The 72,089-nt window shown below is 37.1% G+C and overlaps 1 protein-coding gene and 1 non-coding gene across 2 annotated transcripts; both read right to left on the bottom strand.

Annotated features, from left to right (window-relative positions):
- Positions 1-11,857: 11,857 nt before the first annotated feature.
- Positions 11,858-36,208, bottom strand: LOC140184158 (serine/threonine-protein phosphatase 7 long form homolog). The gene is made up of 4 exons (XM_072234454.1): positions 35,664-36,208; positions 12,494-12,581; positions 12,265-12,396; positions 11,858-12,091 (listed from the first exon to the last, which is right to left on the bottom strand). The coding sequence occupies exons 1-4, from the start codon at positions 36,206-36,208 to the stop codon at positions 11,858-11,860; spliced, it is 999 nt and encodes a 332-aa protein (XP_072090555.1).
- Positions 36,209-50,567: 14,359 nt separating this feature from the next.
- Positions 50,568-50,675, bottom strand: LOC112799349 (small nucleolar RNA R71). Its single transcript, XR_003200923.1, has one exon. It is a non-coding gene; the product is annotated as a small nucleolar RNA R71 (small nucleolar RNA).
- Positions 50,676-72,089: the final 21,414 nt, after the last annotated feature.

Below are 72,089 nucleotides of genomic sequence, written 5' to 3' on the forward strand. Positions count from 1 at the left end.
TTGTGCTATGAGCAGTGACCTCTGAGAGTGAGATTGTGATTATGATATGCATTGTTATCCGTTGTAGGGGCTGTGGCAGTCTCTCGCCTACGTTCGAATGTGAGGGTTGAAGCTGCGCTTCTCACTCTTAATTATCGCTCCAAAGGAAGGTGGTAGGGCACTATTGAAGAACTGAAGATTGATGGTTTAGAAGTTATAGTAAACTCTCGTTGTAGGTATAGTTACTAAACCAAGCAATCAACCTTTCTTACAAACGTTTTGGTTATCACAAGTAACAAACCCCTAAATAAATTGATAACCGAAGTATTTAAACCTCGGGTCGTCTTCTCAAGGAATTGCAGGGAGGTATGACTTATTATTGGCTATGAAAAAGGAAAAATTTTGGGGGTTTTGAGAATGAGGAACAAGTAATTTAAATGGCAGATAAAATAATTAAATAACTGTAAAATAAACTCTTGGCAAGATATGAAAATTCGGAAGTCCTATCTTAGTTACTCCTATAAGAATGGAAGTTAATCCCACTTAGTTAACCTTTGCGTAAGCAAGGGAAAGTCCAGTGAATCAATTGGTTAGAATTTCCAAGTCCTAGCCAACTCCTGAGGAAAGGCTAGAGTTAGTGGAATTCAAATTAATTAGCCGACATAACAATCAATCATGAATAGTTGATAACTCAAGAGCTTCCAGTTAATCAATTAAAGCCAAGAATATAAAAAGCTAAATGAAAATCATAGATCTGAAAATACCTCAATTGTATTTAAATATAAATTTAAATCTAACATGGAAAGATTTATGAATCAAATGGGCAACATAAATAATAAACAGATAAAAGTATTAAGAGTATCCAAAGTAGAAGAGAAACATAAATTAAAGAACATTGAACCTGTGATGAAAAAGTAATATTCCTAATTTCTAAAAATCCTAATCCTAAATTCCTAAGAGAGAGGAGAGAACCTCTCTCTCTAAAAACTACATCTAAAACTATGAAAAGTGAATTATGAAAGCATGATTATGAATGGATGCATTCCCCCACTTTATAGCCTCTAATCTGTGTTCTCTGGACCGAAAACTGGGTCAGAAACAGTCAAGAAATCACTGATGTGAAATCTGATCCGTACAGGTCGCGGCAAAGTGACGCGGAGGCGTCATCCACGCGTCCGCGCGGAATGAGATTTGCAGATGCGAGGCGTCCGCGTGGAGCGTGCATTCGCGTCGCCTATCTGTGCGGCCACTATAACAAATGATATATTAAATCGAAGCTCCAGACGTTAGCTTTCTAACGCAAGTAAAGCCGTATCATTTGGACCTTTGTAGCTCAAGTTATGATCGTTTTAGTGCGAGAGGGTCAGGTTGACAGCTTTTCAGTTCCTTCAACTTCTTGTATTCCTTCCACTTTTGCATGCTTCCTTTCCATCCTCTAAGCCATTCCTACCCTGTAATTCCTGAAATCACTTAACACACATATCAAGGCATCTAATGGTAATAAGAGAGGATTAAATAAAATGAAATAAAAGCCAAAGAAGCATGTTTTCAATCATAGCACAAAATCAGGAAGGAGAATGTAAAACCATGCAAATTATATGAATAAGTGGGCAAAGGCTTGATAAAAACCACTCAATTGAGCACAAGATAAACCATAAAATAGTGGTTTATCAACCTCCCCACACTTAAACATTAGCATGTTCTCATGCTCAGCTCAAGAGAAGCTATAAAGAAGTGAAGAGGAATGATAGAGAGTATGCAATGCAACCTATCTATGTGAATGTAACTACATGCAAAATATTTCTACCTACTTGGTTAAAAGTAAATAAGTTCTCCAAGACAAACATAAATTAGATTTCACTAATTCAAATTATACAATAAAAGACAAGTAAACTTGTAAGAAGATAGCTCATGAAAGCAGGGAACATAGAATTAAGCATTGGACCCCCACTGGTAGTGTATATGCACTCTAATCTCTCAAGTGTCTAGGGTTAATCTCTCTACTCTTCTCTAGTCATGCTTTCTAAACTTTGTTCTTCATCTAACCAATCAACAAATATTTAATGTATACATACAAACATCATGAGGTCTTTTTCAAGGTTGTAATGGGGCTAAGGTAAGGGTAAGGGTATATATATAAGGCTAAGTGAGCTAATAATTAAACCTTTGATTAGTCTAAGATTTCACCTAACACATACATACTCTATATAATCTAGAAATCTTGCCTAGCTGCCCAATTTTCCCACTTGTGTGTTACATACTCATGCACCAATTTTTTTATTTTTGATTTTATCCCATGTGCATTGATTCTTTAATTTTTGCATTGGGGTAATTTTTTTGTCCCCTTATTTAATTACTTAATAAATTTTTTTTTTGAAATATAAGAATAATATATCAATGCACATGGTGTTTTAATTATTTTGATCTCACATGAGCATGCTCCCAAATTTCAAATAATTTATTCATTTTAATACCTTTTTCTTATCATCTCATGTTCCCATAAATTTCCCCACACTTAGTTGATACACAATTTCTATCTTAAGCTAACCAAGGATTCAACTTGGGATTTTTAATTTGTTTTTCTGCTTAAGGCTAATAATGTGGTTATAGAACAGAAGAGGATTAAAAGGCTCAAGGAGGCTAACAAGGGTGATGTAAAAGGTAGGCTTATTTGGGATAAGTGAATAAAAATTCAAATAATGGCCTCAATCATATGCAGGTATGTATCTACATTCTATATTGGACATATAGACTGAAACAAAGTAAAGATTACAATCATAGAGAAGGAAAAACACACAAGAATAAAATTTTATGGTTAAATAATGTAACCATACAATTAAGCTCAAAATCTCACAGGTTGTGTGTTCTTTAGCTCAAAAATCATGTTCCAAATACAACTTCCAAACAAGTTTAACACAAATTTTTCGATTTAAGTTAGTGAAATACTATAAAAATTTCTTGAAAAAGAAAATATTACTTCAACCAAGTAGTAACTAAATGCATAAAATCAAACAAACATGCAATCAAATATGCAAATGCAACAATGAACAAACAAAGAAACTAGAATATTGGTGTTGAAAAGAAGGTAACTAACTAACCGCGGAGATTAGTATTGACCTCCCCACACTTAAAGATTGTACCGTCCTCGGTGCATGCTAAGTTGTGCAAGTGGATGGGGGTTGTGGTTCCTCAACAGGTGCCCTGTTTTGTTCCTTTCCTTGCCGGTGGTTTAGGAGTAGCTTTCCCTTTACCTTTCTAGGTGGCCATCCTGAAAGGAAACGAGGAAAGACATTAGCATTCGAGGGTTATAGCAAGGAAAAGAATAGGAAAGGTGGTAATCAATGCACATGTATGGATAATAATGTGAACATGGTCATGACTACATGTGACAAATCAACAATGGAAATATAGCAAGTGCATGTGAGGAAAATTGAATGTAAGGTGTTTATTGGCATGCTGGCAAAGGGCATGAGTAGCATAGGTCAAGCATTCAATGTCCAAATTACATTACCAAGTCTCTCAAATTAATAATATGTTTGTAAAAACAATTATATTTAAATAATAAAATAGAGAAGGGGTTATGTGAAAAGCAGGCATTTAGAGTAGTAGATTTAAAAGAAATCTAAAAATAGTGCAAAATGCCATATGGGCATTTTCACAAACACAAAGCATGCATAGTAAATAAGGTATGGAAAATATTAATTAGAACATGCAAGCACCCTTATAATAATATATAATTGTTTAAACAAATCCCAAATAATCCATAAGCAAAATATGGAAAATAATGACCCAAATAAATTTCCAACACTAATTAAAAGAAAAAAAGAAAGAAAAAGAAAGGAAGGACGAAAGAAATAAGAAGGGAAAGAAAAGATTTAGATTTGGGGCAGAAAAGAGAAGATATCTTAGTTAATCTGGATAAGCTGTGCGGCGCAGGCGACGCGAACGCGTGAGTGACGCGTTCGCGCGGTTGGCGCTATTGTCAAGTGACGCGGCCGCGTGGGGCACGCGATCGCGTGAGTGAATTCGTGCTACTAGCGCGAGGGCAGCCGCGCGCTCGCGCAACTTTCTGTTTGAAACTCATTTTTCCAAGATTTTGGGTGATGCGGCCGCGTGGGTGACGCGATCGCGTGATAGGCCATATTATGGGGATTGACGCGGACGCGTGGCAGGGCTTGTGCTGCTAGCACGAGTCCAGCCTAATTCTAGCTCAACTTTCGGCCACACACCCGTTTTACATCGATTTGGAGGCACGCGTTCGCGTGGGTGACACGGATGCGTGGGAGGCATTTTTTCCACATGACGCGGACGCGTCAGCGACGCAGTCGCGTGGATCAATTTGTGCCAAAGGCACGCCTCTAGACACGCTCTCGCGTGACTCTCTGTTCAATTATCCTTTCTTCAAAACGCACTAATGACGCGGACGCGTCAGCGACGCGCTCGCATCGCATGCGGATTTTTTTTTATGCAGTATGCAGAATTAAAAATGCAATGTATAATATGTGAAAATTCTAGGTTCAATAAAAATTAAAAAATAGACAAAAATTCAAACTGAAGAAGAAACGATCATACCATGGTGGGTTGTCTCCTACCCAGCACTTTTAGTTAAAGTCCTTAAGTTGGACATTTGGCGAGCTTCTTGTTATGGCGGCTTGTGCTTGTATTCATCCAAGAATCTCCACCAGTGTTTGGAATTCCAACAGCCTCCAGGGTCCCAAACTCGGCGCAGAGAGCCTTCAAGCAAGCTAAAGCAAGTAACAAGGCCCCAAGAGTATTGATTTCTAGATTGAATTCTGGGGTCCCAAACCTTGCTTTTAAATCGGTCTTCTTGTTGAGCAATATTGTTCCATCCGAGTGGTAAGTAGTCTGAATTCTCACTGAAGCAGCCAAACAACTTCCTAGACCCATTCAGCTGAGCTCTATACCAACCTTTGCGTTTAAACTTTGAGCTTCCAACCATAATGAACCTTGCAGGACAATTCTTACCACTGACCATCTTCCTCTTACTCTTAAAGCCACAAAGAGCTCTAAGTTGACTATCCGTCTCCAGTAGCCCATATTTAAGTGGAATTAGAAAGCTAAAGGATATGAATTTTACCCACTTGAATGTTGTGAAGGGTGATGGCAACTTAGGGGGAGGGGTTTCTAATGAACTTGTAAGCTCCACTCCTCTGTGTTCTTCTTTGACAACCTTCACTTCTTTGTAAGCTTCTTCAATTTCAACATTTTCCTCTTGGTAGCTCTCTTCCAATTCAATCTCTTCTTCATTGCTCACCAAGGGTATGGGAGGTTGTGCTTTTTCTTCTTGAATCCCCATCTCTTGATCAACCTCTTCCAAGTCTTCAACCATGATATGCCTTGGAGGTTGTACACCCTCTTCAGCATCAATTTCAATCACCTTGGAAGGAGGCTCTATAACTTGACTTTCCCATGGAAGTTCCGCATCTTCTAAGTCTGCAACCACTTCTTCCTCTGCAACTATTATGGATTCCTTCACTTGTTCCAGTACAAAGTCATGCTCCTTATTATCCACTAGAGTCTCTAGTGTCTCCCTCATGCTACGTTCTTCATTGGATTCTCAACATGGGGCCATGGGAGTCTGTTGGATGTCTGAACATCTGGACGATAATTGATTTATTGCTTGCTCCAGTTGATGAAGGGTTGCATGAAATTGATCTACTGTTTCCTTGAAATGATCCCTTGACTCTTGTTCCTCCTTGATGATTACCTTTCCATGACAACTCCCTTCAATAGTTCAATTACTCCTTCACCTTCAAGGGTCTCTTCTACCTTCACCTTTAATGCCTCCTCTAGCTCCTTATGAAGTATGGATTCACGAAGACGATCCTCTCTCTCTTGTTCCATATCAATAGTATAATTGGGATCATCTTGCTCTTGGATTGATAGATGTGGGTGCTCTTCCATGGATGGTGGTGATGGGATGGGTGGATTATTATACGGTTAAGATGGAAGTGCATTGGAGCTTGAGGGTTGAATATTGAAGGTATTCAGTGGTCCGATTTGGGTGGCGAGGGCTTGTATAGTAAACTTTCGATTGGTAAATGCTTTCTCCAAGGAGGTTTGGGGTGGATAGGAGGGTTCATTTGTTGGGAGAAAGGGTTCATGGTAGGAAGGTGGTTCTATGTATGGTTCATAAGGTGGATAAGGTGGTTGGTATGGTGGATGCGAGTTAGGGTCATATGGAGGTGAGTGGTGGTAAGGGACTTGTGAGTATGGTGGTCCAAAGTCATGTTGAGGAGGGGGTTCATAGGCATATGGTGGTGGTTGTTGATAATCAAAAGAGCGTTCACCATAGCCATTGTCTTGATATGCATCACAAAACAGTTGTTGATAGTCCATTGGAGGTGGTTGTTGCCATGAGGATTGATCAAATCCTTGTGACTCCTCCCATCTTTGATTGTTCCAACCTTGATGCATGTTCTCATTATAGTTCCCATTCCTAACAACAACATTGGAATCAAACTTGAAGCCAGAGGGGTAAGAGTTCATAGTAGTAGGAGAAAATAAAAACAAAAATTAATAAAAAGAAAATATTTTGAAAAAGATATGATTTTTTTGAAAAAGATTTGAAATTTGAAATTTGATCTTGAAATAAGATAAGATAAAAATCTGAACTTTTTTTTCAAAAAAATATTTACAATAACCAATAATAAGGCACACGTTTGCAATTCCCCGGCAACGACGCCATTTTGAAGAACTAAAGATTGATGGTTTAGAAGTTATAGTAAACTCTCGTTGTAGGTATAGTTACTAAACCAAGCAATCAACCTTTCTTACAAACGTTTTAGTTGTCACAAGTAACAAACCCCTAAATAAATTGATAACCGAAGTATTTAAACCTCGGGTCGTCTTCTCAAGGAATTGCAGGGAGGTATGACTTATTATTGGCTATGAAAAAGGTAAAATTTTGGGAGTTTTGAGAATGAGGAACAAGTAATTTAAATGGCAGATAAAATAATTAAATAACTGTAAAATAAACTCTTGGCAAGATATGAAAATTCGGAAGTCCTATCTTAGTTACTCCTATAAGAATGGAAGTTAATCCCACTTAGTTAACCTTTACGTAAGCAAGGAAAAGTCCAGTGAACCAATTGGTTAGAATTCCCAAGTCCTAGCCAACTCCTGAGGAAAGGCTAGAGTTAGTGGAATTCAAATTAATTAGCCGACATAACAATCAATCATGAATAGTTGATAACTCAAGAGCTTCCAGTTAATCAATTAAAGCCAAGAATATAAAAAGCTAAATGAAAATCATAGATCTAAAAATACCTCAATTGTATTTAAATATAAATTTGTATCTAACATGGAAAGATTTATGAATCAAATGGGCAACATAAATAATAAACAGATAAAAGTATTAGAGTATCCAAAGTAGAAGAGAAACATAAATTAAAGAACATTGAACCTGTGATAAAAAAGTAATATTCCTAATTTCTAAAAATCCTAATCCTAAATTCCTAAGAGAGAGGAGAGAACCTCTCTCTCTAAAAACTATATCTAAAACTATGAAAAGTGAATTATGAAAGCATGATTATGAATGGATGCATTCCCCCACTTTATAGCCTCTAATCTGTGTTCTCTGGGCCGAAAACTGGGTCAGAAACAGTCAAGAAATCGCTGATTGTGAAATCTGTCCATACAGGTCGCGGCAAAGTGACGCAGAGGCGTCATCCACGCGTCCGCACGGAATGAGATTCGCAGATGCAACACGTTCGCATGGAGCGTGCGTTCGCGTCACCTATCTGTACGGCCACTATGAAATATTATATATCAAATCGAAGCCCTTGACATTAGCTTTCCAACGCAAGTAGAATCGCATCATTTGGACCTCTGTAGCTCAAGTTATTATCGTTTTAGTGCGAGAGGGTCAGGCTGACAGCTTTTCAGTTCCTTCAACTTCTTGTATTCCTTCCACTTTTGCATGCTTCCTTTCCATCCTCTAAGCCATTCCTGCCCTGTAATTCCTGAAATTACTTAACATACATATCAAGGCATCTAATGGTAATAAGAGAGGATTAAATAAAAGGAAATAAAAGGCAAAAAAGCATGTTTTCAATCATAGCACAAAATTGGGAAGGAGAATGTAAAACCATGCAAATCATATGAATAAGTGGTTAAAGGCTTGATAAAAACCTCTCAATTGAGCACAAGATAAACCATAAAATAGTGGTTTATCAACTATCCCTCGAAATGTTTTTCTCTGAAAGGAGAAAGTGGTAGGGCAATCATCCCTCAGAATTTTCCGCCTGAGCATGGGTTTCTCTCTGGTTGCAAGGTGGTAGGGCACTAACCCACAAAATCATGCGGCATCCAAAGGAAGGTGGGAGGGCACTCTCCCTCGAAATGTTTTTCTCTGAAAGGATAAGGTGGTAGGGCACTTATCCCTCAGAATTATTCCTCCTAAGTATGCGCAACAGAGAGACTAATCCGGAAGTTGCCGTCCGAATTTTCTGTCGGGTTTGGCACGATAACCGACATGTGATATCACAGCCAATAGGACAGACATTCATCATATGCATCTTCTATATGCTTGCTTGCTTTGATTATTTGAGTTTGTCTAATTATATAATATGCCTACTTGCTTCTTGAATTACTTGTTATATATATGAATACTACCTGTGTTTTCCTTGCTGGCATTATCTGTGTTTGTCTAGTGTTGAGAAGGTTAAGTAGGCAGTGGCGATGGGACCGCACAGAGGGTAGGTTGGTGAAGGTTGTGGGACAACGGTGATTAGTTTTAGTTAGAATCCTCCTAAGTTTAGATAACCCTATTTATGGTTTATGGTTTAAGTTATTTATTTCGTTAAGCTTGAATACCCGTATTTGATGTGAAGTTATAGGATTGTCTTCGGCGTCCTGGAGTCCTACATTATTAAGGTGAAACAATTGTATAATACTAAATGAACAGAACATTATCCATTATATAAAATTAAATTCAAAACACTTGTGTCTACAATTTAGATATTATGAATTCAATTCAATTCAGAACGCCTGCGTCCATTCAATTCAATTTAGCAATTGCATTCCATTCAATTCGATTGAAAAAATAATCCATTAGCAGAATATTGGTGTTGTTGGTGATGACCATAACGAAAGAGGAGGAGGAGAAGAAGAAGAGGAGGAGGAGGAGGAGGAGGAGGAGGAGGAGGAGGAGAAGAAGAAGAATCTACGTGCGCGAGGAAGAGAAGGAGGAGAAGGAGGAGAAGGTATGCATGAATTTGAAAGAATGAGAGGATGACGTATGCGTATATTTGAAAGAAGAAGAAGAAGAAGAAATGAGAGTGATTTTTGTTGGTGTTGATGTTGGATATATTTGGATAAACGTGGATGAAAAAACTACTTGGATGTGTTGCAATCCTGTAAAAAGTTCCATCTTAAATACTTTTAAAAGTAATTTTATCTTTTAAAAATGATAAGCACAAATATATAATCTTTTCGATTTACTAAAAACAAAAAGAAAAATTTATATTTTTAAGAAAACATAAGTATCTTTTCAAAAAAATTTATCAAATTAATAGAAATAACTAATTTGGTGGTTAATTTTTTTATATGCGCAGCGTAATTGTTTTTTAATATACTAACAATAGATTAAGTATATTTTATGTCAAATATTTGCGATAAATATCAATATTGTCCATGACATTTTTTTCCACACGTTATAAAAGTAACACAATATTGTCTTTTATTTTTTATTTTACAAAAAATATATTATAGAAGGAGATATATCTTTTTAAAGTTCTAATATCTTTTGTAATTTAGTAGAGAAAAATAAGTTAATTTTTTATTTAAATTAAATAAATATAATATTTTATCAAAATGTGTAATATATAAACAATTTATCTTTTTAAATATGTATATACATGTCGAATATTGTGCCAAAAAATCTTTAAAAATGCAAATTGAATATCCAGAATATGATAAAAGCTTTTAAAAAAATATTCCGGGTGCATTCAGAATATGACACAATTCGAAAGTTATGCATAAAAATACCCACAACCTTTTAAGTGAATATGAGAGATTATGTTATTTGAGCTATAATTTATTGACTAAAAAAATTAACAATCTTATTTCAATTTTACTTGTATTATTGCACTTGTTTGTGCAAAATTTCTTGATACTCATGTAAAGTGTTGGTATGATTTTCATTTTTTCATCTTATTTAATTTTATTCAAATAATTTAAAATTAAAAAATATTTAATTTAAAATTTAAATGATTATAATTTAAATTAACGATTTAATTTAATACAATAAAAATAAATATATTCTTTTTATTGTATTTATATGGTTAATTATGAGTACTGCTTAATTAATTTTTTAAAATTTGTGGAAGATGAGTACAAATATTAAATAAATATTTGATATTTAAAAGAATACTATATTTAATAGAAACAGGTTATCTAATTATTGTTTGTACTAGTATTTTAGTGCGTGTAAATATACTAACATAGTAACATCACATATTACGCGTAAAATAATACTAGTATGTTTTTTTATTTATAATGGATTAAATTAAGTGTTAATTTTAATTATATCTATCTAAATTTTAATTATATTCATTTAAATTTTAAAATTCAGATAGATATAATTGAAATTGACAATTTAATTTAATCCAATACATGTTATAGTAAAAATAATAATTAGATAACTTATTTTTAGGACAATTTACATAAATAAAATAAATGAACGAAATTTTTACATAAATATAATATTGACAAATTTCAGATGCAAATGTAACAAACGCAATTGTATGTAATCCGCTACACCATGTAGTGGAACCCAATTGCATGTAATCCGCTACAAGCTATCGCGGATTACATTGAGGACTGCGTTACTCATAAACCGCTACAGCCTGTAGCGGTTTATGACCAAATTGTGTTTGTGCATAATCTGCTACACCCTGTAGCGGATTATGAGTAGACTGGGTGATTATATATACCTGTGTAATAGTAACAACCCATGATGCAAAATGCACGAATTGATACAAAATGTAATCGTCATTTGCAATAAGTCGTACGAAAATAATAGCCACCAGGCATTAACAATAACACAAAATAAGTTAACTACATAAATCATACATATATAACTGTCACAATTCGTTAACCCTAACAGAAAATAAATAAGTCATAATTCAAACAAGGATAACGGTCGGAAATAAGACAATGAGCGCTACTGCTGGTCACCATCAACGTCATGGTCGCCCCCAAATGGACCAAGTAGATGGGAGCCTATGCCACATCGAGTCGGATGCCTAACCCTGGCCGCTCGTCGATCTCCCGGTGGAGGCTCCTGTAGCCCAACTCCAAATGCAGACGGTGGCGTCCCCCCTCTCCATGCCGAACCAAGTGTCGTACGGGCTATCTGCGGGCTCATTCAGGTTGACCGGGAGCTGGGTCTAGGAACTTGGGATGGCACATCCGCTAGTTGTGGCCTATACTTCGGAGGGTCGGACGCGCCACTTGGATTCAGGCTCTAGTACTGATGAACATCGTCACCCTGTATGATCTCAGCAAAATTCGCATAGAATTGGGGTCCAGCCAGCTGACCGTCCAAATCCATGGTGAAAGATGTGGTAGCAAGATTAACTAACATCTGTGTGCTACACTCATGCTGTATCTGAGAGCTAGATACGTGAGTAAAAGGTGTACCACCCAGACTAGCCTCCGCGGTGCCACCAACCTGGGTGTCAGTAGGATGCCCACGGGACGATCCAGCCTCGTCATCATGGTGGACGGGAGGTGCTCATCCACCACGAGCAACCCGTCGTCTAGCACTAGATCAACAAAGGCGATGAACTGCCTGGCCTTTGTTATCACCACCAACATGCTCCTCCTACATCATGTCGTCGAGCCAGCACCACTAGCGATCAGTGGCACGTGTACCAATGCGTCGTCTCCACTCCACACGTTTGTTATCCAGCATATCCGACGCTGGAACTCTAGTCGGTGCCTGCGACGACCCTCTGAGTATAGCATCGTCCGGAACCTGGGTCGGCCTGCGGTCGGCGAAAGCAATCCATGGGGACAGAATCCTATGTGCAACACGGTGCCACCAGTTCAGGTACTCAACGGATGGACCAGGATCAGGAACTCTCTGGACACTCAACACAGAGTAAACTCGCTCGTCCCAATGCTGATGCCATGTCCTATAGTAAGTGGGGAACCATCTATCTCCACCTCTGCCGTCCTTACTATGAAGATACTCTACGTTGAGCGCTAGCTCAGGCAGATGTTGTACGCCCCTAGCCATGGGAAGACCCTGTCTACCTTATGCCACTCAATCACTGCAAAGTATATCAGATTAGTGTTGGCCTGCCATAATCGGCTGTGCTCCTCAGTCACTATCTCCATATGGATGACTGCCAGTACGTCCAGAGAACCATAAGGCTCCCACACAATCTGATAGACAGGAGACAAGTCAGCATTGTACCAATGTTTACATATACGTGGGGGGGAAAACTAATAAAATGATAAAGAACAAAAACAAAATACTTACATCTTGATGAATCAGTCGATCCAATGCCAGACGATAGTGAATAATCCGTTGTTCCTTCCCATCAGAAGTAGGCAAATATGTGGCCCATCTGAGTTGCAGAAATAGAACGTAAGTATGTAATTTCAAATATAGAACGTTATGAACTTAAAAGAAAACATGAATAAATTATACCTGGATGCCAATGGAAAAGAGAAGGCGTCTGATTAGCGGATATTTTATACGCTTTTTGGGGGTGTTTTAATATAGTTTTCAGTAGAATCTAGCTACTTTTTAGTATATTTTTATTAGTTTTTATACAAAAATCATATTTCTAGACTTTACTATAAGTTTGTGTGTTTTTCTGTGATTTCAGGTATTTTCTGGTTGAAATTGAGGGACCTGAGCAAAAATCTTATTCAGAGGCTGATAAAGGACTGCTGATGCTGTTGGATTCTGACCTCCCTGCACTCGAAGTGGAATTTTTGGAGCTACAGAAGTATAAATGGAGCTCTCTCAATTGCATTGGAAATTCGACATCTAGGGCTTTCCAGAAATATATAATAGTCTATACTTTGCCAGAGTTTAGATGACGCAAAATGGTGTTTAACGCCAGCTTTCTACCCTATTCTGGCGTCAAACGCCAGAAACAAGTTGCAAAGCAGAGTTAAACGCTAGAAATAGGTTACAAACTGGTGTTTAACTCAAAGAATGGCCTATGCACGTGAAAGCTTCAATGCTCAGCCCCAGCACACACCAAGTGGGCCCCAGAAGTGTATTTATGCACTATCTATCTTAGTTTACTCATTTTCTGTAAAATTAGGTTACTAGTTGAGTATATAAACTACTTTTAGAGATTTATTTTATACCTCATGACATTTTTACATCTGAATTTGTATCTTTGATGGCATGAGTCTCTAAATCCCATGGTTGGGGGTGAGGAGCGCTACAACGTCTCGATGAATTAATGCAAGTATTTCTGTTTTCTATTCAATCTCACTTGTTTCTATTCTAAGATGTTCATTCGCACTTCAACATGATGAATGTGATGATCCGTGACACTCATCACCATTCTCAACCTATGAACGCGTGCCTGACAACCACTTTCGTTCTACCTTCGATTGAATGGATGTCTCTTTGGGTTTCTGGCTCACGAGTTTGACTGCCTCTCTTGACAACAGAGCATTCAATCCGTGAGTCCAGAGTCTTCGTGGTATAAGCTGGGATTAATTGGCAGCATTCCTGAGATCCAGAAAGTCTAAACCTTGTCTGTGGTATTCCGAGTAGGATCCGGGAAGGGATGATTGTGACGAGTTTCAAACTCATGAACGTTGGGCGTAGTGACAGACTCAAAAGGATCACTGGATCCTACTCCAACACAAGTAAGAAATGACAGATGATTAGCCATGTACATGGACCCTTTTCACTGAGAGGACGGCTGGTAACCATTGACAACAGTGATCCACCAACATACAGCTTGCCAGGGTAGGAGTGACGTTAGAATTTTTGCTAGCAGTAAAGAATTTTATAAAAATAATCGCGTTGTAGATATAGATTCTAAACCAACAGAAATCCCTTCATGCAAACGTTTTGGTTGTCACAAGTAACAAATCCCTTTAAAATTGATAACCGAGTATTTAAACCTCGGGTCGTCTTCTCAAGGAATTGCAGGGAGGTATGTTCTTATTATTGGTTATGGAGATTGTAAATTGGGGTTTGAGAATGAAGAATTAATATGGCAAATAATTTAAATGACAATTAAAATAAATAAATACTGTAAAGCAAACCCTTTGGCAAGGTATGAGAAATTGGAAGTCCAGACTTAGTTATTCTTGTCAATAATAATGAAAGTTGAATCTTAATTCCACTTAGTTGACCTTTGCTAAAGCAAAGGAAAGTCAAGGGACTAATTAATTTGACCTTCGAATCCTATTTATTTCCTAACAAAAGGTTGGGATTATTGAAGTTCAGTTCAATTAGCAAAGATAACAGTTATCAATTATATTAAGCTAAGATAACTCCTGAGTTACTGATTTCTTAACCAAGACCAACAGGTGTAGAAAGCTAATTAAAATCATCAATATTTGGAATACCTCAAATTCATTCAAAGCAGTAAAAACTAACATGGAAAATATTCATAAGCCAATTGGGCAACATAAATCAAACATAAATAAAAGCTTCAGAGTAAATAAAAATAGAAGAGAAATTAAATAGTAAAAGGAATATTGAACCTGTAATGAAGAAGTTGAAATCCTAATCCTAATCCTAAGAGAGAGGAGAGAACCTCTCTCACTAAAAACTACATCTAAAATTGTGAAAAGTGAATTATGAGAGCCTGATCTTGAATGGATGCATTCCTCCACTTTATAGCCTCTAATCTATGTGTTCTGGGCTGAAAACTGGGTCAAAACCAGCCCAGAAATCACTCCCAGCGCTTTCTGGTCCGTACAGGTCGCGGATGAGTGACGCGGAGGCGTCGTCCACGCGTTAGCGTGGGTTGTGTTCCTGCCAGGCCACGCGGCTGCGTGATCCACACGTTTGCGTCGCCTGGAATCAAGGCAGCTATGGCAAATTATATATCGTTGCGAATCCCCGGACGTTAGCTTTTAAACGCAACTAGAACCATCTCATTTGGACCTTTGTAGCTCAAGTTATGGTTGTTTGAGTGCGAAGAGGTCAGGCTGGACAGCTTAGCAATTTCTTCAACTTCTTGTATTCCTTCCACTTTTGCATGCTTCCTTTCCATCCTCTAAGCCATTCATGCCCTGTAATCCCTGAAATCACTTAACACATATATCACGGCATTTAATGGTAATAAAAGAGGATTAATATTAACAAATATAAGACCAAAGAAGCATGTTTTCAATCAAAGCACATAATTAGGAAGGCAAATGTAAAACCATGCAAATAGTATGAATAAGTGGGTAAAGAGTTGACAAAAACCACTCAATTGAGCATAAGATAAACCATAAAATAGTGGTTTATCAACCTCTCCACACTTAAACAATAGCATGTTCTCATGCTAAGCTCAAGAGAAACTATAAAGAGATGAAGAGGAATGATAGAATGTATGAGATGCAACCTATGAATGCAACTAAATGCAAAATGTTTCTACCTACTTGGTTAAAAATAAATAAGTTCTCCAAGACAAACATAAATCAGATTTCACTAATTCAAATCATACAGTGAAAACAAGTAAGCTTGTAAGAAGATAGTGATGATTAGATTTTTGATGGTTTAGAATTTCACAAATGAAATCTCGTTGTAAAGTATAGTTTCTAAACCAAACAATAATCCTTTCATACAAAAAGTTGTTTGTCACAAGTACAAACCCCTAAATTTATAAACCGAAGTATTGAACCTCGGGTCGTTCTCCCTAGGATTGTAATGAAGTGTCTTGTTATTGGTTATGAGTTATTTTTGGGGTTTTGATAAGAAACATGAAAGATAAATGGCAAGAAAGTAAACTAATGGCTAAAAAGGTCTTGGCAAGGGTTGGTGGTCAAGGATCTCTATCCTAATCACTAACCACAATATGAGAATTGGCAAGGATTAATCCCATTAAGTCATCCTCTAACTAGTGGTAAAGGAAAGTCAAATGAGCTATATCAATCCTAGTCCATAAGTCCTAACTCTCCACTAATTGAATTAGTGAGAACTAGAGTCAATGGATCCCAATCATCAATCACTTGGACATTAGTAACTCAAGAGTTCCTAAGTTACCTTTCCAAGCCAAGAACATAAAACTCTACTCTAAAATCCAACCAAGCATTTCATCAAACACTTGGAAGGCATAAAAGGAAAGCATAGTAAATTAATAACAAGAATAGAATCTAACAACAATTATTGAAATGAATTAACAACAACAATTAAGGAAATCACAATTATCATGAATTACCTCAAATTGCATTATTGAAAGAGGAAATAAAAGAATGACAATCTATCCATAACAAGATGAAGAATTACAAGAAGTAAAGTACATAACTAGAGAGAGGAAGATGAGAAGATTAAGAATTGATAAAGGAGAAGTGAATTAAAGCATGAATTAAACCTAGATCTAAGAAGAGAGATTAACCTAAACCTAATCCTAATTCTAGAGGAAAGTGAGAGCTTCTCTCTCTAAAACTACTCTAAACTAAAACTAATGATGCCCCATGATAGATTGATGCCTTCCCCTTCTATCCTTGGCCCTTTTAGTGCATTTTGGCACCAAAGTTGGTTCAGAAACTCCCCAAGATCGCCAGGCTCGTGCTGCTTTAATGAATTCATGTGCGGACTTCGACATGCGTGCACGGTACGCGTGCGCGTCCCTGGCCGATTCTGCAATGTGCGCGTGAGCACCTTGTGCGCGTGCGCATGCTTGGCTGATTTTACTTCTTTGACTTTTTTTTATGCTTCTCTCCACTTGTATGCTTCCTTCCTTCCTTGCTCCCTTTGATCCATGCCTAGCCTATTTCAATCTTGGAATTACTAGCAAACACATCAAGGCATCTTATGGAATCAAGGAGGAATTAGAATTTATCAAAATAAGGTTTAAAAGGCATGTTTTTACACTTAAGCATAAATACCGGAGAGATTACAAAACCATGCTAATTCATAGGTTAAATGCGAAGAAAGGTCATCAAAATACTCTAAATTCAATACAAGATAAACCCTCAAAATGGGGTTTATCAGATAGCTCATGAAAGCAGGGAACATAGAATCAAGCATTGAACCCTCACTGGTAGTGTATATGCGCTCAAATCTCTCAAGTGTCTAGGGTCAATCTCTCTACTCTTCTCTAATCATGCTTTCTAAACTTTTTTCCTCATCTAATCAATCAACAAATATTTAGCTTACCAATGCAAACATCATGAGGTCTTTTCAGGGTTGTAATGGGGCTGAGGTAAAGGTAAGGGTATATATAAGGCTAAGTGAGCTAATTAAGTGAATCCTTGATTAGTCTAAGATCTCACCTAACATACATACTTTGTAAAGCAAAGCTTCTTTACCTATTCTCCCATATTTTTCCCACTTTTATGTTACATGCTCATGTATTAGTTTTAGTTTTGTCCCATGTGCATTGCTTTAATTTGCATTTGGGGAATTCTTTTGTATCCCCTTTATTCAAATACTGAATTAATTTTTTTTAATGCACATAGTAATTCAATTATTTTGATTTCACATGAGCATGCTTCCCAAAATTTTTATTTTGAATTATTTCATTCTTTTCAGCTTCCTACCCTTTGTTTTTATCATCGATGTTCCCAATAAGTTTCCCACACTTAAACAATTACACAATTTTTATCTTAAGCTAACCAAGGATTCAACTTGGGATTTTAAATTTATTTTTCTGCTTAAGGCTAGTGTTGTGGTTTATAGAATAAGAGGGAATTAAAGGCTCAAGGGGGCTAACAAGGGTGATATAAAAGGTAGGCTAATTTTGGGATAAGTGAGCTAGAATCAAACAATGGCCTCAATCATATGCAAGCATGTAAATATATTAAATATTGGACATATAGAATGGAACAAAGCAAAGATTACAATTATAGAGAAGAAAACACACAAGAATAAAAATTTATGGTTAAATAATGTAACCATGTAAATAAGCTCGAAATCTCACAGATTGTGTGTTCTTTGGCTCAAAAACCATGTTCCAAATACAACTTCAAACAAATTTAACACAAAAATTTTCAATTTAAATTAGTGAAATTTTATAAAATAAAGTCTTGAAAAGAAATTTATTACTTCAATCAAGTGGTAAAATATGCAATCAAACATGCAAATGCAACAACTAACAAGAAAAATAAACCATTGGTGTTGAGATAGAAGAGTGACTAACCCATGGAGATCGGTATCGACCTCCCCACACTTAAAGATTGCACCGTCCTCGGTGCATGCTAAGATGTGCAGGTGGACGGGTTGCTTCAGCTGATGCTTTTCTCCAAAGATTGAGCAGATGAACTTGTTTGTCTCCCCAGTAAGAAGCTTTTCCTCTCCCTTTGTGGTGGCCATCCTGAAAGAAGAGGGAAAAGAAGAAAAAGTAACCCCAGAAATAAAAATAAGAAAATAAATGAAGTATTGTTGGGTTAATGCCAAATGATAAGGGTCTCATTTACATGGAAGCTTCAACATGTACGTGAGAAAATAATAGAAGCCATGGCATGCCAGTAGTACAAAATATACAACAATGGGAAAGAGAGTGGGTAATGAAAGACAATGTAAGTTCATGTCAATGCAAAAGGAATACAGGTATCATAAAAGATTGACATTGACAGAAAAATAGCATCATCCAACATTGAAAAACAAGTCACTAAAAATTATACCAGAAAAGATGCAATAGTTAAATAAGAAAATCAACACCAAAGGAAAAATAATAAATTTAGAAAAGAAAAGAAAAAATATGCACAAAATTAAAATGCAATAGAAGAAAGCATGCAAATAAATTAAATAAAATAGAATGGAGGTGAAAAAGATGAGAAGTCAAAGAAAATAAGAAAAGAATGAGAAAGAAATAAGAAAAGATAAGAAAAATAAGGATTCGGAGAAGAAAAGATAAGATATTTGGCAAATTAGGATAAGCTATGCGACGTAAGCGACGCGATCGCGTGGGGCACGCGGTCGCTTGACTTGCACTTATACGGATTGACGCGGTCACGCAGTCGCGTGACACAGTTTATGCTATTGGCGTGAGGGCAGCCTCGCGCTCGCACAACTCTTTGTTCAAAATTTTTATTTTCGCCAAATCTGAGGTGACACGATCGCGTGGGTCATGCGATCGCGTGAGTGGCCATCATGGAGATATGATGCAGACGCGTGGGGCACGCGTTCGCGTGGGAGGGCTTGGGCTTCTAGCACGAGTCCAGCCCAATTCCAGCACAACTTTCGGCCATGCACCTTTTCATGGCACGCGGCCACGTGGGTGACGCGGTCGCATGGGAGGCCATTATTCCCATGTGACGCGGACGCGTCAGCGACGCGGTCGCGTGGGACGATTTGTGCCATTGGCATGCCTCCAGCCACGCTCTCGCATTACTCTCTGTTCATTTTATTATTCTCTCCCACACATGCGACGCGGACGCGTCAATGAGGCGGTCGTGTCGCATGAAATTTTTTTTTAAAATGCAGGTATGCAAATATGCAGTATGCAAAATGCAATGCTAATATGAATGTTATGCAAAATTCCAGGTTCAATACAATAAAATAAAATAAAACTCGAAAACAAATAAAACTAGATAAAAATGAAAAAGAAACGATCATACCATGGTGGGTTGTCTCCCACCTAGCACTTTTAGTTAAAGTCCTTAAGTTGGACATTGGTTGAGCTTCATGTTATGGCGGCTTATGTCTAAATTCATCCAGAAATCTCCACCAATGCTTGGAATGCCAATAGCCTTCGGGGTCCCAAACTAGGCATGTAAAGCTTCTGAGCAGCTTCAAACAAATTTTCAGGCTCCCGGGATGACGAATGTCAGGATAGGATCCATGATCCCAAGCTTTGCTTTTAAATCTGCCTCTGTCTTGATCTTCATGATTCCATCCGGACGGTTTAAAAAGTAGATTCTCACCATGGTGACCAAACGTTCTCCGTGATCCATTCAATTGAGCATGATACCAATCCGTGCGCTTCGAGTTGAAGTGTGGAACCTTATTGAACCTTGTGCACTAGCTCTGAGTACGAGCCATTTCCCTCTTACTCTTAAAGCCGCAAAGAGCTCTAAGCTGGCCATCTGTTTCAAGTAAACCATATTCAAGTGGAAAAATAAAGATAACAGTCAAGGATTTTACCCACTTGAAGTCTGTGTTAGTTGGTAGTGGCCTTGGGATCAGTGTTTTTAGTGGTTCTGCAAGCTCTACTCCCTTGTGGTCTTCAGTGAATTCCTCCACTTCCTTGCAAACCTTTTCCATTCCAGCCATGTCCTGGTCAAAGTCTTCCATGTCTTCCTCATCAATTGAGTCATAATTAGGAGGTTGAGAAAAGTCGACCTCTGCATCATCTTCGTATTCACTTGGGAAAGATTCTTCTGTCTCAAAAAATTCACTTGCGGATGCAAGTTCATCACTAGGAGGACTTGACTGGTGATCATCATCATCAAGGAAACCTGCGTCTTGGGTTATTCCGTTCAGTTCTTCATAAGATATTTGCATTGGAGGCGGTGCAAAATCCTCCTCAGTGTCAATTGTAGCATCCTCGACGGAGTCTTCCATAATTCTGTGTTCCCATGGAGGTTCAGCATCTCCTAAATCTTCAACCAACTCTTCCTCTTCTATAATGACAGCATCCTCTACTTGTTCCAGTACAAAGTTATGCTCTATGCTGTCCACTGGAGTCTCTTGTGTCTTCTTCACAATACATTCTTCATTAGATTCTCCACATGAAGCCATGGGGGTCTGTTGAGTAGCTGAATGTCTGGAAGATAGTTGATTTATTGCTTGCTCCAGTTGATAAAGGGTTGTATTGAATTGGTTTATTGATTCTTCGAGGTGAACCTGTGATTTTGGCTTTGATGGATATGGGCATGGTGTATGGGGGAGTGGTGGTTCTTGGGAGTAATTGGATTGGTGTTGGGGTGGATAAGGATTGTACGATGGCGAATGGTGAAAAGAAGCTTGTGAGTGTGGTGGTTCAAAGTTATGTCGAAAGGATGGTCTCTGAGCATAGGGTTGTAATGGCGCTTGTTGGTAGCTACTAGGCGGTCCACCAAATCTTTCAACTGGGTATGCATTGTAGAATGGTCGTTATCCATGATATCTTGGAGGGTGTTGTTGCCTAAAGGGTTGATTAGATCCTCTTGGCTCCATCCATCCTTGATTGGTCTGACCTTGATGCATATTCCTGCTGTGGTTTCTATTTCCTTCAACAAAGTTAGAACCAAACTCAAAGCGAGAGGGGTGAGAATTCATAGTAGTTATCAGAAATAAGGGAAAAAAAAGGTGAAACAAATAAACAAGTAAAAGAAAAATATTTTTTTTTGAAAAATATTTACAATAACCAATAATAAGGCACACGTTTGCAATTTCCCGGCAACGGCGCCATTTTGACGTTAGAATTTTTTCTAGTAAAGAATTTTATAAAAATAATCGCGTTGTAGATATAGATTCTAAACCAACAGAAATCCCTTCGTGCAAACGTTTTGGTTGTCACAAGTAACAAACCCCTTTAAAATTGATAACCGAGTATTTAAACCTCGGGTCGTCTTCTCAAGGAATCGCAGGGAGGTATGTTCTTATTATTGGTTATGGAGATTGTAAATTGGGGTTTGAGAATGAAGAATTAATATGGCAAATAATTTAAATGGCAATTAAAATAAATAAATACTATAAAGCAAACCCTTTGGCAGGGTATGAGAAATTGGAAGTCCAGACTTAGTTATTCTTGTCAATAATAATGAAAGTTGAATCTTAATTCCACTTAGTTGACCTTTGCTAAAGCAAAGGAAAGTCAAGGGACTAATTAATTTGACCTTCGAATCCTATTTATTTCCTAAGAAAAGGTTGGGATTATTGAAGTTCAGTTCAATTAGCAAAGATAACAGTTATCAATTATGTTGAGCTAAGATAACTCCTGAGTTACTGATTTCTTAACCAAGACCAACAGGTGTAGAAAGCTAAATTAAAATCATCAATATCTGGAATACCTCAAATTCATTCAAAGCAGTAAAATCTAACATGGAAAATATTCATAAGCCAATTGGGCAACATAAATCAAACATAAATAAAAGCTTCAGAGTAAATAAAAATAGAAGAGAAATTAAATAGTAAAAGGAATATTGAACCTGTAATGAAGAAGTTGAAATCCTAATCCTAATCCTAAGAGAGAGGAGAGAACCTCTCTCACTAAAAACTACATCTAAAATTGTGAAAAGTGAATTATGAGAGCCTGATCTTGAATGGATGCATTCCCCCACTTTATAGCCTTTAATCTGTATGTTCTGGGCTGAAAACTGGGTCAAAAACAGTCCAGAAATCACTCCCAGTGCTTTCTGGTCCGTACAGGTCGCGTTAGCGTGGGTTGTGTTCCTGCCAGGCCACGCGGCTGGTAGCGCGAAATTGTGATCACTACAACTTCGCACAACTAACCAGCAAGTGTACTGGGTCGTCCAAGTAATAAACCTTACGCGAGTAAGGGTCGATCCCACAGAGATTGTTGGTATGAAGCAAGCTATGGTCACCTTGTAAATCTTAGTCAGGCAAACTCAAATGGATATGGGTGTTATACGAATAAAACATAAAGATAAAGATAGAGATACTTATGTAATTCATTGGTGGGAATTTCAGATAAGCGTATGAAGATGCTTGTCCCTTCCGTCTCTCTGCTTTCCTACTGTCTTCATCCAATCCTTCTTACTCCTTTCCATGGCAAGCTTAAGCAAGGGTTTCACCGTTGTCAGTGGCTACCTCCCATCCTCTCAGTGGAAATGTTCAACGCACCCTGTCACGGCACGGCTATCCATCTGTCGGTTCTCGATCAAGCCGGAATAGAATCCAGTGATTCTTTTGCGTCTGTCACTAATGCCCCGCCCTCAGGAGTTTGAAGCACGTCAGAGTCATTCAGTCATTGAATCCTACTCAGAATACCACAGACAAGGTTAGACCTTCCGGATTCTCTTGAATGCCACCATCAGTTCTAGCCTATACCACGAAGACTCTGATCTCACGGAATGGCTGGCTCGGTTGTCAGGCGAGCACTCGGTTGTCAGGCGATCAACCATGCATCGTGTATCAGGAATCCAAGAGATATTCACCCAATCTAAGGTAGAACGGAGGTGGTTGTCAGGCACACGTTCATAGGTGAGAATGATGATGAGTGTCACGGATCATCACATTCATCAAGTTGAAGAACAAGTGATATCTTAGAACAAGAACAAGCGGAATTGAATAGAAGAACAATAGTAATTGCATTAATACTCGAGGTACAGCAGAGCTCCACACCTTAATCTATGGTGTGTAGAAACTCCACCGTTGAAAATACACAAGAATAAGGTCTAGGCATGGCCGAATGGCCAGCCTCCCAAAGAGGGTTCAATCATAAAAACATGATCAAAAGATCTAAAATGATCCAAAGATGATCTAGAGATCTAAAAGTGATCAAAAGATGAAAATACAATAGTAAAAGGTCCTATATATAGAGAACTAGTAGCCTAGGGTGTACAGAGATGAGTAAATGACATAAAAATCCACTTCCGGGTCCACTTGGTGTGTGCTTGGACTGAGCATTGAAGCATTTTTGTGTAGAGACTCTTCTTGGAGTTAAACGCCAGCTTTTGTGCCAGTTTGGGCGTTTAACTCCCATTTTGGTGCCAGTTCCGGCGTTTAACGTTGGAATTTCTGAGGGTGACTTTGAACGCCGGTTTGGGCCATCAAATCTTGAGCAAAGTATAGACTATCATATTGCTGGAAAGCCCAGGATGTCTACTTTCCAACGCCGTTGAGAGCGCGCCAATTGGGCTTCTGTAGCTCCAGAAAATCCACTTCGAGTGCAGGGAGGTCAGAATCCAACAGCATCTGCAGTCCTTTTCAGTCTCTGAATCAGATTTTTGCTCAGGTCCCTCAATTTCAGCCAGAAAATACCTGAAATCACAGAAAAATACACAAACTCATAGTAAAGTCCAGAAAAGTGAATTTAATCTAAAAAATAATAAAAATATACTAAAAACTAACTCAAACATACTAAAAACATACTAAAAACAATGCCAAAAAGCTTATAAATTATCTGCTCATCAGCGGCCGCGTGATCCACGCGTTCGCGTCGCCTGGTGTCAGAACAGCTATGGCAAATTAAATATCATTGCGAAGCCCCGGACGTTAGCTTTCCAACGCAACTGAAACCATCTCATTTGGACCTTTGTAGCTCAAGTTATGGTTGTTTGAGTGCGAAGAGGTCAGGCTGGACAGCTTAGCAATTTCTTCAACTTCTTGTATTCCTTCCACTTTTGCATGCTTCCTTTCCATCCTCTAAACCATTCATGCCCTGTAATCCCTAAAATCACTTAACACACATATCACGGCATCTAATGGTAATAAAAGAGGATTAATATTAACAAATATGAGACCAAAGAAGCATGTTTTCAATCAAAGCACATAATTAGGAAGGCAAAAAATGTAAAACCATGCAAATAGTATGAATAAGTGGGTAAAGAGTTGATAAAAACCACTCAATTGAGCATAAGATAAACCATAAAATAGTGGTTTATCAAGGAGACCTGCGTGCGTGAAGAAGAAAACAGTAAGAAAGTAGAAATTCAAAGGACAAAACATCTCCAAAACTCCAACCCATTCTCTATTACTGCGTAATAATTATTCATTTCATGCTCTTTCACTTTTTACAATTGAAACTAAAGAACCCTATTTATATCCTGACTAAGAATAATAAGATAACCATAGCTTGCTTCAAGCCGGCAATCTCCGTGGGATCGACCCTTACTCACGTAAGCTATTACTTGGACGACCCAGTGCACTTGCTGGTTAGTTGTGCGGAATTACATAGTGTGAGTATAATTTTCGTGCACCAAGATTTTGGCGCCGTTGCCGGGGATTGTTCAAGTTTGAACAACTGACGGTTTATCTTGTTACTTAGATTAGGAAAAATTTGTCTTTTGGTTTAGAGTCACTAGGATTGCATCTTTTATTATTCCTTTTTAAAATTCTTTCAAAAATATTATTTTTCTTTATTAGTTTTTAATTTTTCTTGGAGTCTTCTGTTTGAGTTTAGTTTCATATCTTAAGTTTGGGGTCAATTGCATGTTTTTATTTTCCTTTAAAAATACTTTTTTAAAACACATTAAATTTATAGCTCAGTTGGCTAAAGGGTTGTGCTTGTGTTCTTGGTAATTGGGTATCTTCCTTTTAAAACTTTTTCAAAAATAATTTTTCTTTGATTAAATCTTATGCCAAACTTTAAGTTTGGTGTTCTCTTGCTAATTTTTCTTTAGTTTTCAAAAATTTTATTTTGGTTTTCTAAAAAATTTTAAGTTTGGTGTTCTTTCTTTTGTCTTGGTGTTCTTGAGTCTTCTTTGTGTTTTGATCTTAAAACTTTTAAGTTTGGTGTGCCTTGGTGTTTTTCCTCCAAAATTTTCGAAAACAAGGAGCATTGGATCTAAAAATTTTAAGTCTTGTGTCTTTTGTATGTTTTTCTCTTTCATAATAAAATTCAAAAATAAAAAATATCTTTTCCTTTAATTTCTCATAATTTTCGAATCCCTTGAGTTGACTTGGTCAAAATTTTTCAAATCATATCCTTTTAAGATTTTTAAAATCATATCTTTTTCAAAAACATCCTAACCACTTCCTCTCTCCTTACTTTTTCGAAAATTCTCATAAAATATTTTCAAATATTTATTTATTTTAGTTTTTTCATTTATTTCAAAATATATATATATATATACAAATAAATAAATAAATATAAAATAAAATTTTTATCTACATCATCTCCCTTACTCCATCATGGACCTAAGTGGAAATGAACAGTCCAGAAGGACTCTGGAGTCATATGCTAACCCCACTACTGCTTCATATGGGAGTAGTATCTGTATACCCTCCATCGGAGTCAATAATTTTGAGTTGAATCCTTAGCTCATTATCATGGTGCAGCAAAATTGCCAGTATTCTGGTCTTTCACAGGAATAACCAACTGAGTTTCTGGTACAGTTCTTACAAATTGCTGACACAGTACATGATAAAGAAGTAGATCAGGATGTCTACAGATTATTACTGTTTCCATTTTCTGTAAAAGACCAAGCTAAGAGGTGGTTAAATAACCAACCTAAGGCCAGCATAAGAACATAGAAACAGTTGTCAGACATGTTCCTGAATCAATATTTTCCTCCTAAGAGGATGACACAGCTAAGGCTGGACATCCAAGGCTTTAAACAAGAGGATAATGAATTCCTTTACAATGCCTGGGAGAGGTACAGAGAGATGCTAAGGAAATGCCCCTCTGAAATGATTTCAGAGTGGGTGCAGTTAGACATCTTCTACTATGGGCTTACAGAAAAAGCTCAAATATCTCTAGACCACTCAGTTGGTGGATCTATACACATGAGAAAAATAATTGAAGAGGCTCAAGAGCTCATTAATACAGTTGCTAGAAATCAGCATCTGTACTTAAGTAGTGAGTCCTCCATAAAAGAAGAGGCTAAGGCAGTATCCATTGAACTTAGTCCTCTGGAACAAGTTGCTGAAATCAATCAGCATTTATGTTATCTGACAGAACAGTTGGCAGAATTTAAGGAGATGTTACAGAACATGAAAGCACAACTTGACTAAACAAGACAGCAGTTATCAAAATAGATAACAGAAGAGTGTCAACCAGTTCAATTAAGGAGTGGAAAAATATTGAATACTTCAACTCAAGGCAGCAGAAAGCCAAGAAAAGAACAATTAATAGAGGATGAGCAGACTGCTAACCAAAATCCCTCTGAGGACAGTAAGAGCCCAGAGAGGAATGATTCTGGTGTTCAAAAGCCAAAAAAAGGTGAGAAACTAGCGTTAAACGCCCAGTGGACGCCTATCTCTGGCGTTCAAATGCCAGAAAAGGGAGAAAAAGTGGCATTAAACGCCCAACCCATGTTCAGTTCTGGCGTTCAAATGCCAGAAAAGGGAAGGAATCTGGTGTTAAACGCCAATCCAGCCCCTAATCCTGGTGTTCAAATGCCTATGAGGGGTCAGACATTTGAAAGTGTTGATAATAACCCCCTCAAGAAGGCTTCTCAACCAACCTTTGTAGGAAATAAACCTGCAACAACCAAGGTTGAAGAATACAAAGCCAAAATACCTTATCCTCAGAAACTCTGCCAAGCGGAACAGGATAAACAATTTGCCCGCTTTGCAGACTATCTTATGACTCTTGAAATCAAGATTCCGTTTGCAGAGACACTTGAGCAAAAACCTTCTTATGCTAAGTTCATGAAAGAGATCTTAAGTCATAAGAAGGATTGGAGAGAAACTGAAAAAGTTTTTCTCACTGAAGAATGCAGTGCAATCATTTTAAAGAGCTCACCAGAGAAGCTTAAGGATCTTGGAAGCTTTATGATACCATGCACATTAGAGGGAACCTGTACCAAGACAGCTCTATGTGATCTTGGGACAAGTATCAATCTAATCCCTGCATCCACTATTAGAAAGCTGGGCTTGACTAAAGAGGTCAAACCAACCAGGATATATCTTCAACTTGCTGATGGCTCCATTAAATACCCATCAGGCATGATTTAAGACATGATTGTCACAGTTGGGCCATTCGCCTTTCCCTCTGACTTTGTAGTGCTGGAAATGGAGGAGCACAAGAGTGCAACTCTCATTCTAGGAAGACCTTTCCTAGCAACTGGACGAACCCTCATTGACGTCCAAAAAGGGGAAGTAACCGTGAGAGTCAATGAGGATGAGTTTAGGCTGAATGCTATTGAAGCAATGAAGCACCCAGACACGTCAAAAGACTGCATGCGTGTTGATATTATTGATTCCCTAGTACATGAGATCAATATGGATGAGAGTCTCGAATCAAAGCTAGAGGATATCTTTAAAGATGTTCAGCTTGATCTGGAGGGACCAAAGGAAATACAAGAACCTCCGAAAATTCCTCAAGAAAAGGAGAAACCTCCTAAACCCGAGCTCAAACCACTACCACCATCCCTGAAATATGTATTTCTGGGGGAAGGTGAAACTTTTCCTGTAATCATAAGCTCTACCTTAGAGCCACGGGAAGAGAAAGCACTAATTCAGGTGCTAAGGACACACAAGACAACTCTTGGGTGGTCCATTAGTGATCTCAAGGGCATTAGCCCAGCCAGATGCATGCACAAGATCCTACTGAAGGATAATGCCAAACCAGTGGTTCAACCACAAAGGCAGCTAAATCCAGCCATGAAGGAGGTGGTGCAGAAAGAGATCACTAAATTACTAGAGGCTGGGATTATTTATCCCATTTCTAATAGTCCCTGGGTGAGCCATGTCCAAGTTGTACCCAAAAAGGAAGGCATGACAGTGGTTCATAATGAAAAAAATGAACTGGTTCCTACAAGAACAGTTACAGGGTGGCGCATGTGTATTGACTACAGACGACTCAATACAGCCACCAGAAAAGATCATTTTCCTTTACCCTTCATAGACCAAATGCTAGAAAGGCTAGCAGGTCATGACTATTACTGCTTTCTGGATGGCTACTCAGGCTACAACCAGATTGAAGTAGATCCCCAGGATCAAGGGAAAACAGCATTCACATGTCCATCTGGAGTATTTGCCTACAGAAGGATGCCATTTGGTCTATGTAAATACACCAGCAACCTTTCAGAGATGCATGCTCTCTATTTTCTCTGATATGGTGAAAAAATTTATGGAAGTCTTCATAGACGACTTCTCAGTATTTGGAGACTTATTCAACTCCTGTCTTGATCATCTAGCACTTGTTCTGAAAAAGGTGCCAAGAGACCAACCTAGTTTTAAACTGGGAGAAATGTCACTTTATGATGACTGAAGGAATTGTCCTTGGGTAAAAAATTTCGAACAAAGGCATAGAGGTGGATCAAGCTAGGGTGGAGGTAATTAAAAAATTACCACCCCCACCAATGTTAAGGCAATAAGAAGTTTTCTGGGACATGTAGGATTTTACAGGAGGTTTATAAAGGATTTTTCAAAAATCGCAAAACCTCTGAGTAACCTGCTAGCTGCTGATACACCATTTGTCTTTGACACAGAGTGTTTGCAGGCCTTTGAGACTCTGAAGGCTAAGCTGGTCACAGCGCCTGTCATTTCTGCACCAGACTGGACATTACCATTTGAACTAATGTGTGATGCCAGTGACCATGCTATTGGTGCAGTATTGGGACAGAGGCATGACAAGCTTCTGCATGTCATTTACTACGCTAGTCGTGTTCAAAATGACGCGCAGAAAAATTACACAACCACAGAAAAGGAATTGTTTGTAGTGGTTTATGCCATTGACAAGTTCAGATCCTATTTGGTAGGATCAAAAGTGATTGTGTACACTATCCATGCTGCTCTTAAATATTTACTTACAAAGCAGGATTCAAAGCCCAGGCTCATAAGATGGGTGTTGCTTCTGCAAGAGTTTGATATAGAAATAAGAGACAGAAAAGGGACAGAGAATCAAGTAACAGATCACCTGTCCCAGATAGAACCAGTAGAAGGGACGTCTTTACCCCTCACTGAGATCTCTGAAACCTTTCCGGATGAGCAACTCTTTGCCATTCAAGAGGTGCCATGGTTTTTAGACATCGCAAACTATAAAGCTGCAAGATTCATTCCCAAGGAGTTCAGCAGGCAGTAAAAGAAAAAACTGCTTTCTGATGCGAAGTACTACTTGTGGGATGAACCATATCTCTTCAAGAGATACGCAGACGGATTAATCCATAGGTGCGTGCCTAGAGAAGAGGCGCAGAAGATCCTATGGCATTGCCATGGATCACAATATGGAGGGCATTTCGGAGGTGAGCGAACAGCCACCAAAGTCCTCCAATGTAGCTTCTACTGGCCTACAATCTACAGAGACTCCCGAGAGTTTGTACGTAACTGTGACAGTTGCCAGCGAGCTGGTAATCTGCCTCATGGTTATGCCATGCCTCAACAAGGGATCTTAGAGATTGAGTTGTTTGATGTATGGGGTATTGACTTCATGGGTCCTTTCCCACCATCATACTCAAACACTTACATTCTGGTGGCAGTAGACTATGTATCTAAATGGGTGAAGGCAATTGCAACACCCACTAACGATACTATGATAGTACTGAAGTTCCTCCAGAAATATATCTTTAGCAGATTTGGTGTCCCTAGAGCACTGATCAGTGATGGAGGCACTCATTTTTGCAATAAACAGCTTTATACTGCCATGGTCTGATATGGAATCAGCCACAAGGTGGCAACTCCATATCATCCACAGACCAATGGACAAGCTGAAGTCTCTAATAGAGAACTAAAAAGAATCCTGGAACGGACTGTAATTGCTCGTAGAAAGGATTGGGCAAAGAGCTTGGATGATGCTCTGTGGGCATACAGAACAGCATTCAAAACTCCTATAGGAACCTCTCCATACCAGCTTGTGTATGGGAAGACCTATCACCTACCCATGAAACTGGAGCATAAAGCCTACTGGGCAACCAGATTCCTAAACCTTGATGCCAGATTAGCTGGAGAGAAAAGATTGCTCCAGCTAAATGAGCTAGAGGAATTCATACTCAATGCTTTTGAAAATGCCAAAATTTACAAGGAAAAAGCAAAGAGATGGCATGATAAGAACCTGTCATCCAGAGTCTTTGAGCCAGGACAAAAGGTTCTGCTGTTTAACTCTAGGCTCAGGCTATTCCCTGGGAAACTAACATCCCGGTGGAGAGGACCATATGTGATTACAGGCGTGTCACCATATGGATATGTAGAGCTTCAGGATATTGATTCTGACAAAAAGTTCATTGTTAATGGATAGAGAGTCATACATTATCTTGAAAGCAATTTTGAGCAAGAATGCTCAAAACTGAGACTAGATTAAAGCTCAGTAAGGTCCATCTAAAGACATAAAGAAGCGCTTGCTGGGAGGCAACCTAACCATTACTGTAGTTTATTTATTATTTAAATAATAATTATAGGAGTTTAATAAGTTATCATTAGAACTTATTCTCATTTACAGGAGTTCACAGAGTTACAGAAGGATTCAGAGCAGATAAAAGAAGCTCACTGGCATTAAAACGCCAGTAAGAGGCACTTTTTGGCGTTTAACGCTAGCCAGGGTACCTGACTGGGCGTTAAACGCCAGAATGGGTGCCGTTTTGGGCATTTAACGCCAGAAGTACAATATCTTGGGCATTTAGAAAAATGCCCAGTGATAAAGACTTTCTGGCATTTAACGCCAGCCAGGGTACTTGGCTGGGCGTTAAACGCCTAAAACAAGCAGCAAATGGGCGTTAAACCCCCAAAACAAGCAGCGTTTGGGCGTTTAACGCCAGGATTGTGGAGGGGAGGTAATTTTGTTTTCCAGCCCAATTTTTTTAATTTTTATGTTTTCATCCATAATTTCTTGCATAAACATATTTCAAATCCTCATCTTTTCAATTTCAAAATTTCAAAATAATTATAACTCTTAATCCTAAAAATCTTTTCTTTTTTTCAAATCTTTTTCAAAATGCATATATCTTTTTAATTTCTCTTCAAATATTTTTCAAAATTCATATATCTTTTTAATATCTTTTCAACTTTAGATTTATCTTTTTCAAAACTATCTCTTATCCTATTTTAAAATTACATCTTTTGCATATCATACCTATCTTTTTACAAATCATATCTTCTATAATATCTTTTTCAAAAATTTTCGAACCCACCCCTCCCTTTTAAATTGACATTCGGCCACTCCCTCTCCTCCACAATTCGAATTTGGCTCTCCTTCTTCTCCTCTCATTTCCTTTCTTTTGCTTGAGGACAAGCAAACCTCTAAGTTTGGTGTGTTTTGCATGATCACTGAGCTAATACTCACTAAGATCATGGCTCTTAAGGGAAAACAAACCACTTCAAGAGGCAAGAAAGAGAATAATCCAAAACCACTTTGGAATCAAGAGAGGTTCTTACCCAAGGAACATTCAGACTATTACTATAAAATAATGGGTCTAAGGTCAGTGATCCCGTAAGTAAAATTCGATCTGAAAGAAGACGAATATCCGGAGATCCAAGAGCAAATTCAAAATAGAGGCTGGGAAATTCTAGCTAATCTGGAGACAAAAGTGGGTAGAAATATGGTTCAGGAATTCTACTCAAATCTGTGGCAAACAGAGAGGCAGAGAATAACTGGAACTGCCTTCTATACGTTTCAAACCATGGTCAGGGGGAAGATGATTCACTTCCACCTTGACAAAATAAGAGAGGTCTTCAAGCTGCCTCAACTACAAGATGATCCAAAATCCTTTAATAGGAGAATGGTGTGTGATGATAAGCGCTTGGACCAAATTCTAGAGGACAAATGCATCCCTGGAACCAAGTGGACAACCAGTACAAAAAGTGTTTCAAATCAACTCAAGAGAGGGGATCTCAAACCAATTGTTAGGGGCTGGCTGGATTTTATTGGGCATTCCATACTGCCTACCAGCAACCGCTCTGAAGTCACTCTCAAGAGAGCAGTGATGATCCATTGCATTATGCAAGGAAACAAAGTAGAAGTTCATCAACTGATTTCTTGTGAGCTCTACACAATTGCTAATAAAACTCCAAGGATGCTAAATTGGCCAACCCAAGTTTGATTTCTCTGCTATGCAAAGAGGCTGGGGGTGAAGATGGGAGTAGATGAGTTCATCCCAGTCGAACATCCAATCACCAAGAAGTCAATGGAGGGACAACAAGTACAAGAAAACTCTATCAAAAGGAGGGTGCAGGAGTTCCTCCCAAAAATCCCTCAAATGGACTATTGGATCCGCCTAGAAGCATCTGTTACCAAGCTGCAAGAAACTATGGATCAACTCAAGAAAGAATAGCAGAATCAAAATTTTATGATCTGCAAACTGCTTAAGGAACAGGAGAAGCAAGGGCGTGAACTACAGGAGCTGAAGCACCAGAAGCTTTCTCTTGAAGGTCCAGACAACCCACAATTTGAAGGAGCATTCATTTCCCAAAATAAAGGTTGTTGAATCCTAATCTTAATTCTGTGATAACTTCTACTATTAGAAATCTATCTTAGGAGTCATATAAGTAGTAGTAATTAGTATTTTTTTATATTTTCATTTTTATCATCTCCAAGTAAGCTATAATTTATTTTTCTCATCATCGTTAAACATGAATAAAATAGCAGATATTTTTAGAATAAGGAGGCAATTTTTTTTCGAGTTCTTAATAAGAAAAATTCAAATTATTTATATGTGGTGGCAATACTTTTTGTCTTCTGAATGAATGCTTTAACAGTGCATATTTTTTATCTTGCTGTTTATGAATGTTAAAACTGTTGGCTCTTGAAAGAATGATGAAAAAGAAAAATGTTATTGATAATCTGAAAAATCATAAAATTGATTCTTGAAGCAAGAAAAAGTAGCAAAAAAAAGTAAGCAGAAAAAGCCAATAGCCCCTTAAAACCAAAAGGCAAGGTATAAAGGATCCAAGGCTTTGAGCATCAGTGGATAGGAGGGCCTAAAGGAATAAAATCCTGGCCTAAGCAGCTGAACCCAGCTGTCCTTAATCATGTGCTTGTGGCATGCAGGTCCAAGTGAAAAGCTTGAGACTGAGTGGTTAAAGTCGTGATCCAAAAGAGTGTGCTTAAGAACTCTGGACACCTATAATTTGGGACTTTAGCAAAGCTGAGTCACAATCTGAAAAGGTTCACCCAGTTATGTGTTTGTGGCATTTATGTATCTGGTGGTAATACTGGAAGACAAAGTGCTTAGGGCCACGGCCAAGACTCATAAAGCAGCTGTGTTCAAGAATCAACATACTAAACTAGGAGAATCAATAACACTATCTGAATTCTAAGTTCATATGGATGCCAATCATTCTAAACCTCAAGGGATGAAGTGAGATGCCAAAACTGTTCAGAAGTAAAAAGCTACTAGTCCCGCTCATCTAATTAGAATTGAGCTTCATGTAAAACTCTGACATTGCCTCTTGATCTTCGTTCTATCCTATTTTATTTATCTAGTTTCTTGGGGGATAAGCAATAGTTTAAGTTTGGTGTTCTGATGAGCGGATATTTTATACACTTTTTGGGGGTGTTTTAATATAGTTTTCAGTAGGATCTAGCTAATTTTTAGTATATTTTTATTAGTTTTTATGCAAAAATCACATTTCTGGACTTTACTATGAGTTTGTGTGTTTTTTTGTGATTTCAGGTATTTTCTGGCTGAAATTGAGAGACCTGAGCAAAAATCTTATTCAGAGGCTGATAAAGGACTGCTGATGCTGTTGGATTCTGACCTCCCTGCACTCGAAGTGAATATTGTTGGAGCTACAGAAGTCCAAATGACGGGCTCTCAATTGCATTGGAAATTAGACATCCAGGGCTTTCCAGCAATATATAATAGTCCATACTTTGCCAGAGTTTAGACAATGCAAACTGGCGTTTAACGCCAGCTTTCTACCCTATTCTGGCGTCAAACGCCAGAAACAAGTTGCAAAGCAGAGTTAATCGCCAGAAACAGGTTACAAACTGGTGTTTAACTCCAAGAATGGCCTATGCACGTGAAAGCTTCAATGCTCAGCCCCAGCACACACCAAGTGGGCCCCAGAAGTGAATTTCTGCACTATCTATCTTAGTTTAATCATTTTCTGTAAACCTAGGTTACTAGTTGAGTATATAAACTACTTTTAGAGATTTATTTTGTACCTCATGATATTTTTACATCTGAATTTGTATCTTTGACAGCATGAGTCTCTAAACCCCATGGTTAGGGGTGAGGAGCTCTGTAGCGTCTCGATGAATTAATGCAAGTATTTCTGTTTTCTATTCAATCTCGCTTGTTTCTATTCTAAGATGTTCATTCGCACTTCAACATGATGAATGTGATGATCCGTGACACTCATCACCATTCTCAACTTATGAATGCGTGCTTGACAACCACTTTCGTTCTACCTTCGATTGAATGGATGTCTCTTTGGGTTTCTGGCTCACGAGTTTGACTGCCTCTCTTGACAACAGAGCATTCAATCCGTGAGTCCAGAGTCTTCGTGGTATAAGCTGGGATTAATTGGTAGCATTTCTGAGATCCGGAAAGTCTAAACCTTGTCTGTGGTATTCTGAGTAGGATCCTGGAAGGGATGAATGTGACGAGCTTCAAACTCATGAACGTTGGGCATAGTGACAGACGCAAAAGGATCACTGGATCCTATTCCAACACAAGTGAGAACCGACAGATGATTAGCCATGTACATGGACCCTTTTCACTGAGAGGACGGCTGGTAACCATTGACAACCGTGATCCACCAACATACAGCTTGCCATGGAAGGAGACCTGCGTGCGTGAAGAAGAAGACAGTAGGAAAGCAGAAATTCAAAGGACAAAGCATCTCCAAAACTCCAACCCATTCTCTATTAATGCATAACAATTATTCATTTCATGCTCTTTCACTTTTTACGATTGAAACTAAAGAACCCTATTGATATCCTGACTAAGAATAATAAGATAACCATAGCTTGCTTCAAGCCGACAATCTCCGTGGGATCGACCCTTACTCACGTAAGGTATTACTTGGACGACCCAGTGCACTTGCTGGTTAGTTATGCGAAATTACATAGTGTGAGTGTAACTTTCGTGCACCAGCATCAAAACCCTGCGTCCTCAGTGTGGGGAACCGCCAAAAGATCCATGAACTTAGCAACTGTAGGGGTCCAGCCAAGTTAGTGACGTTTCTGTTCGCCACCCGGCACTTGCATCGGTACAGCCACGCCAACGCAGCGGCGCCCCAGCTATAGCTGCCCATGTTGTCAAGTCTCGCTACAAAAGGCAACCAGCAAAGGTGGACCCGATTAGCACTCTTGTACATGAACAGCTGTGTCGATAGAAGCATCATAATATACGCACGTGCATATATGCGCACGGTCTCCTCTGAAGCATCAGCTGGTAACACCCTGAACCGCTCATGAAACCATGTGAAGTGGACTGTGTATAACTTTCTCTTATCCGGTGGCGGAAGCTCACCAAATAAGTCCTCGAACCACTCCCATGCCAGTCTGGCCCCCTTGATGTGCAGGTGGAAGTCTGTCATGCACCCAAAAACAGCCTGGCCATCCACGGGCAGCGCGATCTGGTATGCAACGTCCTGGAGCGTGATAGTACATTCTCTGAATGGCATATGGAAAGTGTGAGTCTCAGGCCGCCACCTCTCGATAAATGCGCTGACCAGAGGCTCATCCAACTAGAACCAATGCGCGTTCAGCCTAGCTAGGTGGTACAACCCAGCCCTCTCCAAGTAAGGTATGATCCTATTATGTAACAACATATTCTGTTGCTTACGGACGCTATACACACATCGGGTTGGCTGCATTTTCAGAAATAAAGAACACCAGCTTATTTCTAACAATGACATCACCAAACTATAGCTTATGTTTCTATTCTTAAGCTACTTGGGTTTTAAAATTACTAATTTACCTCTCTACATTTACTATTAAATGTTAAATGTCAAAGTTTGAATTTCAAATTTTCATTTTCAAACCAAAAGCTAAACTAAGACTCTATCTTTCTAATTAATGAATTACTTTCTTAATATTGAATAAAATATACATTTATTAAAATATTGAAGGAAAATAGAGACACTTACCTCTTCATCGATGGTTCCGGCTACGTGAGCAACGCCGTCGAGTCGTACAACCGCAGTTCATCTTCCATTCTTCCAAATTACTCAAGAATTTGAATTTTCTCTCCCTTCTCTCTACTTTCTCTCTCTAATTTTCTTTCCAAATTACTTCAAATGATTTCCGCTACAGCCTCACGCGGTATATATAATTACCCACTCTACTCATAATCCGCTACGGGGTATAACGGTTTATGAGTAACGCAGTCCTCAACGTAATCCGCGATAGCCTGTAGCGGATTACGTGCAATTGGGTTTGGGGTATAGCGAATTACATACAATTGCGTTTGTTGCATTTGTATCTGAAATTTGCCAATGTTGTATTTGTATAAAGGTTTTCTTCAATAATTTTATTTGTGTAAATTGTCCTTATTTTTATTAAGTATAGGATTCTTTTAATTATCAAATATATGATTCTTTTAATTATCAAATATCCACCTAATGTCAACGAATTATCACTCAAATGACATAATTTTTTCACGCTTACTTAAATATCGCGAATAATTGGAACAAAATTGTTAATTTTTTAATTTAAAAAATTTAAATCGTTAATAATTTGTTTAAATCAAATAGTTAATTAATCATACAAATATAATAATATATTATAGTTAAATTATTACAATAATACAATATTTTGTAATACAGTGATATTGACATTAAATTTATTGTGTCCATACTCAATATTCAAATTATGCACAACTTTTTAGTTATGTCATATTTCGAATGCACACAATTTTTTTTTTGTTAACTTTTGTTATTTTTCGATAGATACTCCCATTTGCACTTTCGAAAAAATTCTTGTCACAGTATCAAAATGTGTATACGTATTTAAAATTGTAAATTATTTATATAATTATATATTACATATTTTGATAAATATTATATTTATTTAATTTAAATAAAAAATTAACCGAGAAAACATGATTTTATATATGGATAAAGGAGCATACATGTGGATGATGTGGCGTGGGAATGTGGACATAAAATTTGAATCTTTGATAATTTAATTTTTTAATTTATTTTATATTTATTTTTATTTTATTTAGAATAATATTACATATATATATAATATTGCTTGTAACAAACTCATATATATTGCTTGTATATATATATTGCTTGAATGCTTGTATAATATATATGATAATATTATATTTTATAACAAATGGCATATATATAGATCCGTCCCTCTGTATAATATATATTGCTTGTAACAAACTCATATATATAATATTAAAAAATTATACAAAAATATATAATAGAAGATGTATTATAAAATATATTGATAGAGCTGCGGATTGGATGGCTAAATATAGTGCCAAGAATAACTCTAATCATGTTATTTGGTCTGAGCCTTGTGTTGATCTTCAACGAATCATCCGCTCGGATTTAGGATAGTTTTTGCTTTGTTTCTTTCCTTGTTTAGACACCAAAAAAAAAAAATATATTGATAGAAAATATATTTTAAAGAATAAAAAATATATGTGTATTTTTTACTAATAAAGTCATGAATTCTTCGTATCATAAAATTTATCGATAATAGAATTTGTGTCAAATTTTTTAGCAATTTTCTTTTCAATATAATTAAAAGACAATTAATAAGAAATTTATCTTTCATTTTATTTCTGAGTTATTCTTCACAATATTTATAGTTGAAAAAGATCTTTCAGTTGTAGCAGTTAAAATAAAGAAAATTAATACCAAATGAATTAAGAAGGATGGACACAAAAAAAAAGAATCCACTTTATGAAATTTAAAAAATATTTAATTTAAAATAGTAGTAATAATATTTTTTTAGATTTTTTTAATATTATTTACTTTTTAAATATTAAAAATTATTAATATTTAGATTGGATTGAACTTTTATTTATACTAAACTAAATATTAAATAATTTTAAAAATATTAAATCATACTTAATAATTTATTATTATTATTATTATTATTATTATTATTATTATTATTATTATTATTATTATTATTAATTTTTTTTCAAAAAATTAGAGAAATTGAGGCCTTCATTCACCCCCTGGACGTCCGTTCCTAATCATACACATTATCAGCTTTATTATTTTTGTTAGTTTTAAAACCTTTGAAATATAAGTAAAATATTGATATTTATCTTAAACATTTATAACAAAAAATAAGAATAATAGTATGGAAGTTTGAATTAGAATCTATTATATAATACTTTTTGTGTATTAAAATTTAGTTATTAAATTAATAATGATGTATTTACGTATAAATATATATATTATTTAATTTATTTTTAATATATATTTTATATTTTAATATATATATATATATATATTATATGAATAATTAATTTAGTACTTAATTTTTTATATATAAATAGGGTAATTCGTATATATTTTGAATATATATTTTTATTTTTTTAAATATTTACTACAAATAATTTAAAAAAATATTAATGTTGTAATTAAGAATTAAAATAAAAATTCAATCATTTTAAAAGAAAAATTGAGTTAACTATCAATATAAATTCTTTTATACTAATATCTAATTATATTTTTATATATACAGAAAAAATGTACTATTTTTAAATAGTAAATATAAAAATTAATTTTTTTTATTTGTACGACAGACTTAACACCTAATCAAATACAAAAGTATACACATTAAAATTTTTTAAATTTTAGATAATGAATATTAAAATTAATTATTAATAAAAAATTAAACTTTTTCATATAAAAATAATAACTAAAAAATTTATTATTTAATTTTTTTATTTATAGAGATTCTTGTCTTCTTAATTGACGGAGATTTTTATCCTTTATGATCTTATAAAAGTAATTTAATGCTATAATTTTTTATATTATAATTTATAATGTCAGAATTGATATAATTTTAAAAAATTTATATTCTCCTAATATTATTAGGAGTAAAAATACTCGTTATTATCTAAATTCTTAGCCACTATTAGTAGACCACTTCTAATGAGTTTCCCCAACAAAATAATAAATTGATTCACATGCACAAAACAAATTGTCAAGTGAGCAGCATGTCATCATTACAATATCCCTTTTAGCAACGTCATTCTCGTATTATTTGCCGAATAGAGAATGCGCTTTCCAGTTGCTATGAAGTGAGAGTTTATCTAATTCAACAAATATTTTGTCTACAATAAAAGACAATTTAGCAAGGAAACCATCCTTATTTAATTATTTTCAGGCCTAATTGCCTAACCATGAGTTCCAAGTTGGTAGTTTAACTGAATATCTAGGTTAATTATTCTCTCAATCCTTGCAAAGGAATTGAAGTCTTTTGTATCATGTTATATTAGGATAACTAATACTCAATAACATGGAATTAGCGAAGCTACCTTGGTAGATACATTGGTCCTTTAATTAGAGGTTTTGAGTTCAAAATTTGAATATGAAAAAAAAGTTATTTGATAATAAGATCCAAAATAATTGTAATTTTAGATATTAAAACAATCTTACTAAATATTTGGTAACTATGGTTCTCTCTCTCACAATGAATTTTCATAAATTATTAGAATTTGAAACTCGAAATCAGTGCAAAAAAATAAAAAACAAAGAGAGAGAAGAAGATGCATTGTTTTCATCTACAAAACATAGAAAATTTTTTTAGTTTCTCATGACATTTTTCAATTCGACAGGTTAAAAATTAATCTATCGTTAATTTGAGTTTTATTTAAGAGTTTGTTATTGGTCAATAAATTACTATATATGTAAAACATAATTCAAACTCCTAACACTTATTTAAGTGAATAAATGTTAACATTTAGCTAATTCAAGTGAGTCCAAAATAGAGAAGTTATTGAACCCATGACAAAAGAAACTCAATTATAATTGTTGGGTTCTGGTAATTGATCATGCCCCGAAGGTTTTTGATGCAACTATTGTCGGCTCACTCTTCAAGGTTTTTCTATAATAAAAGGCCCACTGACCAAAGTTTGAAGAAGGAGCCCCAATCTTAAAAACCATAAGCGTCGTCAACCCAAACAAGATTTGACGTAAATTAAAAATAGTACAGTTGAGTTAGCCAAAAATGAAAAAAAAAATTAGGATAGTTGACCCAAAGACAAAATAGCAATGCAAGACAAGGATATCATGATGGGTTTGGTTGAACAAATCTTGGAATCTTTGCCACCCTTACCTATCAAACAAATATTTATCTGCTTCTAATAATATATATATATATATATATATATATATATATATATGCTTCTTATCTAGGTTTCTGTAGGAAAAATATTAGGTGAATAATATTTTTTTATATACTTGTTTTGTTATTTGGATCAGTATTACTTAACTTTTTTATTTCTTTTACTAAAATATTGATCTTTAATATTTTCTTTTCAGTATTTTTTTCTTTTTCTTCGGTGTTTCTTATTAAGAACGAAGGTTGTCATTTTTTAGCATAGGTAAACTCGTTCTTCTAATTAATACTTTTTTTTAAAAAAAAAAGGCAGACTTTTTCTGGAGTCTAAGATTTAGGAATTAGAGTCCATCTCTTTTTATCAGGGAAGAAGACTACTCTTTTTTAGATTTAGTTAAATCCCCCCAACAATTATTGTTCTTTTGGAAAGTAAAACGTAGGTGTTTCTTACACTTATCAGTTATTATGCAAGTGTTTGAATTCTCCACCTATGCCTTGGACTCTAATTCCTTGTTGCTTCATTTGGTTGTTAATTAAGCTTCACCCATTGGCTGCCACGCACAACCATCCAATTATTATGTACTCATCAGAATCTGTTCTCTTTCTTTACTTGTTAGACCAAAATTCTATCCTTGTCTTCAATATTTTCAAAACATTTTAGCATTTCATACGGTGGTATACCAAAATATAATTCAAAAAATCAAAAGTAGGCCAACTGTATTATGAACAGTAAAATACTTATTATAACATAGTAGTTGAATTCGAGAATAAAATAGAAAAAAGTTTTAATAACGGTAGTGTGTTCATGATCACATTGTTATTGGTTAATAGTTGTTAATTTGTTATGTAAGAATCACTTGTATCAACCTATTTTCATGCAAAAGGAAGAAAATCGGAATAAATAGATTATTGGTAGATTACATTGATTTATCGATGATGTTACAAATAAATATTCTTTTTTAGTTTATTATGTTTATAAATTGACCTGCACTTTAAAAAAGAAATTAGTATCATGTTTATAAGAAAACTCAGTACTACTTCTTTTATTAAAAATAAAATAAAACATCGAATAGCTGGAGAGACAGTTAGGAGTGGACGTATATTATTATTGTTGGTTGGGAGAAATAGTATAAAATTGTCATATTTTCAGTTTGTTTATGATATAATTCTATTTTGTCCACCAAAAAAGAAGACTATTAAGAATTACAAGCGACTTCTGACATGCTTTGAGTTGATGTATTCCAATAAATTGTGATGAACAGTGGGTCAAGCGTATGTGTCACTTGTTGGGTTGTAAGGGTGGTTCCCTCCCAGTTAAATACCTGGGTATTTCCTTAGGAGCAAATTCGAGGATGGTGAAGACCTGAAAGCTTATAATAGACAAAGTGAAGGAGAAGCTCAGTCTATAGAAAGCTAAAATACTAAACAAAGTTAGGAAGTCGGTGCTGATCAAATTAATTTTAAATAGTTTGCCAGTGTATTATTTGAGTTTATTCAAGATGCTGAGAGCTATTGCTGAGAAATTGATTTCATTACAGAGAAGGTTCCTATGGAGTAAGGAGGATGGTAGTAATGGGATGACATTAGCAAGATGGAAAGTGGTGCAGGCCCCTAAAACATTAGGTGGATTGGGAGTTGAAGATGTTATGGTTCGTAACATAACCATGTTGTTAAAGTGGTGGTGGCAGTTTGCTAAGGAAGAGTGCTCGTTGTAGAAGAAAGTGGTATGTTCTTGTAATAATCAGAATCCTAATAAGCTACTATCAACTCAAGTGCTACCTACTAGAGGAGGCCCATGGAAGGATATATGCCAGTTACAAATAACGAATCAACATATAAGGGATAAGATGATTACAGGCTTGTCCATGGAGATTGGTGATGGACAGTGTACTCGATTTTGGGAGGATGTATGGTTACTTTGTGGATCTTTGAAGGATCGGTTTTTCAGACTTTTTTCTGTTTCAAACCAATTTGGATATGTTATAGGAGATTGTGGGTTTTGAGATGGGTTAGACTGGATTTGGAACTTCCAATAGAGGAGAGAGCTCTTTCAATGGGAGTTAGAACTCCTGGGTCAATTACATGAGGAGTTGAGACTTGTGAAGCTAGTGAATAACAGAAAGGATAATATGGTGTGGAAATATGATAGACAAGGTATCTTTTCAACTAACTCATTTTTTTGCAGGTTTTGTTGAGAAAATACTCCCAGAGGAGGTTACTAGCTACAACTTCACTAAGATCATCTGGAAAGGTTTAGTTCCATCAAGAGTGGAGCTGTTTACTTGGTTTGTCCTGATAGGTAGGGTGAATACAAAAGAAAAGCTAAGCCGATTTGGGATTATTAGCCAGGAAGATAACGTATGTGTTTTATGTAATAAAGATGTGGAACTTGTACACCACTTATTTCTAGGCTGTGAATTTGCTTGGCATGTGTGGAGTGTTTGATATCGGTGTTTGGCCGACAATGGTATTTTTCGGGTTCGATGAAAGAACACTTTCTATGTTGGACAGAGGAACCGAGGAGAAAGGCGGATTGAGAGCAACAGTTGAGATGCTTCTGTGCGATCGTTTGGAACATTTGGTTGGAAAGGAATAGAAGGATTTTTCAGAATAAAAGCAAGAGTGTTGAAGAAATTATCAACATGACCATGATGAGCTCCAACAAGTGGAAAGGTGTGGACCCCTTTAGTTGCTGATGGCTATGCCAGAGATGACATGAAATTCTTCTTTGTGTTGTTGTATTACTTTTAGAAGTTGGTTGACGTGTTTGTCTGGTTCTATTTGCTCTACTGTAATTTGGTGCGCTTTTTGTTTTTTAAAAAAATTGAATGTAATGTTACATAAATTTTAAGAGAAATTATTAGTGTTTATTTATGCAAATGAATATTTACTCCCAAGAAAAAAAAACTAAGAGTATATTTGGTTATATTTTCATTTTTGTTATTTTATAATCTTAAATTTTATAAAAAAATATTAGATGAAAAAGATAAGAATTATTTTCATTTTTTAATCTTTATAAATTTTAAAAATAAAAATAAAAATGATCTCATTGCAGAGGTGAATTTTTTGTTGAATTAGGTTTTTCTTTTGAAAAAAACCCCTTTCCTCCCACGATTCTCGGCCGATCGCGTGCTTTTCCTTTTTGTGGATGGGTAGTTATTTGTATTCTCATGTACAATCAATTCTTTGCAAATCAATCGCATCAGAATGCATTCTTTGTCGTGTTTTGTCAGACTGTTGTTAGAGAGTCTATCCAATAACTATAGGTTTTCTATTCTAATCATTTCTTGCATATTGTTTATGTCAGGTTGAGTTTCCTTGGTTAATTTCAATAATTTCATGAAAATTTTGACAAATTTCGGGGTTTTGGGTATTCTTTCTGAATTATTTCTGTTTAATTGAAGTTAGATTTTCAAATTTCATTCAAATTTTTTTCAATTGTCTCATGTTATGGGTTTTTTGGAATTAATACAGACATTGATTTAGATTTTCTCTTTTCCATTTCAATACTCATCTCATTTGAGGATCATTGTTTCTCTATTTCATTTGAACACCGATGTCATTTGAGGATCTATTTTTATCTATAATTTTAATTCCATTTTAAATGATTTTACTCATTTGTTGAATCTGTTCACAATGGATTGGTTGAAAAGAAAATATTCAAATTTTTATTTTTCTCTTTCCATGATTCCTAAGATGATTCTATTCTATGTTAATTTTGCTGATATTAACCTTGGATATATTGAATCAGATTGATGGTAAGGTTTTTTTACCTAACTCACTTATTTTGCAGTAGGTAGTTGAGTAGTGATTGTTTACTGTTAATTTAGTTCTAATTTGTTTTATATTTTTTTTACATTGTTTTATCCTTAAATACAATATATGTTGCAATGTATATCTTTTTCATTGTGGTTTCTTGCTTATCTAGTTTATGTGGTTTCTTGCTTTTTTGGTTTTTGTGGTTTAGTAAATAAAATTTATTTTTGTAAATTCTAATGTATAAAAACTCTTTTATTTTTTGCCCCAAAATTTTTCTGTACAAGTAAAATTGATGAAGATAATAGTTATAATGGCAACTCTTGGAAGCATCGGTGGATATTAGTTTAATTTAATATTGCTATTATGGACTGAATGTTAGTATCCTATTTTATGATAGATTTAATTTAATATATTTCATATGAAATGTCATATGTAATGATCAGTTGTACAGTTACAAAATTTGGTAGGAGTTGGTTATTGTCAAAATTCTCATCAAGTCATACTTAGTCACACTTTTGCTTTCCTAAATAAGTGCTCATCCCTTATTTGACTATGAAAGTCTTCTTTTTTCGTGCTTCTACTTATTTATTTGTTAGTTATTGAGTAATAATGTGGTGATCTTTATTTGTTTATGGTTTAAAATCATGAATTCAAATTGTTATTTTCTTTTTTCTTAAATGATCATGACCTGTGATTTTCAATATTTCACATGGAATGTCATACATAATGATCAATTGCATAATTGCATAATTTGGTAGGAGTTGGTTGTTATTAAAATCCTCATCAAATCATGCTTAGTCACATTGTTCCTTCCCTGAATAAGTGGTTATCTCTTATTTATTGTGGAAGTCTTCTTTCTTCATGTTTTTACTGAATTATTTATTACTTTTTAAGACACAATGTTATAATCTTTATTTGTTTATGGTTTAAAATCATGAATTCAAATTGTCATTTTCTTTTTTCAAAAGTCATAATTAGTTATGACTTTGAATAATCTAAAATGTTAATTTGATCTAACTTTGGTAATACATGATTCTGTTCTAGTAAAACTTATTGCTTATGGATGTTAATAGAAATGGTTGATAAAATATATTAATCATATTAGGACAGCTATGCTTCGTAGCAACTTAGATACTTCTTTCACTTAAAAGGTCAATGTAATATATATGAATTCTTCCGATCTTTATTCTTTGCAAAATAAAGTTTTGTTTACAGGTGATAATAATATATTTATATAAATTGCTATCGTGATGTGTGCATTGTCATAAGTTATGGTGTAGTGGATAGGATTAGTGTAGACTCCGGTTAAATAACAAATAATTGAGTAATAAATTAATTATGAGCCTAAGAAATTAAAAAATTAAAATTTTTAATTTGGAGAAATAAAAATAAATAAAATAAAAATTAAAATACTAATCTTAAAGATTTTGACTTAAAATTGGGCCAACAGGCTAAAATGGTTGAACTGAACCCATGATGGGCCAAAGAACTCAAGCCCACATATATAAACACCGCCACACTTCACCAAAACTCAGAATTTTACATTGAGAGAGTGAGGGGCACAGTTAGAAGAGAGAAGAGAATTGGAGAACCCTAACTCACTATTCACCTTCAACTTCAATCACTCATAACTTTTAATCTGGAGTTCTGATTGACAAGTTATTTATGGTCACGTGTTCGTTTTGAAATTCTTTTCGATTTTATCTGAACAAAATAGTAAGAAACTCAAAATTTCTTACCCAGTTCTTTCTTCTATTCAATTTTGTATTTTTGATTTGGGTTTTGAGAAAATCTTAAATTTTTTATGTTTAGAGGAGGCTCAATTGTGATTTCTAACAGAATTTTGACCCAAGACTACTAGGAATAAAGTAAGAAAATCTTTCCCGATAGTTTGTACAAATTTGAGTTATAAATTTATGTTGAATTATGTAAAATTATGTGATTAGATGTCATAGAGCTTGATTGGATTGGATTTCGGGTGAAACACTAGTCTGGTGTAATTTGGCGTAGAATTGGATCCAAGGATAGTCTTGGTGTTGTCCGAAGAAAATTAAAGTGTTTGAGGAACCGTTGATGAGCGGATAATTTGTACGCTTTTTGGCATTGTTTTTAGTATATTTTTAGTATGATCTAGTTAGTTTTTAGTATATTTTTATTAGTTTTTAGTTAAAATTCACTTTTTTGGACTTTACTATGAGTTTGTGTGTTTTTCTGTGATTTCAGGTATTTTCTGGCGGAAATTGAGGGACCTGAGCAAAAATCTGATTCAGAGACTAAAAAGGACTGCAGATGCTGTTGGATTTTGACCTCCCTGCACTCGAAGTGGATTTTCTGGAGCTACAGAAGCCCAATTGGCGCGCTCTCAACGGCGTTGGAAAGTAGACATCCTGGGCTTTCCAGCAATATATGATAGTCCATACTTTGCCCAAGATTTGATGGCCCAAACCGGCGTACAAAGTCACCCTCAGAAATCCCAGCGTTAAACGCCGGAACTAGCACCAAAATGGGAGTTAAACGCCCAAATTGGCACAAAAGCTGGCGTTTAACTCCAAGAAGAGTCTCTACACGAAAATGCTTCAATGCTCAGCCCAAGCACACACCAAGTGGGCCCGGAAGTGGATTTTTATGTCATTTACTCATCTCTGTAAACCCTAGGCTACTAGTTTTCTATAAGTAGGACATTATACTATTGTATTTTCATCTTGGTTCTTCTGGTTCCCTCTCTGGGGCCGAAGCCAATGATCACTACTATCACTTATGTATTTTCAACGGTGGAGTTTCTACACACCATAGATTAAGGTGTGGAGCTCTGCTGTACCTCGAGTATTAATGCAATTACTATTGTTCTTCTATTCAATTCGCTTGTTCTTGTTCTAAGATATCACTTGTTCTTCAACTTGATGAATGTGATGATCCGTGACACTCATCATCATTCTCACCTATGAACGTGTGACTGACAACCACCTCCGTTCTACCTTCGATTAGGTGAATATCTCTTGGATTCCTGATACACGATGCATGGTTGATCGCCTGACAACCGAGTGCTCGCCTGACAAACGAGCCAGCCATTCCGTGAGATCAGAGTCTTCGTGGTATAGGCTAGAACTGATGGCGGCATTCAAGAGAATCCGGAAGGTCTAACCTTGTCTGTGGTATTCTGAGTAGGATTCAATGATTGAATGACTGTGACGTGCTTCAAACTCCTGAGGGCGGGGCGTTAGTGACAGACGCAAAAGAATCACTGGATTCTATTCCGGCCTGATCGAGAACCGACAGATGGATAGTCGTGCCGTGACAGGGTGCGTTGAACATTTCCACTGAGAGGATGGGAGGTAGCCACTGACAACGGTGAAACCCTTGCTTAAGCTTGCCATGGAAAGGAGTAAGAAGGATTGGATGAAGACAGTAGGAAAGCAGAGAGACGGAAGGGAAGGCATCTTCATACGCTTATCTGAAATTCCCACTAATGAATTACATAAGTATCTCTATCTTTATCTTTATGTTTTATTCGCATATCACCATACCCATTTGAGTTTGCCTGACTAAGATTTACAAGGTGACCATAGCTTGCTTCATACCAACAATCTCTGTGGGATCGACCCTTACTCGCGTAAGGTTTATTACTTGGACGACCCAGTACACTTGCTGGTTAGTTGTGCGAAGTTGTGTTTATGCCATGGTATTGAACACCAAGTTTTTGGTTTCATCACCGGGGATTATTTGAGTTGTGAAAAGTATTGATCACAATTTCGCGCTACCAAGTTTTTGGCGCCGTTGCCGGGGATTGTTCGAGTATGGACAACTGACGGTTCATCTTGTTGCTTAGATTAGGTATTTTTTTTCTTCAGAATTCTTAAGAATGAATTCTAGAGTTTCATGATGATTTGTTGAAATCTGACTAGCTGTGAAGCCATGTCTAATTCCATTGGACCGAGGTTTCAACTTATCATCACAAGAGCTTGTTGATTTCTATCAATCTTGCTTTTGGAGCAGTGATCTGCTAAGGCTTGGCTGGCCATTGGCCATGTCTAGTGTTTTGGACTGAAGCTTTCCTTGAAAGCTTGGCTGGCTGTGAAGCCATGTCTAATTCCTGGACCGGAGTCTTAGACTAGCATTGCACTGATTCCTGGAATTCTCATTAAGAACTTTGATATCTTTTTTTCACTTAATTTTCGAAAAAGCACAAAAAAAAATTTACAAAATCATAAAAATAAAAAAATATTCTATGTTTCTTGTTGAGACACTAGTCTCATATTAAGTTTGGTGTCAATTGCATGTTTCTGTTCTTCTTGTATTCATGCATGTGTCTTAGTAATCTTCAAGTTGTTCTTGATGATTTCTTACTCTGATCTTTGAATTCTCTTGACTTGAGTGTTTATGTGTCTCATATGCATTCTCATTAGTGTCAGTAGTATACAAACTACTAAGTTTGGTGTCTTGCATGCATTATTATTTGATTTTAGTTGCATTTTGATTATTCCTCATTATTAAAAATTCAAAAATATTTTTAATTTGTGTCTTTTCAAGTCAATAATACAGAGAATTGAAGATTTAGAACATACAGTAGAGGAATTGCACAGAAAAAGCTGGGCGTTCAAAACGCCCAGTGAAGAAGGACAGACTGGCGTTTAAACGCCAGCCAGGGTACCTGGTTGGGCGATTAACGCCCAAAAGGGTAGAGTTTTGGGCGTTAAACGCCAGAATGTGCACCATTCTGGGCGTTTAATGCCAGGATGGCACAAGAGGGAAGATTTTGTTTTCAATGCAAATTTTTTTTCAAGTTTTCAAAATCTTTTCAAAATCAAATCTTTTTCAAATCATATCTTTTCAATCAAATCTTTTTCAAATTCAATTTCTTTCTATTTTCAAAGATACTTGTTATCAATTAATGATTTGATTCAACATTTCAAGTATGTTGCCTTTTCTGTTGAGAAAGGTTTAATGTTTGAATCATATCTTTTCTTGATAGCCAAGTCATTAATTTTTAAAATCAAATCTTTTTAAAATGTTTTTCAAATCATATCTTCTCAATCACACCTTTTTAAAACTAATCATATCTTCTTAACCACATCTTTTTCAAAATAGTTTTCAATCAAATCTTTTTGATTTCTAATTTCAAAATCTTTTTCAAAAAACACTTGATTTCTTTTCCACTTTCATTTTCGAAAATCAATTAGTGTTTTTCAAAAATGTTTTCAAAATCTTTTACTTAATTTTCGAAAATTACTTCCCTTCTTCTCACATCCTTCTATTTATGGACTAACACTATTCCTTAATGCAAAATTCGAACTCCATCTTCTTTGATAAGTTCGAATTTTCTACTTCTACCTTCTAATTTTCTTTTCCTCTGACACCTCAAGGAATCTCTATACTGTGACATAGAGGATTCCACATTTTCTTGTTCTCTTCTCTTTCATATGAGCAGGAGCAAAGACAAAAGCATTCTTGTTGAGGCTGATCCTGAACCTGAAAGGACCTTGAAGCGAAAGCTAAGAGAAGCTAAGGCACAAATCTCTATAGAGGACCTAACAGAAATCTTCAAAGGAGAAGAACACATGGCAGCCGAAAACAACAACAATGCCAACAATGCAAGGAAGGTGCTGGGTGACTTTACTGCACTTACTCCCAACTTTTATGGGAGAAGCATCTCTATCCCTGCCATTGGAGCAAACAACTTTGAGCTTAAGCCTCAATTAGTTTCTCTAATGCAACAGAATTGCAAGTTCCATGGACTTCCATTGGAAGATCCTCATTAGTTTTTAGCTGAATTCTTGCAAAATCTGTGACACTGTCAAGACTAATGGGGTTGACCCTGAGGTCTACAGACTTATGCTATTCCCTTTTGCTGTAAGAGACAGAGCTAGGATATGGTTGGACTCTCAACCTAAAGAAAGCCTGGACTCTTGGGAAAAGCTAGTCAATGCCTTCCTGGCAAAGTTCTTTCCACCTCAAAAATTGAGTAAGCTTAGAGTGGAAGTCCAAACCTTCAGACAGAAGGAAGGAGAATCCCTCTATGAAGCTTGGGAAAGATACAAACAATTAATCAGAAAGTGTCCTTCTGATATGCTTTCTGAATGGAGCATCATAGGTATTTTCTATGATGGTCTCTCTGAACTATCCAAAATGTCTTTGGATAGCTCTGCTGGAGGATCTCTTCATCTGAAGAAGATGCCTACAGAAGCTCAAGAGCTGATTGAAATGGTTGCAAATAACCAATTCATGTACACTTCTGAAAGAAATCCTGTGAACAATGGGACTAGTCAGAAGAAAGGAGTTCTTGAGATTGACACTCTGAATGCCATACTGGCTCAGAATAAAATATTGACTCAACAAGTCAATATGATCTCTCAAAGTCTGTCTGGAATGCAAAATGCAACAAGCAGTACTAAAGAAGCTTCATCTGAGGAAGAAGCTTATGATCCTGAGAACCCTTCAATGGAAGAGGTGAATTACATGGGAGAACCCTATGGGAACACCTATAATTCTTCATGGAGAAATCATCCAAATTTCTCATGGAAGGATCAACAGAGACCTCAACAAGGTTTCAACAATAATAATGGTGGAAGAAACAGGTTTAGCAATAGCAAGCCTTTCCCATCATCCTCTCAGCAACAGACAGAGAGTTCTAAGCAGAATACCTCTGACTTAGCAACCATGGTCTCTGATCTAATCAAAACCGCTCAAAGTTTCATGACTGAAACAAGGTCCTCCATTAGAAACTTGGAGGCACAAGTGGGTCAGCTGAGCAAGAAAATTACTGAACTCCCTCCTAGTACTCTCCCAAGCAATACAGAAGAAAATCCAAAAGGAGAGTGCAAGGCCATCAACATGGCCGAATTTGGAGAGGAAGAAGAGGCAGTGAACGCCACTAAGGAAGACCTCAATGGACGTCCACTGGCCTCCAATGAGTTCCCCAATGAGGAACCATGGGAATCTGAGGCTCAAAATGAGACCATAGAGATTCCATTGGATTTACTTCTGCCATTCATGAGCTCTGATGAGTATTCTTCCTCTGAAGAGGATGAGTATGTCACTGAAGAGCAAGTTGCTAAATACCTTGGAGCAATCATGAAGTTAAATGACAAGTTATTTGGAAATGAGACTTGGGAGGATGAACCCCCTTTGCTCACCAAAGAACTGGATGACTTGTCTAGGCAGAAACTGCCTCAAAAGAGACAGGATCCTGGGAAGTTTTCAATACCTTGTACCATAGGCACCATGACCTTCAAGAAGGCCTTGTGTGACTTAGGGTCAAGTGTAAACCTCATGCCTCTCTCTGTAATGGAGAAGTTAGGGATCTTTGAGGTGCAAGCTGCAAAAATCTCACTAGAGATGGCAGACAATTCAAGAAAACAAGCCTATGGACTTGTAGAGGATGTTCTGGTAAAAGTTGAAAACCATTACATCCCTACTGATTTCATAGTCCTAGAGACTGGGAAGTGCATGGATGAATCCATCATCCTTGGCAGACCCTTCCTAGCCACAGCAAAGGCTGTGATTGATGTTGATAGAGGAGAATTAATCATTCAAGTGAATGAAGAATCCTTTGTGTTTGAGGCTCAAGGATATCCCTCTGTCACCATGGAGAGGAAGCATGAAGAGCTTCTCTCAAAACAGAGCCAAACAGAGCCCCCACAGTCAAACTCTAAGTTTGGTGTTGGGAGGCCACAACCAAACTCTAAGTTTGGTGTTGAACCCCCACATTCAAACTCTAAGTTTAGTGTTAGGAGGTTCCAACATGGCTCTGAGCATTTCTGAGGCTCCATGAGAGTCCTCTGTCAAGCTACTGACATTAAAGAAGCGCTTGTTGGGAGGCAACCCAATGTTATATTTTATCTTTATCTTTTGTTATTTTATATTTTTTGTAGGTTGATGATCATGAGAAGTCACAAAATCAATGAAAAAAGCAAAAATAGAACAAAAAACAGAAAGAAAAATAGCACACCCTGGAGGAGAGCGTGCTGGCGTTTAAACGCCAGTAAGGCTAGCTGTTGGGCGTTTAACGCTCAGTCTGGCACCATTCTGGGCGTTAAACGCCAGAAAGGGGCACCAGACTGGCGTTAAACGCCAGAAAAGGGCAAGAAGCTGGCGTTAAACGCCAGAAATGGGCACCAGCCCGGCGTTTAACGCCAGAAATGGCTAAAAACGCATTTTTGCATGCCATTTGGTGCAGGGATGACCTTTCCTTGACACCTCAGGATCTGTGGACCCCACAGGATCCCCACCTACCCCACCACTCTCTCTCTTCTTCACCCATTCACCAATCACCTCAACACCTCTTCCCCAAAAACCCTTCACCTATCAAATCCCATCTTTCTCTTCACCACTCACATCCATCCTTCATAAAACCCCACCTACCTCACCATTTAAATTCAAACCACTTTCCCACCCAACCCACCCATACATGGCCGAACATCAACCCTCCCCCTCTCCTATATAAACTCATCTTCACTCCTTCATTTTCACACAACCAAACCACCACTTCTTCCCCTTTTTGGCCGAACACAAAGCCATTCCCTTCTTCCTCATTTCTTCTTCTTCTACTCTCTTCTTTCTTATTTTGCTCGAGGACGAGCAAACCCTTTAAGTTTGGTGTGGTAAAAGCATTGCTTTTTGTTTTTCCATAACCATTTATGGCATCCAAGGCCGGAGAAACCTCTAGAAAGAGGAAAGGGAAGGCAAAAGCTTCTATCTCCGAGTCATGGGAGATGGAGAGATTCATCTCAAGGGTGCATCAAGACCACTTCTATGAAGTTGTGGCCTTGAAGAAGGTGATCCCCGAGGTCCCTTTCTCACTCAAAAAGAGTGAATATCCGGAGATCCGACATGAGATCCGAAGAAGAGGTTGGGAAGTTCTTACCAACCCCATTCAACAAGTCAGAATCTTAATGGTTCAAGAGTTCTATGCCAATGCATGGATCACCAAGAACCATGATCAAAGTGTGAACCCGGATCCAAAGAATTATCTTACTATGGTTCGGGGGAAATACTTGGATTTTAGTCCGGAAAATGTAAGGTTGGCATTCAACTTGCCCATGATGCAAGGAGATGAACATCCTTACACTAGAAGGGTCAACTTTGATCAAAGGTTGGACCAAGTCCTCACAGTCATATGTGAAGAGGGCGCCCAATGGAAGAGAGATTCAAGAGGGAAGCCGGTTCAATTGAGAAGGCATGACCTCAAACCCGTGGCTAGAGGATGGTTGGAGTTTATCCAACGCTCAATCATTCCCACTAGCAACCGGTCCGAAGCTACCATAGACCGGGCTATCATGATTCATAGCATCATGATTGGAGAAGAAATAGAAGTTCATGAGGTTATATCTCAAGAACTTTATAAGGTGGCGGACAAGTCTTCTACCTTGGCAAGGTTAGCCTTCCCTCATCTCATTTGTCACCTCTGTTATTCGGTTGGAGTTGACATAGAGGGAGACATCCCTATTGATGAGGACAAGCCCATCACTAAGAAGAGGATGGAGCACACAAGAGACCCCACTCATCATGAGATCCCTGAGATACCTCAAGGGATGCACTTTCCTCCACAAAACTATTGGGAGCAACTAAACACCTCCCTAGGAGAAATGAGTTCCAACATGGGACAACTAAGGGTGGAGCATCAAGAACACTCCATCATCCTCCATGAAATTAGAGAAGATCAAAGAATCATGAGAGAGGAGCAACAAAGACAAGGAAGAGACATTGAGGAGCTCAAGCACTCCATAGGATCTTCAAGAGGAAGAAAGAGCCGCCATCACTAAGGTGGACTCGTTCTTTAATTTCCTTGTTCTTTATTTTCCTGTTTTTCGAATTTTAGTGCTTATGTTTGTCTATGTTTGTGTCTTGTGATCATTAGTGTCTTAGTGTCTATGCCTTAAAGTTATGAATGTCCTATGAATCCATCACCTTTCTTGAATGAAAAAATGTTCTTAATTGAAAAAGAAAAGAATTGCATGAATTTTGAATTTTATAACAGTTTGATTATTTTGATGTGGTGGCAATACTTTTGTTTTCTGAATGTATGCTTAAACAGTGCATATGTCTTTTGAATTTGTGGTTCATGAATGTTGGCTCTTGAAAGAATGATGAAAAAGGAGACATGTTACTGAGGATCTGAAAAATCATTAAAATGGTTCTTGAAGCAAGAAAAAGCAGTGAATACAAAAAAAAAATTCGAAAAAAAAGAAAGAAAAAGAAAGAGAAAAAGAAAGAAAAAGAAAGAAATAAAGTTGTGATCCAAGGCAAAAAGAGTGTGCTTAAGAACCCTGGACACCTCTAATTGGGGACTCTAGCAAAGCTGAGTCACAATCTGAAAAAGGTTCACCCAATTATGTGTCTGTGGCATGTATGTATCCGGTGGTAATACTGGAAGACAGAGTGCTTTGGGCCACGGCCAAGACTCAATAAGTAGCTATGTTCAAGAATCATCACACTTAACTAGGAGAATCAATAACACTATCTGGATTCTGAGTTCCTAAAGAAGCCAATCATTCTGAATTTCAAAGGATAGAGTGAGATGCCAAAACTGTTCAGAGGCAAAAAGCTAAAAGCCCCGCTCATCTAATTAATACTGTTCTTCATAGATGTTTTTGGAATTCATTGCATATTCTCTTCTTTTTATCTTGTTTGATTTTCAGTTGCTTGGGGACAAGCAACAATTTAAGTTTGGTGTTGTGATGAGCGGATAATTTGTATGCTTTTTGGCATTGTTTTTAGTATATTTTTAGTATGATCTAGTTAGTTTTTAGTATATTTTTATTAGTTTTTAGTTAAAATTCACTTTTCTGGACTTTACTATGAGTTTGTATGTTTTTCTGTGATTTCAGGTATTTTCTGGCTGAAATTGAGGGACCTAAGCAAAAATCTGATTCAGAGACTAAAAAGGACTGCAGATGCTGTTGGATTCTGACCTCCCTGCACTCGAAGTGGATTTGCTGGAGCTACAGAAGCCCAATTGGCGCGCTCTCAACGGCGTTGGAAAGTAGACATTCTGGGCTTTCCAGCAATATATGATAGTCCATACTTTGCCCAAGATTTGATGGCCCAAACCGGCGTACAAAGTCACCCTCAGAAATCCCAGTGTTAAACGCCGGAACTGGCACCAAAATGGGAGTTAAACGCCCAAACTGGCACAAAAGCTGGCGTTTAACTCCAAGAAGAGTCTCTACACGAAAATGCTTCAATGCTCAGCCCAAGCACACACCAAGTGGGCTCGGAAGTGGATTTTTATGTCATTTACTCATCTCTGTAAACCCTAGGCTACTAGTTTTCTATAAGTAGGACATTATACTATTGTATTTTCATCTTGGTTCTTCTGGTTCCCTCTCGGGGGCCGAAGTCAATGATCACTACTATCACTTATGTATTTTCAACGGTGGAGTTTCTACACACCATAGATTAAGGTGTGGAGCTCTGCTGTACCTCGAGTATTAATGCAATTACTATTGTTCTTCTAGTCAATTCCGCTTGTTCTTGTTCTAAGATATCACTTGTTCTTCAACTTGATGAATGTGATGATCCGTGACACTCATCATCATTCTCACCTATGAACGTGTGACTGACAACCACCTCCGTTCTACCTTCGATTGGGTGAATATCTCTTGGATTCCTGATACACGATGCATGGTTGATCGCCTGACAACCGAGTGCTCGCCTGACAAACGAGCCAGCCATTCCGTGAGATCAGAGTCTTCGTGGTATAGGCTAGAACTGATGGCGGCATTCAAGAGAATCCGGAAGGTCTAACCTTGTCTGTGGTATTCTGAGTAGGATTCAATGATTGAATGACTGTGACGTGCTTCAAACTCCTGAGGGCGGGGCGTTAGTGACAGACGCAAAAGAATCACTGGATTCTATTCCGGCCTGATCGAGAACCGACAGATGGATAGCCGTGCCGTGACAGGGTGCGTTGAACATTTCCACTGAGAGGATGGGAGGTAGCCACTGACAACGGTGAAACCCTTGCTTAAGCTTGCCATGGAAAGGAGTAAGAAGGATTGGATGAAGACAGTAGGAAAGCAGAGAGACGGAAGGGAAGGCATCTTCATACGCTTATCTGAAATTCCCACTAATGAATTACATAAGTATCTCTATCTTTATCTTTATGTTTTATTCGCATATCACCATACCCATTTGAGTTTGCCTGACTAAGATTTACAAGGTGACCATAGCTTGCTTCATACCAACAATCTCTGTGGGATCGACCCTTACTCGCGTAAGGTTTATTACTTGGACGACCCAGTACACTTGCTGGTTAGTTGTGCGAAGTTGTGTTTATGCCATGGTATTGAACACCAAGTTTTTGGTTTCATCACCGGGGATTATTTGAGTTGTGAAAAGTATTGATCATAATTTCGCGCTACCAACCGTCGTCTAAGAGGTATGGATTTTAGTTTCTAGTAGGCATGTTGTAAGATTATGTGAATGCCTAGGTTAATGACCCTTAAGATAGGATTGAATGAAATTTAGTTGATGTTGTATTGATTAGTTGTGATTTTATGAGTTGAGTGGTTACTAATTTGCATGAATATATATATATATATATACATGAGTTGAATTGGGTTATGATATTAATTGATGTGAATATTGGGCTAGAGGTCATGATGTGGTGAAGAGTCTCCCATGAGATAAGTGGAGGTAAGTGGTGGAGTGATTATGTTGAAATTAATGCAATGATGATGATTGGTTGAGTATGTTGTGATATATTGTTGTATGAGTATGTGTGATAAAGGTTAGATTGAATTAACGAGGATTATTTGGTTGAGACCTTATATATTAGGTATTGAATGATTTTGGAATCATGAATGAGGGTTAGAATGTTTGGAAATGGTATTGGTATAGTTTGGTTTGAATTGAATTGGGATTTTGGTGAACTTGAGTAAAGGTTCAAATTTGGTAAAAATCAGTTTTTAACCAACTTCGACGTATTGTAACTTAGTTCTCGAACCTTCAAATTTTAAAAAAATTATTTTAAATGAAAATTGAATCTAGGTGGTTTATGACGTTCGAAGAACGGATGGAAAACTATTTTTAACAAAAAAGTTATGCGCATTTGAAGTTTTGGATTAAAAACTGAATTCTGTTATTATGCAGCAAAACCAAAATTTCTGGTATGTGGGCCCACGCACACAATTGTGGCTAAGCATGAACTAGAATGAATGTAAATGCTCGTGCGTATGCATGCTAACACTAAATTCTGTTGTTATGTAGCAAAACCAAAATTTCTGGTATGTGGGCCCACACACAATAGTGCCTACGCACGGACTAGAATGAATGTAAATGCTCGTGCGTACGCACGACAAGAAAATTTTACAAGTTGTGCGTATGCATGATATTGTGTGCACTCACAAGCTGGAAATGTTGTTCAGGTGCGTGCGTACGCACAAGGGTGATGTGTACGCACAAGCCCTGTTTTCACACTTAAACTCTGTTTTCAATTATTTGGTTTTTCTGGTAAGCATGTAAACTTTTGTAACCCCTAATTGAGGTCTGACAACTTGTTTTTAGGCTTGAGAATGAGTGTGAACACATGGATTAGATTAAATTGATAATTGGAGGAGATTGTGGATTAAAGTGATGAGTATTGATGAAAACCTGTAAGTGATGAGTTTACCAAATACTAGATTGAGATAAGACATGGATGATGGGATTGACGATGATTGAGTATAGCCAAATTAGCTGAGATGGAAAGGTCTGAGTGATATCCTGCTTGTGTATTATTGGAGTATCTATTTATTGGCGAGGCCTGGGTGTTATCCCGCTTGCGTGATGAATTGAATAATGAATTTGATTGAGATGAGAATCCTTGGGTATATGCAAGGGGTTTAGTTTGCCCTACTTACTTTAGGTTGAGATGATTCGACCTTTCCGGGATGATGCAAGGGTGTGGTTTGCCCCACTTGCTCTGGGTTGATATTGAAACTAAATATTGAATCTGATGATTGAGACTCCTGACAAACCCCATTTGTAGGGTTTATCTTGTATTGATTTTAGGGGATTTTATCACCTTTCACCCACATTTATTCAATGAAATAGCATGGTTTTGTATATTCTCCTTTAATTGTGCTTAAGAGTGAAAACATGCTTTTTAGGTCTTAAAATAGCCAAATGTAATTTACCTTGATTCCATTAGATGCCTTGATATGTTTGTTAAGTGATTTCAGATTTAGGAGGCAAAGATTGGATCAAGGGAATGAAGAAAGAAGCATGGAAAGTTGGAGAACTCATGAAGAAATGAAAGAACCGGAAAGCTGTCAAGCCGACCTCTTCGTACTTAAACGACCATAACTTGAGCTACAGAGGTCCAAATGATGCGGTTCTAGTTGGGTTGGAAAGCTAACATCCGGAGCTTCGCAACGATATAAGATTTGTCATAGTTGCTACACGTATGATGGCGCGCACGCGCAAAGTACGCGCACGCGCCGTTGCTGCCATATGGTCCACTTAAAGTAAAACGTGGCCAACGATTTTAGAAGCCTTGTGGGCCCAATCCAACTCATTTCTAATGCTATTTAAGTCAAGGATTGAAGAGGGATGAGGCATCTAGTTACCATTAGTTTAAGTTTAGTAGTTAGAAGTAGTTTCTAGAGAGAGAAGCTCTCACTTCTCTCTAGAATTAGGATTAGGATTAGTTTTAGTTCTTAGATCTAGGTTTTAATCTTTGCTTTCTTCTAATTCTACCTTTCAATTTCTTGTTGTTACATTCATCTTCCTCTATTCTTTTCTTGTAATTTCCTTTATGTTGTTCTTATATTTTGTTGTAGATCTAGTATTGTTCCTTCTACATTCTTCCAATTCAATAAGAGGTAATTCATAATAAATGTGTCTTCTTTGCTTTTCTATTGTTGATCTCTTGTTTTTGTAGTTGTAGATTCCTTTAATTCTTGCATTTAATAATGATTACTTCTATTGCACTCTATGTGTTTGTTGAAATGCCTCTTCTAGGTTTAGTGTAGATTTTGTTCCTCTTGGCCTAGGTAGAGTAATTAGTGACACTTGAGTTATCTAATCCCTTTGTTGATTGATAATTGGAGAGATTGCTAATTGGTTTAGAGTGCACTAAAGCTAGTCTTTCCTTGGGAGTTGGCTAGGACTTGTGGCTCAAGTCAATTCATCCACTTGACTTTCCTTTCTTTAGTAAGGATTAACTAAGAGGTAGCAATGAACAATTCTCATCACAATTGAGAAGGATAACTAGGATAGGACTTCTAATTCTCATATCTTGCCAAGAGCTTTGTTAGTTGTTAGATTTATTTTCTTTGCCATTTATATTTCTTGTCCAAAAGCTTAAAAACCCCAAATATAATTCACAACCAATAACAAGACACTTCATTACAATTCCTAGGGAGAGCGACCCGAGGTTTGAATACTTCGGTTTATAAATTTTAGGGGTTTGTTTTAGTGACAAACAACTTTTTGCATGAAAGGATTATTGCTTGGTTTAGGAACTATACTTGCAACGAGAATTCATTTGTGAAATTCTAAACCATCAAAAATCCAATCGTCAAAATGGCGCCGTTGCCGGGGAATTGCAATGGTGTTATGTTATTGGTTATTGTATATATGTGAATATTGTGAATAGTTTGATTTTTGTTTGGATTGCTTGCTAGTTAGGACTTTGTTTCATTATTTCTTAGTAGTTTTCATTTTTATTTCCTCTTTTCACTATGAATTCTCACCTTGGCTATGAGTGTGATTACAACTATGTTGTAGGTGATGAGAGTTACAATGAAGAGATGTATCAAGGATGGAACAATCAAAGGTGGGAGGGGCCATATGCATATGATCAATCTTCATGGCAACAACCTCCTCCACCAATGCACTATGAAGAAGAGCCATTCTATGATGCATATCAATCCAATGGCTATGGTGAATCTCCTTGTGACTTTCAAGAACCACCACCATATGCCTATGATCCATACCCTCAACATAATTCTCAACCATACTCACAAGCCTCTTCTTACCAACCACCTTCATATGACCCTAATCCATATCCATCCTACCAACAACCATATGAGCCATATGAACCACACATAGAGCAACCACCACAACATCAACATTTTCAAGAGCTACCCCCTCCATATTATTACCAAGATGAACCACCTCCAATATATGAAAATTTTCAACCACAAGATGAATTCTACCTTTCACCACAACCTCCCATGGAAGAATATTCATGTCTTTCAATCCAAGAGCCTTATGGTCCTACTCATGATATCCAAGAGGAACAAGAGTCAAGGGATCATCTCAAGGAAGCATTGGATCAATTTCAAGCAACCATGGAGTGTGTTGTGCAACAAGTGGAAATAATGGAGAATATTGAACCACCACAACTCTACCAAGAAGAACCATCTTCCTACTATGAACCCTTCCCCCAAACTGAGGAACCCTTCCACCCACCCCAACCTCTAATGGATGAAACCCTTGGTGTTCTTGTTCAAGGGCAAGAAGAGATGAAAAGGGATGTGCAAAATTTCATGGCCGCCTTGGATGCGGTAACAAATCAATTAGCATCCCAATGCTTGAACACTCAAGAAACTCCCATGGCTACATGTGGAGAATTAAATGAAGAACATAGCATGAAGGAGAGATTGGAAATTCCGATGGGAAATGAAGGAAGTTGCTTTGTATTGGAACAATTGGAGGAAGCTTTAATTGTTGAAGACAAGGAAGAAGTGGTAGAAGACTTAGGAGATGCGGAGCCTCCATGGGAACATAGAGTTGAAGAAAACCCCTCCAAGATGATTGAAATTGATGCTAGGGAGGAAAGTGCACACCTTCCAAGGCATATTCCATATGAAGACTTGGATGGGGTAGAGAAAGAATTGAGTTCCCTTAGAGATGAAGATCAAGCATCAAGTCTTAGTGGTGAAGAATCCTTTGAGCATGAAGAACCTTCTCCGGTTGGATTTGAAAGCATTAAGGGGGTAAGTTTTTCTCACCCTCCCTATTATGATGTGATTAAAGGAAAATGTTTAGATAAAATTGTTGAACAAAGGATTGAGATTAAGAGATCTTGTGAAGAGGTGGAAGTCCTTGGAAATAGAAGGATGGGAGTGGAATATGCTTTGTCAAGATCTTTGGAAGCTTCTTTACCTAGGTTGCCATCTACTCCCTCACTTGAGTGGGTAAAGTTCATTTCTATTAGCTTTATTGTCCCACTTGAGTATGGCTTGCTTGAAACGGATGGTCGACTTAGGATGCTTTGTGGGATGAAGCGTAAGCGAAAGATGTTTCGTGGTTGGCGTTGCAAATCAAGGCTCATTTTGATAGATACTTCAAGAGTTGAATACAAAGGTTGGAATAGTGCACAAATAGATGGGTCTAGGAGGATTGTTGGACACTTCATAGAGAATTCATCTTGTTCACCACCCGGATGGACTAATAATAATGATCAACTTCAAGACGGGTGTGAAAATAAAGTGTGGGACCCCGGATCACAAGAAGAGGATCAACTTTGGGAGCCCCAAGCTTGTGAAGAACTCCATCAACACTTGGCTCAATCCATAAAGAATCTTGGGGCACAATGGAGAACCAAGCATTGGTGGGAGTTCCAAGATGAATACAAGCACAAGCCACCTTGAGAGGAGCTCCCCATAAGTCCAACTTAAGGACAATAAACAAAAGTGCTAGGTGGGAGACACCCCACCATGGTAAAATCTTTTCATTTTCTCTTTTGTATATATGGGTAGAATTAGTTTAATTTCATGTTTTGGTAGTTTGTTAAGTGCATTTGATAGTTTAGTATGTTAAATAAGGTTTTATGGTGTTTTGGTAGTTGCTTGGAGGTTTGGAATGCTTGGATTGGTGCAAAAACATAGCAAAAATTTTTGAAGAAAAAAAAAAACAGAGCACCATCCACGCGTACGCGCACTGCAAGCGTACGCGCACATTATGCATTTTGGACCATCCACGCACGCGCGCCATGCGTGCGTACGCGTGGATTGAGAAGTTTCACATTCCATACATTTTCCAGAGAGTTATGCCCATGCCACGCCAACGTTGTGCCTTTGGCACAACCCCACTTGCGCGCATGCGCACATGGCGCGTACGCGCCACTCTCGAAATACACCATCCGCGCGCGCGCGGCATGCGCGCGTACGCGCGGATTTCCTTCCTTCACCACATTTCATTTCTTCTCCTCTTTCTATTTCTTTCCTTTTCCTTTCTTCTTCCCTCCTCCTACCCCTCATCCAACACTTCCAAACACCATGGATAACCATTTATTTTAGTTAGTTAATTAGTTAGTTAGTTAGTTTGTTAGTTAGTTTTAGTTTAGTTTTCATTTTATTTTCTCTCTTTTCATCATAAGTGTTGGATTATTGACTTTGTTTACTCCACATTGTTGCCCCTTATTGCCTAAATGCTATTTTAGCATTAATGTTTTAGATAATCTTTGTTGGAACCTATGATTGAGGTTATATTTTGCTACTTGGTCTTGAGTTTTTCATGCTTATCTTTTGAAAAATTCCAAGTGATGAGAATTGCCTTCGAGCTTGTAACTCTTCTTGAATTACATGATTTGGCCACCATGTGATTTGAGCCTTATTTTGTGATTAGGAAACCTCTTGATGATGGATGATGATGTGCATTTACCTTAATGCATTGTATTTCATGATCATATGCATCCATATACTTTAGCTTGAATGCTTCCATGCTTCTCTAATGCTTGTTTTACCTTACAAGTTTACTTAAAGCATCTCAAGCATACTAGAATGAGTAAAGTGCATGCTTCTTTTGTGACATAGCTTTTATGCTAATGTGTGTTCTAAAAGGCGCCTAATTTAGAATTCACACACTTATTTGTCATTCATGTCACACTAATTCACTCACTCATTTCTAGTGATTTACCTCATTCCAACAAAGTATGCTTCCTTGCTTTTATATCTTCTCATCTTATGGTGTTATATTTTTGTTTTTCATAAATGATGCACCACAAGCAATAACGGAAGCAAGACTAAGAACACGTAGCAATCCGGAGAGTCGCCGTACCCCCTTGCTCATCTTTGAGTGCACCGAGGACGGTGCAACCTTTTAAGTGTGGGGAGGTCGTCCGACCGTTCGGCGATTTTGGGTGACAAATTTCTAATTCCAACACTTTTGCATTTCATTCTAGGATTTTAGGATTTTTACTTGCATTTTAGGATTTTTACTTGCATTCTCTTAATTTTTGCATATATATACACAATAAGCTTAGTCAAAATAATGAAAATTTTCAAGATTTCTATCTATAGGGCACACCAATTGATTTGAGTGAAAACTTTTCATAGAACTTGCTTGAATTATATATCTTGTGGATCATGTTTTTGAGCTAAGAACACAAGCAAGTGAGATTTGAGCCTAATGGTGTGGTTACATCTTATAACCACTTATTTTCCTTCTTGTGTGCATTATTCTCTTTCTATGAATGTAATCTTTGATTTGTTTGATTCTTTATGTCCATTATTTTGTGTATTCATGCATTTATATGATTGAGGCCATCATTTCATTTAGCTTACTTACCCAAAAAGCCTTACCTTTTATCTTCCATTGTTAGCCAAATTTGAGCCTACGCTTAACCCACTTGTTCTTATTTTAGCACATTACAAGCCTTAAAGTGAAAAACAATAAATGTCCTTAATTTGGATCTTTGATTGGCTTAGGCTAGTGTGTGTGAGTATCATTCAAGTGTGGGAATCTTGGGACATTGGGTGAATAAAAGGGTAGTTTTGTATTGTTATTGAAAATATTGGGAATTGGGTACATACTCATGTATTGATCAAATGTAAAACCTTATGCATTGATGCTCTTGTATATAGAAAAAAAATGAGAAAAACAAAAGAAAAAGAAAAAAATAATATGAAAAAAAAAAGAAAAGAAAAATAATATGAAAAAGAAAAATAAAAGAAAAAGAAAAAAACAATAAAAGGGGACAAAATGCCCCAAATCAAAGTATAGTCCAATAAAATCAATGCATAGGTGTTGTGAAATTAAAAAGGAATACATGAGCATGTGAAAAAGTGAAGAATGGGTAGTTAGATTAGAACTTAATTGTATAGGATGTCATAGGTTAGGTGGGAAGTCTAAGCTTATCAAAGATTCAAATTTCAAACTCACTTAACCATATATGCATCATACCTTGACCCTAGCCCCATTACAACCAAAGAAAAGACCTCATGATACTTGTATGCATGCATGAAATATATGTCGATTGTTAGAAGAAAAACAAATCTTAGAAAGCACGATTAGGAGAGAATTGAGTGAATCAACCCTAAACACTTGAACGAATAGAGTGCAAATACATCCGGTGAGGGTTTGATGCTCAATTACATGTTTCCACCTATGATCATCTCTTCTCATGCAAGTTTGTAAAAATATTTAATAACTCAATTCAATTGTGGATTAGACTTGCTAGTCCTTAGCCCTTGTGCTTATATATGCTTCTTGGGAATTAATTTATTTTGACCAAGCAATTGCATTCATGTAGATAGTTGCATATAGGTAGATTGCATTTAGTTAGTTTTCATTGAATAAATGTTGATCCCTTTGCTTTCTCTTGGCTTAAGCATGAGGACATGCTTGGTTTAAGTGTGGGGAGGTTGACAAACCCCATTTTTAGGGTTTATCTTGTATTGAATTTAGGGGATTTTATCACCTTTCACCCACATTTATTCAATAAAATAGCATGGTTTTGTATATTCTCCTTTAATTGTGCTTAAGAGTGAAAACATGCTTTTTAGGTCTTAAAATAAATGAATGTAATTTACCTTGATTCCATTAGATGCCTTGATATGTTTGCTAAGTGATTTCAGATTTAGGAGGCAAAGATTGGATCAAGGAAATGAAGAAAAAGCATGTAAAGTTGGAGAACTCATGAAGAAATGAAAGAACCGGAAAGCTGTCAAGCCGACCTCTTCGCACTTAAACGACCATAACTTGAGCTACAGAGGTCCAAATGATGCGGTTCCAGTTGGGTTGGAAAGCTAACATCCGGGGCTTCGAAATGATATAAGATTTGCCATAGTTGCTATACGTATGGTGGCGCGCACGCGCAAAGTACGCGCACGCACCGTTGCTGCCACCTAGTTCACTTAAAGCAACATGTGGCCAGCGATTTTAGAAGCCTTGTCGGCCCAATCCAACTCATTTCTGATACTATTTAAGCCAAGGATTGAAGGGGAATCAACATACTTTCACACTTTAGATGTTAGTTACCATTAGTCATAGTTTAGTAATTAGAAGTAGTTTCTAGAGAGAGAAGCTCTCACTTCTCTCTAGAATTAGGATTAGGATTAGGATTAGTTCTTAGATCTAGGTTTTAATTCAAGTCTCCTTCTACTTCTACCTTCAAGTGGTGATTGCTACACTTTGGTTCTTCTCTCTATCCCTCTTCTCTTGTTGTAATTTCTCTTATTTTGTCTCTAGGTTTTGTAATTGAGATATTCTTGTTCTTTTGTTTTCTTTCAATAATGCAATTTGAGATAATTCATGTGATTGTGATGTTGTTGATTGTTGTTTTGTTAATTCTTTGTAATTGTTGGTTGTTGATTCCTTTTATTCTTACAAATAAAAATGCTTTCTTTCATTACCCTCCAAGTGTTTGATGAAATGCTTGAGAGGATGTTAGAGTAGGATTTTATGTTCTTGGCTTGAGAAGGTAACTTAGGATTTCTTGAGTCACTAGTGTCCAATTGATTGCTAGTTGATAGCCATTAACTCTAGCCTTCATTAATCCAATTAGTGGAAAGCTAGGACTTATGGACTAGGATTGATATAACTCACTTGACTTTCCTTTGTTAATTGATTTAAGGATGACTAAGTGGGATTAATCCTTGCAACTGCCATACTTGTGGCTAGTGATAATGATGAAGACCCTTGACAACCAAATCTTGCCAAGACCATTTTGTTAATAAAGTTTTCTTACCATTTACTATTCATGTTTCTCCTCTAAAACCCCAAAATAACTCAAACCAATAACAAGACACTTTATTGTAAATCCTAGGGAGAACGACCCGAGGTTTAAATACTTCGGTTTATAGATTTTAGGGGTTTGTACTTGTGACAAACAAATTTTTGTATGAAAGGATTAGTGATTGGTTTAGAGACTATACTTTACAACGAGATTTCATTAGTGAAATTCTAAACCGTCAAAAAATCCAATCGTCAAAATGGCGCCGTTGCCGGGGAATTTGCATTGTGTGCCATGTTATTGTTTGGATTAAGCATGTATAGATGTACATTAGTTCACCCCCACTTGCTCTGAGTTGAGACTTGAGACTTTGTTGACCCTCCGTTGCAAGATGTGATTGGATAGTTATTCCTTTCTGGATGATTCCTCCAAGAGATGTGAATTCCTCTTGAGAGATGCGCCGAAGGACTGTCTAGGGTTTGCTACTAGACATGTCAGATTTGCCTGTATAATCGACAGATGAGCTCATTGGCCATAGGACAGACATGCATAATTTGCATTTGTATATATTATTTTGGTGTGCATCTTGTAATTAGTTTGCCTTCTTGATTAAATGTATCTATGTGCTACTTGATCTACATTCTTTGTCTGTTATCTCTATTGGTGTATTTCTTGTATTATTTTGTCTGTGCTTGCATAACTGAGAGATTTCTCATGCTGGCGATGGTGATATTGAAGGTTTGTATTTGTACTTATGAGAATGTGGTGATTGGAGATGTGGTAAAATGAGATTTGAAATTGAATTAATGAGTTGGAATCATTGTGGAGATGAGAAGACTTATGATTTAAATTGAGAGAAATTGGAAATCTAAGAGCCTGTATTAGCCGAGATTTAGTTTTTGATGACTTTTTTTGGTTTAGAAAAGACCCTAGGCTTAGACATGCAGGTTGATTGGAGTATAGGATCGCCTAGTGAATTCGTATAGTTTTACTTTATCTCTATTTGAAATTGTTACTCCTACAGAAAATGCGAAAGGATGATATTCTCATTCGTGTTGGGATTTATGTATTTTACAGATGCAGGACGTGAAGCACTTTGTTGAGTGTGCTAATTTCTATATGGGATGCAAAGATTTACTTTTGGGACTTGTACACTTTGTACCTAGCTATATATGTTCTCTACTTTTGTATTTTAAATTGTATATCACTCTTAGAGGTTGATTATGGAAAAACAGAATTTATGTTTATGCTTTTCTCATACTCTTAGCTATATATATATTGATTATGTATCTCTTTTGGAATTCTATACACATATTATATAATCTGTCTCTTTTGCCTCTGTAATCTGCACTTTCTACCTTTATCGTTATATTTTGAGTGCGTTGCGATTCTTGTTTTATCTACCGTTGTTTTTCAAAGCTCCTAGTTAAATTATCCTTCATATATATATATATATATATATATATATATATATATATATATATATATATATATATATATATATATATATATACTTATTTTGTTTTAGAAATCGTAACGCCTCACCACCTCTATTTTATGACTTAAGCATAAAACTCTGTGTGATAGGTTATTAAATTATAGTATCAAAGTAGTTTCTTCCCGTAGAGTGTAAAACCCGGTTAATTAACGGCTAATTAACCCATAAATGAGAATTTATTCTAGAAAGCCCAAAATGTGATTTTTGTGGCTAAATATGATAGAGGAGATTGAGACGAGAATTTCGGTACTAATTTTATAGGATTCGGACCAAGATTGGACCGAACGGGCCAAACCGGGCCAACCGGACCCAAAGTGGGCCCTTGGCCCAACATAACTAGACCAAAACCCTAGTTTTCAGCATTCTCTCTCCTCACTAAACACACTCACATGCTGAAAATGGAGGCCATGGAGGGAAGAACACTCTCTCAAGTTCTTTCTCTCACTTGATCTTCAAACCACCATAACTTTTGATCTAGAGCTCCGATTGCCGCTCCGTTTGCGGCCACGCGTTCACCGCGGAGAGCTCTACAAAATCCATACAATTAATCTTGAGGTAAGCCACGTTTTGCTCTTCGAAATTCCAGCCTTGTTTTCGAGTTTTATGAGCAAAAATGTTGAGATTTTGGGCTCTTTGATGTTATAGGACCCAACTCTCTTGAAGGAGAAGGTTAATCTTGTCTCCTTGGACCTTGGGTGTGGTAAGATTCTCAACCCTAGTGTAATTTGTTGTTCTATGATGTTTGGGTATTGAGATGTTGTGTATGGGTATGATGATTGTGGCTTAGGTTGTGTATATGTGAATATTGGAGCTTGAGTGGTGATTTTGAAAAGCTTGAAAAAGGGATTTGGTGGTGAAAAATCTGTTCTTGGAGGTATTGAGGCCTTGAGAGCTTGTGGATAAGTGGTTTGGAAGTGCTCCGGTTGAGCTTGGGAAATCGGCTAAGGTATGGTTTCGGTTTCCCGTATCTAATATGTAATGTGGTAGGAAATACTTAGGCTAGAGGCCCTAAGATAGGCATTGAATTGTTGATGTTGTTGAATTGTTGATATATATGATGTGGTCATATATGTGATGATGATTAATGATGCCTTGATGGTATGATGTATGAGAAATATGCATGTTGTGATATATGCTTGATGATTGGTTATGGTTGAATTGTGGGTTGAACCATGTTGATGGTGAGTATGATATTAATTGTGTACAATGATGATTTAGTGGAATTGGTGTTGTTGAGAATTGGCATGAGGAAGAGTATATGATATGTCAATATGTTTGAGTTTGAGCCACTTGGGTGAAGTGGGTTAAAATGATGAGATAGTGATTTTGATAAATTGTGGTAAGGTGTCAATGTGTGAGTTGAGGAGGCTTGATGTTGAAATTGATATATTTTGATTGATTTCAAAGAAAAGGGATGAAAATGGCATGTTTTGATTGATTTTGAAAAGAGTTGGAAATGGCTTGTTTGCAAATGGCACTTTGTGGTTTTTATGAAAAACATGGTTTTTGGGCATACTTTGACGGGACATAACTTGGACTACGGATCTCTGTTTTGTGCCAAATCTGTTTAGAAATGAAATTGGATCCGGGATGTCCCTGCCGTTCGGAGAACGGGTGAAAGATGATTTAAAATGAGGAAGTTATGTCCGTCGAAAGATTGGGGGTTGAAACTGTGAATTCTGCAGCTTTTAACTTAGAAAAATTTTTAGCAGAATGAACCCCCGCGCGTAGGCGCACTTGGCGCGTACGCGCCGTTCTTCTCGAAAGCGCCATCCACGCGTGCGCGTGATGTGCGCGGGCGCGCCGATGTGCTGCACCTAATGCCCAGCCATTTTCCAGAGAGTTATGCCAGAACTGTGCCAGTTTTGTGCCTGGGGCACGAGAGTACCCACGCGTATGCGTGGTTAACACGTGCGCGTCGTTTGGCTAACGCGTCGATGAGTTTTTGAGGCCATCTACGCGTGCGCGTGGAGTGCGCGTACACGTGGACCTGTTTTCATCCCAAAGTTGATTTTTGAGTTTTAAAAGCCAGATTTCATACTTCTAAGCCTCCGATCTCACCACTTATGTCTTAAATCATTATGACATGCCTAGCTATTAAAAAGGGGCTAGTGAATGAGGTAACTTGCGAGTGAAGCAAGGGAAAAATGAATGATCAATGAGGATCAAAGATGATTATGTGAGATGCGGCGGATGGTGGTGGAAGTGCTTGTTATGCCATGGGCCGAAAGGCTGTAATTGTTAATGAAGCGGCTGGTTATGGATTTAACCGTGAGCCGGGTGGCTGGTTATGGAATTAACTGTGAGCCGGAATGGCTGTGTATGATATGAATATTGGCTGGTTCTGGACTGAACCGTGAGCCGGATGGCTGATATGGATGTTGATCCATGGATGAGAATTCATGCATGTTTATGCTGAATTATTGATAATTGTGATTTGCACTTCCACTATCTGAGATACGAGTTTCCCTGGGTAGTAGCAGTGGCTAGCCACCACGTGCTCCAGGTTGAGACTTGATACTCTGTTGGCCCTATGTCGTAAGTGTGGCCGGGCACTGTGAAAGACCCGGATGAGCTCGCCCCCGTAAATATTCACCAGTGAGGGTGATGGATATAGATCATGATTATGATCAAGTTTATAACGAGTATAACTCGAGTTGGGGATGCGTGACAGAGGGACAGTCCAATGGTTAGCGACCAGGACTTGTCGGGTTGGCTTTATAACCGACAAGATGATATCATCAGCCACTAGGGACAGGCATTCATCATATGCATACTATATGAATTGTTTGAGATTGCCTATTTGACTGCATATTACTTGCTAATTGTCTAAATGCCTTACTTGTTCCTAATTGTATATTTCTTGCTTGATATAACTGTGTTTGCTACATTATACTCCTGCTGGTGGTTGGGAGGTCTGAAGGAATTGGAAAGGGAAGTATTAGTTAGACTGAAGAATCTTTAGCCAGATGCCCTTTATGGTTTAGCCTATTTATAAGCTTTGATATTATCTGGAGGAAGTTCTAGGATTGCCTTTGGCTTTCCTCCATTATTATGTATTATATATGATACTAAGGTATCATATTTGTTTATATCGGTTGAGAAAGCTGATGAATTAAGGTTGCTAATATCTGAGTTAGCCTATGATTTACACGTGCATACTCCAGCCTCTAAGGTTGTGACAACTAAGTTAGGTTGTCAACATGTACACTTTTGAATTAAAAACAAACAGTTTATTCATGATTTGATATGTTTTCCGCTGACTAGACTTGATCTGATTTTGAGTTTGGACTGGTTGTCAAAATACCCTTTGTTATTAGACTATTTGAGCGTTCAGTTCAGTTTATGACTGAAGGGTCAGAAGGGTTGGTTGTAGCAAAGGGTTACTATTTGAATTTTATTATGGTGAATTATAGTGGAAGTGAACATCAGGGGTTTGTATTGTTAGCTATAAGTTCATCGAGAGATAAGCAAAATTTAAGACAGATTCCTGTAGTGAGTGAATTCACTGAAGTATTTACTGAAGGTGTACTTGAATTTCTCCCTCCTCAAAAAATCAAATTCGCGATAGAATTGATGCCTGGGGCAAGACCAATTTTGATTTGGCCTTATAGGATGTCACCGTTGGAGCTGGTAGAACTTAAGGTTCAGCTGGAAGAGCTGATGGATAAGAGTTTTATCCGTCCATGTGTTTTCCCGTGGGGAGCATCGGTTTTGTTGGAAAAGAAGAAGGACGGTAGCATGTGCTTGTGTGTGGACTACAGACAATTAAACAATGTTACGACGAAGAACAAATATCCTTTGTTGAGAACTGATGACCTGATGGATCCGTTGCAAGGAGCTGAAGTTTTCTCTAAGACCGACTTAAGGTTTGGTTATCACCAAATAAAGGTGAGAGAGGAAGATATCCCTAAGACTACTTTCAAAACTAGTTATAGTTACTATGAGTACACTGTGATGTCTTTTGGGTTGATGAATGCCCCTGCTGTGTTTATAGATTATATGAACAAAGTATTCTGACTCTTTCTAGACAAGTTTGTTGTCGTGTTTATTGATGATATTCTGATATATTCTAAGACTGCCGAGGAACACACCGAGCACT

The sequence above is a fragment of the Arachis hypogaea genome, chromosome 4 (genome assembly GCF_003086295.3).
Source record: "Arachis hypogaea cultivar Tifrunner chromosome 4, arahy.Tifrunner.gnm2.J5K5, whole genome shotgun sequence".
Taxonomy (NCBI): domain Eukaryota; kingdom Viridiplantae; phylum Streptophyta; class Magnoliopsida; order Fabales; family Fabaceae; genus Arachis; species Arachis hypogaea.

Excerpts from the sequence above, each read along its gene's own strand:
- LOC140184158 (XM_072234454.1), bottom strand. The coding sequence starts at position 36,208 with ATGCCATTCAGAGAATGTACTATCACGCTCCAGGACGTTGCATACCAG. Across the intron at positions 12,582-35,663 it reads TTTGATGCTGGTGCACGAAA|ATGGGCCACATATTTGCCTA; the intron begins GTTACACTCACA and ends TCTGCAACTCAG. Across the intron at positions 12,397-12,493 it reads ATCGACTGATTCATCAAGAT|ATTGTGTGGGAGCCTTATGG; the intron begins GTAAGTATTTTG and ends CCTGTCTATCAG.